Consider the following 61,579-nt stretch of genomic DNA (forward strand, 5'->3'; position numbering starts at 1 on the left):
AATCTTAATGCCATTCTCATCAGCCTCAAGTGAACGTTCTGCAGAGCAATGCTTGTACACAACGCTGCATTCATACGTTCATACAGAAAATACTTGGTGAATAAGTGACAGGCTAACGTCGGCTGTAAGTTTTGAGCACACTGAAACTGTTCAGAGGTCCAGAGGTTTAGCAAGCTAACAGGTGGGTAACTTAATGTAGGAAATGCGTCATGAAAATATCAGTGTTTATCTCAGACACATGGTAAATTTCAGTGTTATAACGTTGTGTGGAAATGAAACCACTGTTGCCTCTGCCATTCATGTTAGCATCATGCAAAGCATTGCTTTGTCTGTGTACAGACTCACAAGCTGTAGATTATTAGTGATAAACCGCGAAACACATGTGCCACACGTCACCTTACTCCACATTATATAGGTACAAACGTGAAATTTAGCATGCAAAGTAATATTTTACGTGCCCAAACTACCGTAGAGCACCCTGGTTTCTCTTCATGACAAACAATGTGTGGGGAGTATTTGTCTCCGGTCAATCAGTCATCCAGTTCCCTCATCTTGCCCACAGTGTTTCTCCAAACATGTTGTTCAACCTCCACACGGGACAGTCCGGCATTTATTCACCCTTCCTACGTCAGCAGGCCGGACATGGCAACAAGTCCATGTAAAACAGCCGTGTCTGAGTACATACTGTAAGGCGTGCGTGACGCAAAATAAGCCGCAGACTTTGACCATACGTGTTGTCTGTTGTGATGGATAACACCCTAACCCTAACTGTGAAGAGCACAGTGTGCTGATGAAAACGTACAACTCTGACGTCTCTGTTGTTGCTCGGTCGGCGGAGCGGCTTTCTTGTGTCAGACCCAGCATCTGATAGATCTATCTTTTACTGACACCGTGTCACAGATGCAATCGAGAGTCGCTGCATTCCGACAATGACATAACGCAGACTTTGAGAGGAATTTGAAGAACACATTGAACTGCATGTGACGTTTACATGAGGTGTTTTTATTTGGGGCAAGAGCTGTGTTACAAAACTGAATCATTTTCTAATCAGCCACAGTGATCTGGCCCATGGTTCAGTTAGCTTAAGACACAAGTAAATAGATTTGCCTTCTAATTTGCCTCATGAATTGTAACATAAGTCTCGCACAATACCAGCAGTGGAACCCTTTATAGGATGTTTGATTAGACTGTTGTTCCTCACTTCAGAAAATTGTACTCTGGACTTCTTTTCTACAAGTGGGCAATGACTAGGCTTGTGCATTACCTGGTTTTACCTCATATGGCCTTTGCTTTTTAAGTTTAAGCCCTTACACAGATTACTGACTCTATTTCTGCACATTTATAATGGGGCTCTGCTGCTTCACTTATCTGTGTGCCAGTGTGACTTTGGGATTCCACAGACGTGACTTAATTACAGGCTCCAGTAATCTGAGAGGAGAAATTTGCCATTGAAATTCCCAAGAGCGGCCATTAGAGGTTGATGAATGCCAAGATCAACTAAAAAAACAAAAAAAACAATCTTCCCCTACATGTGCGTGCTTGCTTCTAAAAGAAAAAAAATAAAATGGAAGACTATTGCATTCGTCTTTGCTCCCTCAGTGTTTGATGGTGATACTCTTCACCTCTGTGAAGAAGTGATACGAATCCTTCCCCCCCTCCCTCCCCACGCCGGAGTTCTTCATTCCTCCAAATGGCAGGTTCAGGTCTCTCACCAGCCAGCAGTTGGTCCACACCATGCCCGCTTGCAACCGTCTGGCCACCCGGTGAACCTTCCCCACATCCCGGGACCACACGGTGGCCGCCAGACCGTAACGCACGCCGTTACCCTTGGAGACGGCTTCATCCTCGGTGTCAAAGGGGCTGACGCATGTGACGGGGCCAAAGATCTCCTCCTGCATGACGCGGGAGCTGTCGGATACGCCTGAGATGACGGTGGCAGGCATGAAATAGCCAGACTTGTTGCGCTCAGGGAGGTCCAGCTGGTCGACGCCCTCGCCGCAGTGGATTATCCCACCTTCTGATTTGGCGAGTGCTACAAAGCCACGGACCTGAAACAGAGAGACGGTTTAAAAAAAGATTAGATTTCTTTTAAAACGCTCATGCACATGCATGCATCTGATACTTTTTGTAACCACCTTCTGCAGGTGTTCTTTACTGATGAGGGCTCCGTTGTTGTTGCTGGGGTCAGAGGGCACGCCGGTCTTCCACTTCTTGGCTGCGGCCACAAACCTTTTCAGGAACTCAGGGTAAATGCTCCTCTCTACGTAAATCCGGCTGGTGCACAAGCAGATTTCTCCCTTGGAGCAGAAAGAAAGGCAAAAGATATTCGGATTTGTACTGGAGCAAGAAGTTATTCCCTCAAACCGACAGCATCTCCTGACACAATGTGGGCTAAGAGCTCCCCCGTGTGGACAAATAATGTCACTGCATCCTCATCACATTCAGACATTTTCATACAGATAACTTGATTAAAACTAAGATTTGATCTGATGTGCCCCATGACCCTCTGTCATTTGTTCAGTTGCTCCAAAATACTGCCTAATCCTATTGAAGCACTTTACTGAAATCAGATCATTTAAAAGTTGCTGTTTAACCTTTTAAATGTGCTTTATTGCTACCTATTTCCAAGCTACGTATATTCCTTTCTTTAACCTGTTTATATGCAATGAACCCAAGCAGATCATGGGCTCCATGGCCATGCTAAGACACCTCTTATTGTATGCAAAACACATGATAAGCAAATGAAAGCCCTAAAAAAAAAAAAAAAAAAAAATATATCTCTTTTCTCACCTGATTGGAAAAGCTGGAGCGAACAGTGGTCTCTATGCACTGATCCAGGTCTGCGTCAGCAAAGATGATGGCTGGGTTTTTACCTCCCAGCTCCAGAGAGAGCTTCTTACAGTAGGGGGCGCTCCGCTCCGTGATGTGCTGGGCAGTTGCCGTGGAGCCAGTGAAGGAAATCAACGGGACGTCGGGATGGCCGACCAGGGCATCGCCTGCTCTGGGGCCAGTGCCGAACACGATGTTGACCACGCCCGGAGGAACACCTAAAGACACAGATATAGATCAACATCCCTGTCACCTCATGTGTGTGGATTGCTAAGTGCATTGTGGGCACCGTAGTCCTACCAGCCTGCTGCATCAACTTGCACATCATCCAGGCGGTCACAGAGGTCATCTCGCTGGGCTTGGCCACCACCGTGTTGCCTGAGGCAATCGCAGGCGCGATCTTCCAGGTCAGCAGGTACAAGGGGAGATTCCAGGGACTGATCAAACCAGCTACACACGCACGTCACAGTTTAGGAACAGACACAAAGAGAACGGATCTGCAGGTTTCAGTTTCAAAACACACTTCAACTCTTCTCACCTACACCCACAGGGCAGCGGACGGTGTAGTTCAGGCAGCCCATGTGGTCCATCTGGGTGCAGTCGTTCGTGTGGTGGAGCACTGACGACGAGAAGAAGCGGAAGTTGTAGGCTGATCGCGAGATGTCCACCGTCCGTGCAAAGGTCACGGTTTTGCCTGGAATGTCCCGACCAACATGTGGTGGGAGTGAGGGAAAATGGAAAAGAAAAAAAAAATCAAGCAGAAAAACGGTCCAGACACTCAAACAGACAAATCGGTTTGGAAAAAGTAAACGGTCTGTAGGAGTGATGATCGGCAGAAGAAGAGCGACGCTTGCTCACAAGTATTTGATGGATATTAATCTAATCAATATGGACGTCATCATTTAGCCAGCGTAGCCCCTCGTGCGCTTTATTCAGGTTATGATCTTAATTACGTCTGCTCATCTGCTGTACAAAAGCACCAGCATGACATCAGCATCGATTTTGTGTCATGACACTTTGATTATGTGTCTCGTATTATCCTTCTAACAGGCTGTTGTCGGGTCAACCCACTCTTTGTACAATTTGAGCCCGATGAATCCTGGCATCTTAGAATTTGTTCGTCCCGGGCCAGTCGGTGCTTATATACTGTATATTTAAAAAGAAAAAAAAAACTAGACAATGACCTCTTGACTTTTCGTGTTCTGTTACCAAAAAGCCACAGTTACCTGTTGCACTGTAAATACAGTACCTCTTTGATTTTCTTCGACTTTCCTCCAGAATCACTTAAAATCTAAATCTACGCTTTCAATCTGACTCACAAACACCAAAATGCGTAAAGTTCATGGGATGTTGTGAGTCACAACATCCCATGAACCTCACGTATTTTGATGCTTAACAATGATAGACGGTTCAACAGCCTTGAATGCTGCCGCCTCAAATAAATATCACTTCCCAGTTACTTTAAATCATAGGTCTTCAACGGGGGGTCCGATTTTTTTGTATATATATATAAAAAACAGGTTGTCAATGTGTTGCCACAGCTGAGTGTCTTTTGAACGTTGGTGCTAAAGCTCATTCTTTTCTTTTCACACCACTGTGAATAATTAACTGACTAACTGGAGCACTGATGCAGCAAATAGAGCACCTTGGTCTCTGGACTCGGCTTGGGCGAACTCCTCCAGGTTCGCCTCAATCAGGTCGGCCAGCTTGTTGAGTATCTGCGCCCGCTCCACGGTGCTGCGGGCCGACCAGCCGGGGAAGGCCTCTTTAGCTGCTGCCACCGCTGCATCCACCTGCAGGCGGCAGACGCGGAGAAATCAACACGTGATCTGTTTTAGGCCATCTCAGCATAAGCCTGAGGGTTCTCAAGATGACTACTTGAGAAGGACCTCATGAGAAAGAGTGAGAAAGCATCTCTAATCTATAATCTGTACTGTACTGGAATTTGCATGTTCATATTTTTTTGTGTGTCACGTGCGAGTGTTTAATGATTACTTGACTGTTGACTCTGCACAGAGCAAAGGTGCCTCTCGCCCGAATGACCCTTTCCCAAGTTCAACACGAATATTAACTTGACATTTCATTTCTGTGCACTTGCATTAGCTTCTAGTCCGCATTCACTCGTTGCACAAAGAGAAATGAACGGTGTAATGAACCTCCTCCTTGCTGCTGTCCGGCACTTTGCAGTAGACCTCCCCGGTGGACGGGTCGTAGGAGTCGATGTGGCTCTGGCAGGACACAAACTTTCCTCCGATGTAGTTCTCCAGGACCAGATACGAGCTCTGTTCAGACGTTTTCGCCATGTCTGTAAACTTCAGCTGCTAGACTGACCCGAAGAAAGAGATAGAACGACGGCGGGCGGCTGCAGGCACGGTCTTAAAACGGCATGTGGCCCACAGCAAAGGTTAAACTAACCTGACGTGGATCCTCCCACTGAGAGGGAGTCACTGTAGCTCAGGAGGTTGAGCCAGTAACCGAAAGGTTGGGGCTTTGAGCATCTAAAACACTGTTAGGAAGTGTTGGGTAATTATTCCTCTTTCTTCCGCCATAAAGCATTTTAATTTACCAGTTAGTGTGCCTTGAGTCTGTATTGTGTAAAATGAAGCCGTCCAATAAATGCAGCGAGTTAACAAGTGAGATATTTGTGTTGCACAAACTTGAAATAATCGAGGACCTTACGTTTGTATTTAGGTGCAGCATTTGTGCTCATGAAAGGTAAATGTAGTTTCACGACACATTCATGGGCTCATTTTTCACAGCGTTGGTGAACTTGGATGTGTCAAGAGTTTTTTCCTTTTTTCTTAGAAACCAATATATGCAAGGTACACCGACCATCAACATAACATTATGACCACCTTCCTTATATTGTGTAGGTCTCCCTTGTGCCTCATCAGAGAATGGACATGATGTCTTCTGAGGGCGTCCTTCGGTGTCTGGAAAAAGGATGTTGCTAGTGGCTCTTTGGCTCCTATTGGTTGAGGGGAGGGGCCTCTGTGGATCATTCCACAGATTCTTGATCAGTTTGGGATCTAGTGAATTTGGAGGCCAGGTCAACACCTTGTGCTGTTTACACTGTTTTTGTGTGTGTGTCTGTGTCAGCTCCATCAAGGAGTGTCATTGCTATGGGGTGGAGGTGTCTGGTCTGGTCCAGGTGGGTGCTACATGTCTAAGTAACATCCACACGAATGCCAGGTTCAAAATTTCCCAGCAGAACATTGTGTTGTAGCAAAATGGTTGATGCTATTTACTTCAACTGCCGGTGGTTTAACATTGCAGCTGATGTGTGCAGTCTTTTTCAGTTTCGTCCATATCGGTTTAAATTTGAGTTCTTTTCTTGGCCGTGGAACCAGCACTACAGAAGAGGTGAGGTGAGGCCTTTAAGAGGGAAGCGTACACTGCAGAAACTGTGTGAACCAAATGTGCAGGCGACGATTAAGTAACATTGAAACCTCTATAGCAGATATCAAGTGGATGAGACGGGTTTGCTGTGCAATGCCTTTTGGTAATCACGAGAGTAACGCACGTTCACATCTAGTTTCTGCAGGCTGACGCCAGGCTTATCTGCCTAAAGACCATTTCCTGTCAAAAGTCAAAGATGAATCCATTTCACAGTCACAATCGGTGACCGGAGTCTACATCCAGCCAATGAACTGGGGACCACGGGGTCGGCTCTCGTAAATCACACGCTGCGCTTTCCTGTGAGAACAAAAGGCGCACGCAAGCATGTCAGAGGAAGATCCAGCGGGCAAGGGCACACCTTTCGCGAAAATAACTCCACTTTATAACCGAAAACATAAAAAATGTCGCGCTGCAGTATTTGTTTTAGGTTTTGTGTACACCGCTCGGAAAAAGAAAAAAAAAAAAGCGCACGATTGTCAGTTTCAGAAAGTACCGATTCTGACTATAAAGGCGCAGCGTTACTCATCCACTTACAGAGAAAGTGAATCATCATCGTGATATGAGCCAACAGACGTGTACCATTAAAACAGGTTCTCATTGTGTTCTCTTTGTTCTGCTCCCTCTCCTGTCCTCTGCACATTAGGTGACTTACAGAGCAGCTATAGAATGGGGGCCCCACTTTGGAAGGTGCACACAATTTGCATCACTTATGGCGCCTCTAGTACATATATAAATGTAAAAGCACATGCGCATGTTACTGAACAAGTTGTCCTTTGACTCATGCCACTGCATTGAGTCACAGCAAGTCGTCAGTTGTTACAGAATCACGTAAATGAGTGGGGGCCTGGACTGTTGGGGTTAAATCTGCACAAACTGGGGCTGGGCTCCCTGTATGCATGAAGGATTACATTTAGAGTGAAGAGAAGAGACCTCAAAATATGAATAAAGGGAGGATGTTGCGTAAAGAAAAAAAAAAAAAGGATGGTGCTATTGCATACAGTACGTAGTGCAGAGTTACTGTATTGTGCTGTTTTTCTTTCCATTCTCTGCACAAATAACCTTTAACCAACTTTCGTGCGCATACACTTTCCTGTGTACGCAAACGGCAACTTAAGAAATCTCTCAGTGCCCATTAAAAAAATAAATACTCCCGACAACTCTTGCATCCGTCTCTCTATTAAAAACTGTGAGGACCTGCACACAAACGCGAACTCCCCATCAACATTCATACAACCCCCTCATCTCAATTCTTGTAACTCCGTCCGCCAGTGAGCGTGAGGCAATCTGCAAACGAGCAGGTCGACAGTCATAAGCTGCACAAAGATAAACCACTGATTGTTGCCTAGTTGCTTTTTAGAGGATGCTCTCGATTAACGTTTTGCGCCAAAGGAAACTGGAAAACGGAAACACTGACTTGCCACCGGTGATTCAGTTCTCCTCTCATCCGATCTTTCCTGTCTTTTTCATTCAACTTTAATTGGAAATTTTGGTGGCGGTGGCGTCACTGACACGCATGCACTAGTGTAAAAAAAAAAAACTTAACAAGTTTGCCTCAAGGGTTTCGTAAGGATAACCCGATAAGTGTCACGCCTTAAATCTCTTTTTCATGCACACAACGATGATGCATTCTTGACGTCTGTGTTTTGTGGTGCTTTCCGCTCCAGCAGGAATAACCCCAGCTGTGTCACTGCCAAGCCTGATGGGAAATGACCACCTCTTCATTCTCACTTCCTACTTAGTTTTAGCATATGCCAGGGCTGAAAGAGTTGTCCAGAGTTTTGTGTTTGTGTTTTGTGTGTCACTGTCCTTGCAGGATTCTCACATTGAAATGGCTTTAACAGAAAGGGACACATGAAATCAAACCTCACACCGCAGGATGTTCTTTTCACACCACTGACCCTTAGTTTGAAAAGAAACACAAAGAAACCGTTAAATAGCACTGCTTTACTGAAAACCTCCGTCGTAGAAGCATTTTAATTATCACTTGTTAGCGTCAATGAGAAGTCTCGTCTTTCTCCAGATGGAAGAAGAATTTTTCGTTTTGTTCATTATCTACTCCGCCTTTGTTAGAGATAAACATCTCAATGTTGTTCTAAACCTCATTTCCACTGTCTGTGTAATTTTAAATGAATAAAAAAATAAAAACCTTTAACCATTAAGTCCCACGTGTGTTAACACCTTCTCATCGGATTTAGTTTTAATTAAGAGATCCTCGTTTTAACCTCTACATCTGGACCGTCACCGCTCAAATAAAGCAGCGTCATCAGTTTCAGCCAAGACTTTACGATCAGCCGTAGCTCGCTCAAGAAGAACGCAGTGAAATGAATCACCGTGGAGACCTCAGCACGGTGGGATCGTCTTTCGAGTCTGATGGTTATCGATTTGGCTTGATCAAAGAGAGATTTCAGAGGAACAGATGTTCAGACACGAGGGGGAAGTGTGAAGTAGTTTAACAGAGGAGGCTGCTCAGGGTCAGGATGAACTGGTGCATGCATTCTGAGCTCCTTGCGTTGCCACGTGGTTGGTATCTGTGCAGCAAGTGTTGATCAGAGCGGGTCAGGCGAAGCGGCTGCTGCACCAGACAGAAAAACTATAGGATGGACGAGTGTGAGGCTCTGACTCCATGAGGAATTGCACTTTGTCTCTGGCTGCATGCAGTCTCCAGAGAAAGCTCGTGGCTGCCTCTGCATCGACGGAAATGGTGCTCACGCTTTGATCTGTGGCAAAAAATAAAAATAAAAAAATACGTGAGGACATTTTATCAGCCGTATCGGGATCCAGATAAGAGAGTTGCACGTTACCTCAGTGACAACCCCCGCGGCGATGGTGGAGCCGACGTATCGCAGCATGAAGCGGCCCAGTTCCTTGTAGTCCTTGTACAGCTCTAACGACACGGGCCTCTGAGTCTGGATCTCCACAACCGCATTCATGCCTTTACTCAAACACCTTCACAGAAACGGAACAGGAAGGGATTTTCCAGCATTACTCCATTCGGTAAATTAGTCATTTCTTTATTTAATCCTGTCGCTTTCAATTTAGAAACTGCTGCCCTAAAAAATAAGACAAAACCCCACTTTATCCTCCCACAGACTGCTCTTAAGCAACACATTTTTAAGTTGTTGGTAAGTAGGTTAAGTTCACAGGGTAGCTTGAATGCAGCAGTGACCGCAACGAATGCAACACAATGGCACCGATCTCAAGACTCACTTTGGCTTCTTCTTGAGGACCTCGCCGCTGCTTTTGTGCAGAACGCTAATTAGTTTCTTAATGGTTGCCGGCTCGCTGACTGTCTGGTAATGCAGCAAAACCTAAAAACAGTAAAGAAACATGCTATAAGTCACATATTTAACACAGAAACAGGGCTGAAGTTCCATATAAAATAATACTAAAATGTCATAAATAAAGCGCTGGGTGCATGGTGAAGTGGTTGTGTGTTTTCTGGCTCTTACAGGGAAGCCTTGCGTGATGGGGATCTCAATGTTGAAGAGGAGGATTCGAGCTTTGAATCGGGTGCAAGCGCGAATTGGCTCCTTGGGATCACAGAACACACAGCCAACACTGGACAGAAGCAGTTACACAATAAAATGAAAACAAAAAACAAAACAAAACTTGTCTTATACTCATACACATAAATAGTCTGGGGTACACAGACAGTTCTTTTTCATTATGGGACCCGTTTCAATAACTCAATATAACAATGTAGTCCTATAACCAATCAGTCATTTTGTTGAAAACAAAGTCAGTTCAGACGTATTTAGAAGACGTGTATGACTACATCACCGTTACTCAGCATAAAGTATAAAGTCCACCCACACAACTTGATAGGCCAGTGGGATCTTTACCTTTACCCAAAAAACATTAACCCACAAGAAAACAGGGTTAGTAAACAATAAAATGATGCGACTAGTGATAACTTTACTTCTCTTTCTACTGCACAATGAACAGAAATAAGTGTCATTTGCTGTTGTTGTGGAATCCACACAACCACACAGGCTCAGCTCATTTAACCTGAGATCATGTGTACACCAGGTAATTATTTATTTACTTGATCTTGATTATGTCCATGCCGGTGACGGTCAGGTTGACGTGGTCTCCAGCTGCAGCCCAGTCCAAAGCCTCATCATGTAGAGTTATCCCTACAGCAGCAGAGGCAGATTGTAAGTCCCCCTGCTGCCATAGGATGGCAGCGCTGATCCCCATAAAGTCACTCACACATACTTCAAGAGGGCAAATTAGGTTTGTTTTTTACGTGCGATTTGTATCAAATGTGTGCATTTTCTTGCATTTATTATTATCATACTACTGTTGAAACAGGACAGATAAAAGGTGTTCTGTTAGGGTTACAAAAACGCCCTTTGTAGATGATGGAAAAAAAACTTTCCACCTGTGTGGTGGGCGTTTCAGGGAGTTTTGTGGCACTCTTGCCGGCACAACAGGCCGGGCATCTCTGAGATAAAAACTGCATCTTCAGCAACTACTGCAGATACATGGTACTGAACTAAACAGAGTCTGAATGAGGATTTCATAATAATTTCATAACAAAGCGAAGCCCATAAATCAGCCACCATCCAAGCACGGCAGCACCTAGAAATGAGTACGTACCTTTAACAGTGCAGGTTTCATTGGGAGGCATTGCTAGTATTTTTTCTCCTGTCTGAATATAACCAGCCTCAATCTTCCCTGTGACACAGAAGCCTGAACCCTGGTCTGGGAAGAGAAAAAGCGGCGCTGAGCTACGAAAAGGGACGATGCGTGAATTTATTTTGCACAGCATTCACTGACTTTACCTTTGAACACATCCGAGACACACAGTCTGAAAGGTTTGTCCACGGACCTCTTAGGAGCTTTAAATGCATCTTTAGTAAGGGAAAGAAACAAAAAAGGAAGTAAACAATGAGTAACAGGAAATATTGGTATGAGAAGTATCATGACCAGGGTAGACGTACGGTGAATCATTTTCGGATGGTCAGGACTTGAACAGACAGACTGTGAGTAAGTAGCATATGCAAAACTCTGAAGAAAATTGTTCATTCCGGTGTTTAACATCATTCGGCGCAGCAATGAGCAATAATTCTTCTGTAATATTCCACACAAAGATGATTTTTTTCAAACAATCATCCCCGTCAGATTTAAAGATGACTACATAAACCTTCCTGACCATGGTTAGCTTGAACCGACTGCATTACAATGTCTAAAACGTAACATATTACACTTGTACACCATCAAATTGGAAATATCACTGCATCAACAATTAGTGCTTTCAATATTAAAACTATAGAGGATGTCACGACTTAATTTTGATACTCAACAAGCTGTTCAGGTGCTTGGAAATGGATGTGCTAAAAATAGTAAATGCTCCGTGCTAAGTCTTTTGAAGAAAGGTAGTTTTCATTCATTCAGTGTTGAATAATTACTGATCCGTCTCTAATCTTCACTTAGAGTCTACATTGTACTACACACTGTAGCCTTTCACACTCTTGCCCATTAAACAGTGAGTGAGATTATCTGGGCCAGTCTACATATGGCTCAGATCAGGTGCTACCATCAGGTGCTATAAATCAGGACTGATCACCATGGCACATAGGAGTACCCCACGGCTCCATTTTCGAGCCACCGTTATTCAGCCTGTAAAAGCTGCCTGCGTCAAATCACAGCTGATAAAAACACTGTTTGACATAGCGCAGCTGTGTAGATGACACATAATGGGATCTTTCACCGAAAGACTGTGGTACTTTAAGATCTATCAGTGCTTATAGGCAGTTTAGGATTCTGCTTCAAGAGCTGTGACTGGTCCGCTTGGTAGTAGCGTGCTTCCACTTCAGTATTTCCGAGTGCTTTTCCGTCTCAGCACTGATTGCTTTTGGATAAATTAAGATGGTTAACTGAGGAGGTTCAGAGATATAAGCATTTGTGTTTTTGGCGAAATTTTGGCCAGACTGACGAGTGCACAAGTATAAATGGCTTTCACCAACGTCAGATATGTGCGTCTAGACCCGCACAGGCATAAACTCCACTTTATATGTTTGGAATCAAACCGAGCAATAGTTTTTATTTCATTTCAGGTCGAGTTAATGGACTATTTAGCAATTTTTCATCTTTAAGTGTACTCCTAGAATGTATTCATGCTGCCAGTTCATAAATCATTTTTCTTCTTCTTTGAAAAATCTAAATGTAGCAGGGCACTTGAGGAAGTTGCCATTTGCAAGTAAGATCCAAACAGCTGCGAAGCTGCTTTCAGCTGTTGATGCTGCACACACATGGAAACACCTTTCCAATCTAAATTTACAGCAGTCCTTTGATTGATTAGGTTACGTGCCGCAATTTTTTTTACTGCATTTCATATGGGGCAACTTATTTACTCTGCTCTGCCCTTTACTGTGCACTTTAAAACACTTTGCATTACCTCTAGGTTTTAAGTGTGCATTATAAATAAAATCACTGTGTATTTGTCTCGCCTGATATTAGCAAAATCTATTTATGGTTGAAACAGATACTTCAACGTTGGTAGAAATTTCAGAAAGCACTCCTGTAGCATTTGCATGCCAAGCTGGTATAAAAAAAATAGTTTCAGAAAGACAGAGAGATATGAGTAAATGTCCTTCTTCCTGATTAGGGCAGCAACAAAACCACAAAACACTGCATTTAATTAGCAAATCTATAAATGCTGCTGATATATATTCTTTCATCGTTTTTATAGCCATGTATCCATGTTTAAGAAACTTTCTTGAATGAAGTGATCGCTTGTTAGCAAAGTAACACTTTTTGGTGACAGTTTCAGGACAAACCTTCAAGACGGTAAAGTCTTTAGCAGAATGATTTGAATGTGTTGGTTGTTTTTTATATTTAAGAAGCTTTAAAATATTCAATCCAAGTCTTCATGACTACAGCTGGGCACTGACAATGCAAGCACAAAAACTGAGAATGATTCATCATGTCTTCTCACACATTTGCAAGCAAAGTGTGAAAATGCAACTCATGTATTTTAACTTTCTGACAGAGAAAACGGGGTTTCAGAGACAAAAGGCAGGAAACGCTTTGGGCAGCGAAAGTACTGCCAGCGTGCATTTACCAATCTGCTCCAGCAGGCTGAACCCAGAGTACCAAGAGGTGAGCTGTGACACCGTGCTCTTGGTGGTGAGGTTTTCACCTGACAGGCCGCTGGTGGGGATGTAGAAAACGTCAGAGTCCTGGAAAAGCAGATAAAACCCAGGATCAAAAACAGAGCAGGAGAATTCTTCTTTTAGGCCAGATATCTAAAGCGGCACATGACACACCGACGCAGAAGTATCACAATGCGTCAAACGCCCTGGAGCCAGCTCACCTTGAATCCAGCCTGCTTGAGAAAATGTCCGAGTTTTGAGATGATTTCTTGAAAACGCTCTTGCTGCCAGTTTACCTGATTTGTAAACACACACACACACACGTATAAAGGGAGAAGGAACAATACACAGACAGAAAGTTTCCCCTTTAGTTTTACAATGGAAATGTGTCAGCATAAAAACTGGTGAGTAAACACAAATTTCACACATGTCCCCGATGCCTTCTCTTTCCCGTTATTGGTATTTATATATATTAATATGCCAATTTCTTTTTACCATAGTGTGCATGTGAAAGTTAATTTTTTCTCCATGTGTTAGGCATCATATCTGCAAAGTGAACTCCAAAAAAGATCCCAAAAGTGTGTGGGTAATACTGTGAAGGATGCCTGACCTGGTCCATCTTGTTGACGGCTACGGCCAGCTGAGTCACACCAAGCGAACGCACCAGCAAGGCATGCTCTCTGGTCTGACCGCCTGCTTCGAAGCCCGCCTCGAACTCCCCTCTGCTGGCATCCACCACGAGCACGGCCACATCGGCCTGGAGAAAGAGAGCCGAGGGGAAGGATAACATTTTTTTTTTTTTCTTTAAAAAGTGAGCATCTGTTTCTGCAGAGGCAGAAAATCTCACACTTTGATATATCCCACACTCAGTTTACTTTAATTAAACAGCTGTCACTGTTTTAACACATGTGTGTGTGCATCATATTAGAAAACATTTCTAACAGATCAGATCAGATCAGATCAGATCTTCACATAAATACCATAAAAGGATAAAGCAGGTGTCAAAAGATATTACATCCCCATAATTCTCTGCCAAATATTTATATATTTCTATTCAAATGATGTTAACACATTTACCACTTAAAAAAAAAAACACATTGAAAATCAAGTAAAAATCATTGTGAGGGTGTGGATGCACAAATATGGTTTAAAATTGACACGAAAACGTCTGCTTGTACTTATCGTACTAGACCATGATAGACTGACACCTTGATTTGCCTAAAACAGAAACCCCTTAGTCACTACATGAAAAGGTTGAACGTGAGGACAGTCATATGGTAAGAGGAGAAATTACACGAGCTCCCCAAAACAGACACAGACAAGCACACCCATGCCTGCAAAAACACCTTGTGCTACCAACACCCAAAACCACTGAAGGGATGTCTAATCACGCTGCGATGGGTGCGGCAGGCTGGGTGTACAGAAAGGAGATTTGCAAAGTCAGAAATCGGTTTGGAAAGTTTTTTTTTAAGATTATATTAAATGGTTGAGATGGATTTGTAGATCATTATTTGAGAATCTCTTGATACTTTATTAGAGTTAGGCGTTTATTCGGCTGCCCGCCTTCTTCTACACTAAATCCATCCCATGCATTTTTCATAAATGTCTTAAATTCCTTGGAATTTTTCAGTGTTCACCCGTGTTCTGTTGCTCACTTTTTTGTGTTTCTGTAACAGTTAGAGGTCACTTGTAAGCCAGAGTATTAAAATGTTAAATGAAATCCTAAATGAGGCTTTGTGAATTTGTGAACCAGAACACACAAGGACTGCGCCATCCCTGTGGTGGAATTGTACACATTGTGCAGGTTTTGTGTGGGATACCTGTGCAGCTCCTGTGATCATGTTGGGAATGAAGTCTTTGTGTCCCGGGGCATCCATCAGAGTCACCACTTTAGAGTTTGTCTCAAACTTAGTCATGCCCACATCCATTGTCACACCTCTGGAGACCACAGAAACAGTTTAGAGTTATTTTTCTATTTTGTTTTTTAATTAAGATTCTAGCCGGTAAAGATATAGCTTCGGTAAGTCCGACAAACTTGCATCTAAATGCGAAAACTGTGCAGTGGTCCTGTAAACTGTGCGCAGACTAGATGGCATGCCTTATAAGGCAATGTAGATTTAAAGCCCTGGACAGTTTCGCTTCAAACATCTATTGGGCGAGGCTCTTGAGCATTACGCGTCTGCTTCAGAACTTACTGATAAGTGAATATGGAATCCCACCCAAGTCACTTTCTGTTTCTGCCATATTTCGCTTCCGTTTCACTCGAGCAACAACAATAGAGAGCGCAAGAATGCGCATATAGTATTTTTTTTTTTTTCCAAATACAACATATTCCATGTAAAACGTTTTACCATCAGTGGCAACAACTACTGATGTAAGAAAGAAAAAATGCATAAATCGTAGTTTTGTTTCTAAGATCACATCCAGGACAGGATTGTGTCAGGTTGCCAGTACCTCTAAATTAATAATTGAACATAAGATTTCTTTTGTTGTTTGTGTTTTTTCTTTTATCAAGGAGCACACAGCAAGAAAAGACTGGAATATTAGGACATATTATATGGTATTTTGAAATAAACAATATAATTAAAACTGATAAAATATGGAATTGTAAATGAGGTGCGTATTTTCTATGCAAATTCATAATTTCATGCTCCTCATGTACCTGTCTCTCTCCTCGCCAGTCTCATCCAGGACCCAAGCATAGGCAAAGGAGGCTTTTCCCGCCTTCTTCGACTCCTGCTCATACTTGTGCATGGTGCGCTTGTTAACGTTGCCGAGCAGATAAAGCAGGTGGCCCATAAGTGTGCTCTTACCTGCATCGACATGGCCTGCAGAGAGACAGAACAACGTGATGAAGCCAAGAGGTTAAGGACTGAAGCTACTGTGAAGAGAGCAAACACCAAAGAGAAAAGGTGCGAGTTACGGGGACAGATAAAGAGAAAGAGGAAGAATCTGCACAGGGTGATAAGACAGGTGGGGGGAAGGGAGAAGATGAAACATGGCGAAGGGAAACCACAGGCGGGAGAAGGAAATAAGAAGAATTGCACAAGCGGAGAGCAGGCGGACAGAAATGGGAACAAGGATTGAGGGGAAGGTGAGGGGGGGAAGGGAGAGGGCCGTGGTAAAACGAAAGGTTTCACAGGCTGTGGGAAACTAGAATCATCTGCACTTCTGAAACTACCAAGTCACTTTTTCTGGTGTAACTGAGAATATATGATTGAGCAACTGTGTCGGTCTGAAGTTCGACTCATTCACTACCATTCAGGTTCGACATACACACACACACCCAGTGAGGGCAGACGAAAAGGGAGAAAGGGGGTGCTTCACAATGATTAATTACCAAACTGTAAATTGACATGTCAGACAGTGAAGACCAGTTCAAGAATACTGGGGGAAAACCTGGTCGGTCTTTCAGAAATTACAACAACAGAAGCAGCAATGTAAATGCTGATGTTTTTACTGACAGTGTAGAAAACTCACTGTATATACACCACATGTGGTCTCTGTTCATAGGAGGACAGGGTGCAATGACATTGGCACCTGTTGCAAATGTCTTCTTCCTTCGCGTTAAGCTGCACTACATTTTTTTTTGTGTAAATCGCTACGAGCCGCGCGAATTGTGCGTTTTCCTACCTATCACTACCAAGTTTAACAGAGGTTTGCCCCCCTGCCTCTTCTCCAGCTCGGCCTTGATATTGATCGCCTGCCTCGCCTTCCCGGAGGAGCGTCCCGGGGTGGGAGCCGCCGCCGACGCCTCTTCTCCGTTTGACCCTTTGGATGGCGTCTCGGGACGTTTGGAGGGGGCCTCCGTGGCAGGCGCCGAGGCGGCATTTTCGGGGCTGCCACCTCGGCGTGCCGAAGCGGCAGCAACGCCGTTCTCCCCTGAGCTGAGGAGAGAGTTGTAGTCAGGGTTACGGAGACACAGATTTGCTCCTAAACATGAAAGTTTGAGCGAGACGACCACGCCCTCTCGTGTTAACTGCAAAGCTCCTCCAAATTTACGGTCGCTTTTAAATAAAATTATAATATTGCCAAAAGATGAATGATTTCCAGTGGAAATGGAGGGAAATTTGAGATACCTGGGGACGTCAAAGCCCATTGTCTGCTTCTTGCCAGAGACAGTCATTCGTGCCACTTTGGGTACCACTTCAGAGTCCAGTTTATTGTGGGATGCATCTCTGCCTTTAGCTAGGAGAGTGAGGAACAAAAGACATTCATGACTCAACTACATGCCAACACTTAAGCCGTTAAGTGCACTGCTTTATTTTTATTCAACCCATTAAAACCTACAGAACCTATAGGAAAACTGTGCAAAACATAAGAACTGTTCCAAACCCTCCAAATATGCAAACATTTTCTGAACTCGGTTAGGACATAAAAGGAGATCTCATGGGATCCATCTCTAAAAGGAAGAGCAAGCAAATGCATGTGCATATTTTGCATCTATTGCACCCAAACTTTATGGAAATTAATGAAAAAAACTCTTTAGTTCAGTCCCTTAATACTAAAACAAAACTTTCACAGCCGAGATAAGAGCGCAAGGTTCGTTCTGCAGCCTTCGCTTGCACGTAGATTTTTCTAGATTTGTCAGGTAGCGCGCAAGATAAGAGATCTGTGTTTCAATCAGTTCAAATTTTACAGTAAGTGGAGGAGCTTATGTCATTACGCCAACTATATTTTTATCAACCTTGCAATCCCCAAAACATCATATTTAAGCTGAATGCACGTTTTCCTTTTAAAATGTTATTATTTTGTCATGATTTATTTCATTAGAAAACAACTAGATAACGCATTCAGCGACGTACATTACAGACACATATACAGCGGATTATTCTATATATAGTATATAAAAAAGTACATATTCTTAAGATCAGTGAGAGTGCGCTACAATGACTTGCACTTTGCGCTTCCTATGTAGCTGATTGGCAGTTCATATTTTGCACCAGAAAGATGTCTGAGGTCATTGCTTTGTCATCCCAGTCCCAAATGGCCACCGGTTCAAGTCATATCAACCTGTTACTGATTCATTTAGACGGGCTGCACAGCCAAGCCAACTGCACAGCGAGTGCGCAAAGTGCATCTGTGCGTCGTTGACATCCTGGTTCTGAAAGGGTTAATTTCTGAAGTGGCCGTTGCCTCCTGTCTCCACGTAAATAGATCAGTGTGACACAGCGTTTCGCAGAATGAATCTTTAGAAAAGGTGTCATCTCTGCATGTGCACGGCTGGAGGTGAATGTGTGCTTTATCTCACACGCGCATCCGGGTTTGATTAAAATAAAAAGTCCATATAAGCAGTTCAGGATGGCTGATTCTTGTCACGACTTGAGGAGGTGATGTTGACGATAAAGTGCAGCCTCCATCAGTTAATCTTTTTTTACATATATTTTTTGTTAGTACCAGAACAGACCCAACTCCCACACACTGTCCCCGCTGATCTTGCTGCAACACATACAATAATTAGCATAATTAGTCATTAATTAGATGTGAAGATAGATAAGAAAAGTACTGGTTCAGTTTCCTTCCCTTTGACACAGGTTTTCTAAAACTTGTTACAGTTCTCCTTACAGCTCAGTCTAACCATGCATTTCATCATTTACTAAATATTAACTTTTGTGTGCATCCCTGCATGTTTTATGCAGTTTATTGATCATAAAAAAAAATACCCCAAGGGAAAATTAGAGGAAAGAGGTGTGATTCAAGAGAATTAATAAGGACTTTCTCTAACCAAGCAGTCTCTGAATGACTCGTTATGCACACAGAAAAAAAGTCCCCTTCACTCTGAAACACGAGTCAGGCTGCACTTTTTTTCCTTTTAAAGCAATGCCATTTACATGCTGCTCATTCCCACAGAGATGCGCATGTGATTAAAATATGGAGAAAAAAAAAAAAAAACCTGGATGATGAATGGCTCGATCTTGGCTACGCGGGATGTTGTGAAAATTGCCTGTTCTCGAAGTAGATTCAAGTAACGGATACATCTGAAATGCCTCCATCGCCGCTGAGGTCTCTATCGTCAGCAGCAACATGAGATGGAAAAAGTATTGTCTGGGGAATTTGGGTTCTTCCTGCAGCTGGGGGCTTTTCTTGTCCCTACACAGTGACGTGGAGGTTTCAACCACCTGCCTCAAACGGGACACCAAGCACCATGCACTTTACTTCTATGGAGCATCAGCTGCAAAATGTACAAACAGTTTAATTCTAGCAAGTACATTTGAGATAACTTAACTTACAAAAAAAAAAAAAAAAAAACTCAAAATAAACCATACCAGAAGGGTTTTTTTTCTTCCCAGATCTTCACCTCTATATTTTAACCTGGGGTAAAACAGACAGGCACACCCTGTTACACTCCCCCTGAGGTCCTAAACTATCAACAACCCCCTTTATAGCTACCGGACATGTTGATCTGTCAAAACACTGCAACGCCTCTGCAAACACCTGACTTGCAAGCCTAATTTCTTTTTGTGTGTGTGGTAACCTGCCTCAGGGAAGCATTAACAAGAGAGTGGCAAGAGAGCAGCTATTCCGTGCCATGGAGCTCAGGGGCTCGGAACAGGATCTCTTCACACAGTTTGGACTGGCAGGTAAACAGTTGGCGTCCTCCCATCCAGGATTTCTCCAGTATAGGGGACCCTTGGCGGTAGCTGGGGAGGAATGAGTCATCGTACACTTTGGCCCAAGGGCCCAACTGAGCACAGGATAAAAGGAGTCCGCCCAGGATATGCAAATACCAATCCTCCCTCCCCCCGTCCAAATACACGCACACACACACACACACACACAAGTGTGCAGGCAAATTTAAAATTGTAAAGAGAGAACGATTAGGTAATGGGATGACCAAAAGGCTTACAAAACAATGCGGTACACAAGAGCTGAGAGAGGGATGGAGCGAGATCTAATCAGGTGCATACTCACGTTATACACACATCAGGCGTAACATTATGACCACCTTCATAATACAGTCGCGACTCATCAGAGAATAGACATGGACCTTCTGAGGTTGTTCAGTGGTGTCTGGCATCAGAATGTTTTTAGTGGGGGCCTTTGGGTCCTATGAATTTGGAGGTCAGGTCAACACCTTCAAGGGGTGTCATTGCTATAGGGTGGGGGTGCCTGGTCTGGTCTAAGTGGGCGGTACATGTCTAAGTGACATCAACACAAACGCCAGGTCCAAAGATTTCCCAACACAACACGAAGACGGTCAATGTGATTCACTTCCCCTGTCAGCGGTTTTAATGTTGCGGCTGATCGGTGTAAATGATTATAGAATACAGTAGACATTTCAACATTTATCCTGATAACATCACCATGGAAGATTTTCAGCAAAGCAAAAGTGTAACATTAAAGTGAATTCTGGAGAGAAATGTGAGGTTATGAGTCTCCCTACCACTTGAGGCCGCTAAAGGCTGCGAAAGACGCGTTCAACTTGCCTCTAGTCTTCTCATGCGAGTGGAAAAGGATCGAGTAAAACTTCAGGCACAGTTTTGTGTACACAGAAGCGCACTGTTTTTGCTACAAACTACAGACACATCAGTGAGCCAATTAAGTTTCTCATTTAAAACAGCAAAATAAATAAACACATGAATGAAAATGAATGTGAAGGAAATGAGATTGCTGGTTGAGGGGAAAAGTACCCATTTGACCCCTTTCAGGATGAGTCACACACAAACACAGTGTGTCAGTACTGCCGCTGAACTAGGCTCCTCATTCTCCACTCCCACCTACTGAGAAGATCTCGAGTCAACCTTGACTCATACAGACCATATGAAAGTTCTCACCTAATAAGGGGATTTTAGATTTCAAATCAGGACTGTAATAATCTGACTTTTTGTTTTCACCAAAAATGAAATAAGTTTACCTAATATCTGTTCAGTGCTGCCCTGCTTAACATCATTGTAGAGTTTGGTTGGTGCATGTTGTGATTAATAGAGATGTTTCCAAAGAATGAAGAAAGACTACCGCATGCGATACTAAACATCCACTCTTTATGGCGACTTCTCAACTGTGTTCTCCACTGGGCACGGTGATGATTACGTGAGGTTTGTTTCTGGTGACTCCTTACGAAATAGGAAGCTGTGAAAGGAGCTAAGGACTTGCACATTTTGTGCATAATTCAAAGTGATTTCAGTCACACACAGCAATGGCTGCTGCAATGAAACGTTTGAAATCGATGATGCCTCTGTGACCTGATGGAGTTTGGCATTTTTTTCTATTAGATATTGTAATCGTACATAATTTTATATTGTAAAGTCTATGTTTACCGTTTTACCCGAGTGCGTCCTTAATGGGGTGCTTTATATGAGAGTACGATACCATCGTTTGCCTTGAATTAGACAGCACATTTCTTTAATGACACATTTCCTTCACAAATCATGGGATGAAAACTGAAACTATATCATAATTCTAAATTAAGAAATCATTACTTTCAACCCATACTGAAGTGACACACACGCAGACTGTTTGAAAAGATAAACCTAAATTCAGATGAACCGCTTTTAGATTCTCAGTATTTACTGCACAGAGCAACACATTTTACTCAATGCGATTTCATCATGTTTGATTTATGTACCTATAGTGGAAAAAAAAAAGAAGACGGTGCAGTTTTTTTTGTTTGTTTTTTTGAAGGATTCATTGCTTAGCTTAATGTTATGGGACAAAACGTGCTAGTGCAAAGTGATTATGATTTAAGGAGAGCCCGAATTCTGACTAATTTATCCTCTTAAAACCTACTGTGATTTTAGTCTTAAAACAAGTTTCAACACAACCGAGGTCAAACAACATTAATCTCAAATGAGAAATCTGTGCAATCACAATCACAACATACACAAACAGGTAATTCTACTTTCCAGATATCTGAAACAATGCTAAAACAAAGGCAGTCTGACTTGTTTGAGTTTTCACCAGTCGTCCAATTGGCTTGTTCGGCCTCTGCAGAGTCCTATCACGTTAACCAATGAGATTCTACAAGAACGCTCAAGCTCGTGAACACCTAAACAAGTAAATGATGAAAAACAGGAAACCAGACGGAAGCAAAACATTTGGGCATCCAACCAGGGCCAGTACGTAAACCACAGGGATTCTCACCCATTCTTTCTTGCCAACAGCTCCTAGTTTTGCTGGATTCGTTTGAGGTTTGCTCGCAGAGTTTCAATGGTGGTTTGGTCAAGGAACTGTAGGGGCCACGGCAAAACCCAGGTCCACCTCTGGAGGTAGCGGTTTATTTTGAGCTGTGTGCAGGGTCATTGACAACAGCGTGACGTTTGCCTCCAAAATTTAACCATTACTTCGCTTGTTCTGCTGTGAGTGAAATGTACCTCAGGCCAAATGGTTCCGGGTGGACAAACGTTTGCATGGTGCTCCCTCACATGCAAACGTTTACCCTGCAGACGCCGCGCAAAATCATTCACGTCTCGACATGGAAGTGGAAAAAAAAAAAATCAAACAGCACAACATGTAGACAATAAATGAACCAATGATTTCTGAAGTCACTGCGTGTGTGTGCTGCAAACTGTCTTATCACGACTTCTTAAAAACCTTTTTAACGTTTGATTGCCTTCAACCACAGCACAGAAGCCAACACTTGCATTTCCTGTAATATAAATGGATTTTTTTCCATCTAAGTCAAGAACATTGTTTCCCTCTCAGCCTTTGGTCCTTTGACATTCTGCACCACAACAAAGCAGAAGCACTGATGGAATGTAAGTCCAAATACGGCTGCTATCTTTTGACCACTTGCTCTGAGTAAAATTATATTTTCCAATGCTGGCACCACTTCACAACAGAAGCGCGTTTGTGCAACATCTACGCCTTGCAGAAATGCAGAGCCTGTAAAGACACAAAATGATTTGATCTGTCACAGCCTTTGACAAAGCTGTGAAAGTTGAGAGACATGATCAGATTTTCCTACGTAGGTGGTGCAACACACACAGAGTAAGATGATCGGCTGCTGAGCCGAGTCGACGTGTGCTCTGGGTGACATTTTCTCCAAGACTGCAGCTTCCTGCCCAAACCCACACAGTGGCTCGCCTTAAGAGAAAAGGACAAAACAGTTGCTGGACAAACCCACTTGTTAATAAAACGCTTCACTTTACTTCCAGGAAGCATGATCTAAAAATACTCTGGGGCAGATCTTCACTCAGAAAAGAGATCACAACATCCCTAATAGACCTAATTATTTCCAAACACAATGCTCCCAGGACTATGCTCAGTGTACACTAAGAAACCCGTTTGACTTCTACTGTTTGACTAGTCATTATTTCCACTATCTGCCATTTATCATTTCCCTCAGGCTCGCCAGTCGATGTTTGACACCCTCAGGGTCCAGTTTACTCAGCTCTCTGCACCTGTATAAAGTTTACACATAAGTACCCCCACACCACACCTCTGCAACCAAAGAAAATGCTCACATTTAAGGCAACAATGAAGTAGTGCGGGAAACTCTGACATCAGCCTTTGTGTAGCGTTTCACAACTACAATGCAGACCAGAGTCTTGGCAACAACATCAGGACGATTATGAGTTTTTGGGTTGAAACGCGGCGTGAACAACGGGCCTCGTAAAGCTCACAATACTCAATAGTCTCAAATCTTTAATATTAGTTTCTTTAATTCGATAAGTGTCCACTTAGTAGTAAAAATGGGAGCTACCAACAGAAATTTCAGCATTCAACATTTCAATGACAGTTTAAAAAAAACAAAACAAAAAAAAACATTCTACTTATTCCCTGAATGTTATTAAAATTGATGCTGAAAGCTTAGAGTATTGGTTCATGTGCCCACAATACAATACAGTCTCATATTAGAAAGTGCGATAAGAAATATTTCAACAAGTTTCACAGAATTGGTTCAATAAAACAAGCCTAAAAGTATGTTCTTATACGCAACTCTCTCGTACACAAACAAGAGGATAAGCCTAGGTTGTGGTGCATTCAGTGTAAATAAATTCAGACATCTTTATTTCAAAATTGACAAATTAACATCTGGCAGCGTGTGATGACACAGCCAGTGTGAATCAATCTCATGTGTGCACTGTAACAAAAGTTGCTGTTTTTTTTAACTTGAGGTTTGAAGTCATTCAGAACACTTTTAATTCATTGTGCCGTCATTGAAATTAAACTCTTTTTTTTTTTTCCACATTAAGCTGTTAAAAGCATTCACTTTTCTGTGTGTGACTTTGTATGCACGTGTGTGTGTTCTTGTTCCCTCATGGGAAAATCTCCAGGTGTCCCCTAAACCAAAAAGTCAACCTCATGATCTCAAACACAGGCAGTAGTAAACCAGCACAATGGTTAACTGATCCATATTCCAATATGCAGCACACCTGCACACAAAGTCAACCTCTTTTTTTTTTCCTCTTTTCAAGGTTCATGCAGCTCAGACTAGAAAAGAAGCCATACCAAAAGAGATACACTTTAAATTTCCCAGGCTATGATCAAATACTACAAAAATTAAAAAGCCATTGGCTATCAAAGCATACAAAAAATAAGATTTGAATTTTAAAATGCAAAAATCATTGTTAATATTCTTAAAATACTAAGTCTCCTTTAAAAGTTTACTTAGCTGCCGGAGTAGATTTTATTATCCTGTTAGTAATAGCAACAAAAGATTTACTTGCCTCCAAAAAAGTAATACATAAATGGTGTAGTAATACGGTTTCGAATACAGTTCCTAACTGAGCGGATCAGTCCTTCTGTTGTACAGTTGTTCCCAAAAGTTTCTTTACTCCACTGATTGCGGGACACAATTAAAAAACTGATAAGGACTGACCACCTTCAGTTTAAATTAACTGGAGGAAGAAAATCTATCACAAACGTTTGAGGTTTTCCTCTCGAGTCAATTTAGCTCCCACCTTGACGCAACTGGATAAAGTGCTTTCCTTACGTCTATCTTGTGAAAGCTTTGCTTTGATTAGCACGTACGATGTCGTCAGGCGAAGGTGTGTCGAAACAGAAAGGTTCAATTGGGAGAAGTGGCGCAGGCTGCTCTTTAGATTTGTCCAGCGATTTACAAAGGAAGGGATGGTAACCACTTCCTGTCCTTTGACCTTTTATTTTTCCCCTCCTTACGTTCCTCCTCCTCTTCCGTTGTCTGTGACTTTGAAAAAACAAGGCAATTGCAAATACTGAAGGCTGCGCAAAAACAGAAAGATTCAGCCCCAAGGAAACGGAAGTCGGAGAAGACGGTGAAAGGAGTTCGCTGTCGACTGGACGCAGGCCTGCTTCGTGTGACTGGGCCATGAGTGAACTCAAATCAATAGTCTGGCCCGGCTGAGATGGCCTGGAGATTTGGTGGTATGGTTTGTGGTTGAGCTTACCCATGGCACCACCCTCAGTGCTTTCTGTCGACACACCAACGCTCTCTGGTTTTGCTGGTAAAAGGAGCGAGGCGAGGGAGTACTGTGACCCATTTGAGGTGGTTGAGGTTTTGCCTTTGTGTTCAGTTGCCAAATGTGACAAAGGAAGCAGCTCAGAGAGGCCAGGTGGTTGCTTTAGTGCATTTGCTGAAGATTCAGTGCTGACAGGTTGATGATGTACTAAGGAACTGTTGGTCTGAGGCTGCAGGGCTAGCTGAGACAATGACAAGGTCCCACTTAGGCCTGAGGGAGCAATAGGAAAGGAGAGTGCGCTTTCTTGTCTTTCAGTGCTTGGTGAATGGGAGTGAATCCTGCTGTTTTGGTGTTGGGAAGCAAGTTCAGACAGTGAGAGTGTCTGTGCTGGTGCAGCCATTCCCTGACACTTTACAGTAGGAATTACACTTTGGAGGGAGTTGCTGAGCGTTGGGCTACGATTCGAGTGCTCTTGGATTAAATCAGCCAGCGATGGGCTTCCTTTAGGGTCGGCCACTATAGGTTTACGTCCAGTCCCAATTGCCATTGAGGGCTGATTGTTCTGCAGTACCGAGCTGAGACTCCCAAACCCAGGAGGAGCTGCCACAGAAGGGCTTACAGTTGTTACCTTGGGGTTGCTTAGTGACAGATTACTGAGTGACGCCGAAAGTATGGAAGGAGCTGAGGTACGAGAAGCTGAAGACACACTTAAAGACGCCAACGTTCCTAGAGAAAGACTATTCTGATTCAACACAACGGATGCTGGTGAATTAGGTCCTCTGGTAAAAGTTCCTAATATGGAAATGTCAGCTACTCCTGTCCCCATACTTTTTTGCTCATGATTAGACATAAGTTGTGCCAAACTGACACCAGTGTTAATGACTGGACTAACACTTTTATCTTTTAAATTTTGATTTACAAAGCTGCTAACAACGGGTTCAGTCTGACGTAGGAGGTCACGTAAGTTTGGTGCATTTGGTTGTGTACATTTGTGTCCTTCTGCCTCAGGTTTATGTGCTTTGGACGTAATGTCTGTGTGAGAAGCAGCCAAGCAGGCTCCTTACCTTACGAAAGCCAAAGGTAGTCGAAGAAGAGGGACAAGACGACCACAGAGCAGAAGTCAGATGAATCATTCAACGAACAAAAAAGAAAAGAACAGAAAGAAGGCATTTTGTTAAACATCTGAATATGTGTGACTTCACAACACTAATGAATTATATTTGAAATCAACGGCATAATGTTAAATTAGTAACTGATGAACAAGTCATTGAAATAGCGAGATCGTGCACAATTATTTTTTTCAATCAAAATATTTAAGCATCCCTAATGAACATCTTCCTGATGTGTAACTGAATCAGTGGCTGAATCAGGTGAAATAATTGTTAAACAAATATAAAAAAAAAAATTCTTTTGGTCAACTCCAGCCGTACCTTTCTCAGCCTCCTGTTTGGTTCTTTGTGGAAGCGGTGCTTTCTCCTGGCTAACTTTCACGACCGAAGCCATCTCTTCAGTTGTACTTCTGGCAACTGGGGCTGTTTTAGTGTCTTCAGACAGTACGGCATCCAGTGCCTTCTGTGGGTCGAATCCACATCTGATCGCAGCCTGATTAAGGACAGAATCTGGAACTGCATCCCCCAGCACAGTCCGCATTTGGTCCAGACAGGAATACAACTTGGCTACGGATTATAATACCCATGTTAGATTTTTCTCACTTTGCACATTTTTAATCACAAACCTGTAGTTGCATGAACAATGAATAGGAACAATGAATAACACTACCTTGATCAAGAGGGTCAAGGTTGTGGTTGACAGTAGGAGACATAGGAACATCCTCATCTTCGTATTCTTCCTCCTCTAATGGCTCCTCTTTTGGTGCTTGCTTCCCTTGACGTGAGTAGATGAACTGATTCGCTGGATAAACCAAAAACATCTCCACTTATTGGCTGATTGCAAGCTATAAGATGTGACTCAATAAATTAACTCTGGGAAATAAATTTCTTCCCCAATGTTTCTGCCTGCAGATAAATAAATGCACAGTATATTTGATGTAAAATTCAGTTGTAAAATTAGGGGATGAGCTGATCATTGATAACCAACCTGTGGCTGGTGATATACAGCAGTCATCTTCCACGGACTGTCCATACATGTCATCATCATCAAAGTCTGAAAAAAAAACAAAGGAGGTTCAAATGTGTTTTGCCTTTCATTATTCGTTGCACACACATACCTATACACAACATGCAGTTGCAGCAAAGTCAATTGGAACAGCTGTCAGTTTGTTTTGTCAGCAACTTTGAGACGCATAATAAACTCTGAATTGGAATCCAGGTCCTTTACTGTAACTACCGAGAGACTTCACAATTCACTAATAACAGGGAGTATCCATATACTCTTTCTAACATACAAACAAATAGCTAGGACCACTGAGGAATCAATACATAGTTAGCAAGCTAGCCATGTAGCTGTTATTATCCTGAGTAAACGTTAACGAAGTTATTACTTATAGGCACATCCGTGTTTAGCGTCAAAACATTGCCCTGAGAGCTCATGTACGTGATTCAGTATGGTATTGTGCTGACCATTTTTTGTACTTAGTGCCAAGTGACACGACAGCAACCTTATCTTGCCAGCTAAACTTGCTAGCGTTAGCTGCTAAAGCTACACTCTACAAAACTGCTGAGAATTGGTAGCTTAGCGGCTAACGTCTTTAGCCGTTTGAGGCCTTGTCATGTTAAACGGGCACCAACACCGAGTTAACGTCAATCTACCTTCGTCGTAGTTGTAACCCCGAACATTTCTGTGGCGAGACATTTTGCTTAAGCGTCCTCTCTCGGCCCCAACGTTAAAGTTATTCGTCTCACAGACTGTTGTGTTGTGACATGTGTCTCACCGCCCGGCTAACATCGCTGCTGCTGAGGCTGTGTGCAGTAGCAGGCAAGTCAGATTCGAGTCTTCACCCTTGCAATATAATAAATTAAATTGGAGGTAAAAGTGAGTTTGACTGTAAATTGTTTTACAATATCCTTTCGTTACATTAAAAAGCGTAAAAATAAATAAATAAAAACTTGATTTCAGATAATTTTTTTTTTTCGCTGACGTAAGTTCCGGTTTCAGTTCTAGGCAAAGCGGCCCTGGAGTCAGACCTCCTGAACACGCACCACCATCTACCACCACACCTTTTTGAGAGAAAGAGAAACTGACTCCCATTCATTTTATGTCTGCTGATTATCATGGGCCAGTACATGAGTTCTATACCTGAAAATGAAATAAACTTATTTATAATGTATTCTCATCTCAGCTTTCGTAGAGAAAAACCTAGAGACCTCATGCAGATAGCGACGGCTGTGGAGATGTAGATTATGTAGACAATGTATGACTGCACACTGCACACTGTTTCATGCGAGCATTTAATATTTAATCAGTGTGAAAGAGAAAGCACAGGATAAGTGCCTAAGAACATTAAGCGGTCACAAACAGTGCACAGAGAGAACACGAGAGACTCTTCCTGCACATGTGTGATTTTCAATCCCTTCCGTGGTCTTGAGGTGTGAATGCCTAAACCATTTTATCAAAGGTTATGCCCTATGGTAAGAGACCGACCCATCTCAGCCCACACTCTACACCTCGTACAAACACGCCCCGAAGTGACATCATTTTTTCCTACTATCTTTGCACCACAAGAAACCTATAGCCTGTCTACCACAAAGGAGAAAGCAATTAGATGTGCGTGCTTGTGTGTTCACAATGCCGCACACTCACTTGTTTATCTGTGAAATGGTCTGCAACATGCACTTCATAGTCACAAATACGCGTGCAGATAATTGCACGAGTTTTGATACTTTGACTTGATCTCATCTATAGTGCTGATGAAAGAGAAGATGGTGAAAATGTCAGACAATCATCTGATACTGCCAGCCATGCAGGGGAAGTATACACTTGCACATCTGCACGCAAAATGAAATATGAGGTTTGGCGTGTCTCCCCATACTAAAAATAGAGCAGAATAAAGAAAGATGTCTGCTTAGGTAATTGTAAAGACCTTTTCACAATGAATGGCTCATATTGCAACTGTCAGTTTGAAGAAGAGCAGGTTTAATTGACGGAGGTTAGTAAGAGCAGCAGGAAGGATCATTCATAACAGGAGAGGATGCTGGTCTGGGAGTTCATTATTTACTGTGCAAAAAGTTTTAAAGTGGTTAAGAGTGTGTGCCTGTGTCTGCGCGTGCATGTGTGTCTCTAAGTGGGTGGAGGTTTCCCCTCTTAAAATTCCACTTCCTGCGTTTTGAAGTCTTAGCTGCACATCTACATGTCAAAATAAACAACTGCACATGCACACATGGAACACATGCAGACAAATTAACAGATACAAACGTGCTCAGTTTACAGGGTCACACAGGTGACACAGAGGGAATTCTTCCTCTGCATCACTAAAATGTTTCTAGGGCATTTTGAAACCAAAGAGCACCTGATATGAAGTTGAAATGGAACATATTGCCACACTGAAAAGGAAGAAACAGTCTCAGTATTGAAATGAAAAGACGGTTTGCAGCTATTTTTTGTATTGTCCGTGTTTGACATCACCCTTTGCGGTTCAAAAAGCACAAACAAAGTCTCTGGCCCAGTGAGGTAGGTAATAAATGTTTTTTTCTTCCTACGTGCAGTCAGATTTTACTACACAGACTAAAAATGTTTCTGCAACAGGGCTGAGGTGTGATTTTCACACCTTTACAAGGAGGTGAACATTTGTTTCCCTTTGAACATCTTTTAGCGCACTCTGGTCAAATCTGCGCTGCCAATGTGGTCACAGTGTTCATGTGAAGTCTCAATCAATCAGTGGCAAGCAAGAGAGCTCTTTAAAGGAAATAATGGGGGGCTTATTAGATGGATTAAACAGATGGGTGTACAGATTGCAAGAAGAATGAGGGGATCAGTTGATGGGTGCTTTGTTATATAATATTAATGTGTACATTTTCACATTTATTTTTATTTGTTTTATAACGAAAAAAAAAATGATTTGCATCCCTCACCCTTTCATCTGTAATTTAATTCTACTAAATTCTAGACAAAGATTGTTAATTAATGGAAAACAGAGGTAAGGAATCAAGTGAAAGCTTGCAAATTGGTCGGCAACAGATTGCAAATTTGAAAACAGACTAATCCTGGTGTAATTGCAGAAGACAAAGGCTTGAACCAAGCGGGTGAGGGGGTCAGTCCTAAAAGTTGGCAGTGGGTATGAGGTAATGCTTTACATAATTTGCCAAGGGCACCAGGCATCATGGGAAGAGTCTTTCACAGGAAGTCACCCCGAGGGAAAATGCAAAACCTACACCCATGGCAGTCTTTTACAGGGATAGTCCAAAGAACTGAAGTGAATGAAGAAAACTATTAGGGGCAGTTTGTAAAATTGAAACCAAATTCATATTTTTTATATATACTTCTATATATTATACATGTATTTTTAATAAAACAAATTATAGACATATGGAAAAAAAAGTTTTCTGGATTTTGTGTATGGCAGTACCACAGTAATGTAGAAATATGATTTATATATTTTTACTTAAAGTTAGAGATTGGATCTACTTAACCACATAACCATAAAGAATCACATTCACCACCTGTTTAATGTGGGTTCAGCCCTTCCCCAATGCACGCCTTTACATAGACACACACACACATACACACGCCCAAACAATTAACAATCCACATCTGTTCGGTCTTCCCAGCACTGGATTTGAAAGCCTGGTGGGATGAGACCTAAGGCCCGGGAGCAATCATTAAAAGCATTCAAATGAGCCAACCTGTGCACACAATGCTTTGCAAAGGGGGCGGCCGTCACAATACCTGGCCTTAACCTGTCCAATCGCGCCCATGCAAATGTCCCCAGCTAAAGAGTCAGTGGGTCTTTGGCTTCCTGCTCAACCTACTATTTGGGAATTTGCATAGCCTGGCTCCCTTCTTTCAATTTGGTTTCAGATAACAAGATGTAGTTTTTAATATTACCCTCGAGGGAAAAGACACACTTGGGGCTCGTGCAGCCAACAGCTATAGACATGCAGCCTGAAAATGTTGCAAACTCTATTAAATGTCTGAAAGAACACACATGGTACACACATGATTAATTAACTAACATGATTAATTTCTTACTCAAAAAGCAATGTAAATGCACAGAGCTTTGTGCTGTCTCTTTTACTGACCTGCTATTCTTTCTATGGGGCATCTTGTATGGCAATCTTGCATGATACCTGCTATATAATTAAAGTTGTATTTGAATAGATTAGAAATACCACCTCCTCGAGGCACAAAATGACTGGCATAAAGCGTGTGTACACAGGTGTGCGTAAGATTTGAAGCCCACGTGTGATTGCAGCCTAGCAACCATCTGATGCATTATATTACAGGCCTGTAATTAGCCATAATGGCAATTGAAACCATTTGTAATGTCATAAATGTGTGCCCTCTTGGCCAGATTCTAATATGACGCGCAAGAAACATGTCCAATCCTATAAACTGGAATATGCTTAACTGTACACTGCTGTATATGCTGTGGCATCAAATACAAAAATGTTCAGTCCATGGTGAAGTGTATACGCATGTGTGCAACCCTTTATATGCTCACTATTATGTTGACTGCCTTGGGACAATAGGCTGGTCTGGGGTGATGATAATTATAAGTGACCAGGACAATACGGTCGCGTTTGGAGGAACTAATACAATGAGAAGACACATTTATACAAATTAAGCATTAACCCCCCTCCTTCCTGTGAATGAATGGCTGAGCGAAGACAGCCCAGGCGCTGGGAGAAAAGAGGACTCAGCCAAAACAAAATAATCATAATCCACGAGCAGCCACTTGCTTTAATGGAGATTAATGCAGAAGTTATGCACTATAACTAAGAAAGAATAATCGTGTTATTGCTCATCGTGAAAGGAGGGAAGCTGAAAAACAGGCTCGACTTGCTCCTATTTTATATGTGGATCATTTTGCATAAATTCAAAGAACTCAATAGGCAACTTAAGGAACAGCTCGGAGACATAAATGAAAGCGGGTATGCTTTAAATGAAGTTGCCCCACTACTTCTGTGTCATAAACTCCAAGGAAACCTTTCATTGCTGCCGCGTTCCTTCATTCACGTAGGCGCAACGCTGCGATAAGACACTTGTTTTTTGTATGTTTTTATCACCGGGAAACATCTGTAACACCAGTAGGCATTCAAACAGGTGGCACTGAAGACATTGTCAAGTCACTTTCCCCTCATGCCAAATAACCCATTCCTATTGTTTACATCAGTTTCCTTCTCCTTTTCAAAAGAGGAGAAGTTAGTCAAGAAAATTGTTGACAAATTGGGTTTAGCGCGGACGACCACGCAAAACGCGCCTTTGACAGGGTTTATGTGCTAAAGCCTGATGCCTTCACTGACACTTCGTAAATCCTGGTATTATAAATGACATTCAGTAGCTGTGTGCGCTGGAGCCACCGTTAACCCACCATCATTTAGCAAACCCGGTGTTGTTTGTTAGTTAGTTGTTGTTTTTTTTCTTTTTACATTAAATGCACTATCCCGCCTATGTTATTCTGTTACTATGGGGTATATGATTTTATATTAGTTGCTTGTATGAAGTGGAAACAAATTTTTGGTTTAAACGGTTTAAATGGTTTAAAAAGTAGCATGTCCATCAGAAAGTATTTCCCCTCCCTTGTAATTGAACACGCCATATATATATGTGTGTGTGTGTGTGTGTGTGTACATATACATATATATATACACACACACACACACACATATATATATCAGTTAAAAGCACATTCAAGCCCATTCCGTCTGGTTTCAATTGTAATTCTAAAAAAGCGGACGGACTTGAAGTACTCACTATGGCACATGCGCAGTTGGGCGCAAGGGGGGGCGAGGAGCGCCAAATTTACCGGGATGCAAAGGGAGGAGCAGTGGCTGCTGCTCTAGTTTAAATTAATGTCAACCTGCCTCCTCGCCGGGAGAACAAACCCAGCGCACATAGCGAAAGTACGTGCTCAGCGCAACCTGCAAGCCGCTGTCCAGACTTTTAACATGACTCGGCGGCCGAGAAACAGGTATGCTAAAACTCACATGTTATTCTTTATCTTCCTTATTCTTGTAAGTTAGCCTTTTAAATTCTTACGTATAGTTTTTTTTTTTTTTTAAATTGATTATTTCGTATATTAGCCATTTTTTATGTTACACACAGCGTGGTTACGGGTGCATCTTATTGACAGCAGTTACGTCTGCCTATTCATCAGCTTTTCCTACTCTGTGTTCATTTGGTGATTTTACTGTTTTCCTGGCAGTTTAAGCTAAGTGGTGGTGCGGGTGTCTCGCTCGCGCCAATGACAGGTGGTGGTCATCTGGCATGTGCGCTCCTCGAGCTGCTGTCAGTCTCTCTCTCTTACACGCATACACGCGCGCGCGTTAAGGCCACGCTGAGTGCAGGGCGGTGCGTGGACGCATTTTTAACAGGAGCTTATGCGAAATAGGAAATAAAACACTAACCATCTATGTCTGTCTGAGGGCAACGATCATTATCGGAGCTTAAATTTAGTTTGTGAAGGTTTTAAAAAGATTCCCACTGCGTGTCTGGTGACCGTGACCCAACTCAGCCACACTGACAGCGGCTTTCATTTCAAAAACATGCGAGTTGAGTCGCACACACAAGCTTAGTTGGCATAAAGTTCATTTTAAACCCGCTGACAAGATAAAATGCACACAGCCCGAGACGCAGCATCTCTGAGAGCGATGCTGTTATTTTGGAAAGTGCGCTCTTACAGCGTCCTCTATGTGCACTTGTTTCCAGAACGGACTACACTCCTTTTGTTTGTGTATTTAGCTTGTTTTATCACACACGCCGAACTCTCCCTCGGCAACTTGCCTTTCTTTTATTTTCTTTGTGGACACTACGAGAGAAAAAAAAAAAAACTCATCTGTTTACTTTCAGTACATTAGGCTGGCGTGTCAAGTTGTTACTCGAGTTTTTACCGTTTATTGTGTTCATTTATTGGTTTAATCACGTGGCTTCACGTTTAAGATGCGAATTCACTCGTAGCAAGAATAACCTCATGCTTGAGATGAGAACAAAAATCGCAGTTTGAGTGTTGACAGATATTTTTCCATCATGAGTGGATCTTAAGTTTCAAAGTGTATGTCTACGATACTGTTAAGTTTTTATTCCACAGTCAATTTGGAAGTTTTGTCGTATTCCGAGTAAAAAAAAAAAAAAGTTTTAACCTAAATTAGTGTCTTATGCCTTTTTCTTCTTCTTCTTTTTTTTTTTGCCCAGCACATTAGTTTTGTTGCCTCCTTCTCTTCTTAGTCATTGCTGTTAATCAAGCTGTCACGTATTTGAGTCAATGGAAAAAACAAGGAAGAGAGCACACAGTAAATATTCTCCTTTTCAAGCACACACACACACACACACACACACACACACACATCACACATAGGCGCAGTGGGGTTCCTGTTCACCTGTTGCTCTCTCTACCTGGCTTGCACGTTGTTCCAGGTCTACATTCTCATTGGTTTACACTTGGCATCAGAGTGTGCAGTGTGTGTGTGTGTGTGTGTGTGTGTGTGTGTGTGTGTGTGTGTGTGTGTGTGTGTGTGTGTGTGTGTGTGTATGCATGCATGGCTGTACTGCACAATGCCACAGCAGGTCTGAACACGCCGGGGTCACAAAATTATGATCGCATGTGCCAATCCCAGTATCTGTGGAAACCAAAAACACTGGAACCTGTTCATCCTCCCTCCGTCCCTCCCTCCCTCCCTCCCTCCCCTCCCTCCTTCCCTCGCTCCCTTTCTCTGAGCTGCCGTTCTTCTTCTCGCTCTCTCTATTTCTCACTCCCCTTGTGGGTGTCTTGGCTAGAAGCCTGCACCCAAACCTTCAAGAATGACTGGTTCTCTGTCTGTGTTGACACCTGATGAGTTAAAGAGTGGGCCGAGTTCTTTATGTGCTCTGTAAAGAGATGATTAGGGAGTAGTTTAGGAATAGACAGGTACTTGTTGCGCTATTATTTACCTTTCTATTATCTTACACTATTATTTTTCACACGGACTCCACCTCTTTAAAGTTTGTCTCTCTCTCTCTTTGCCTCTTTGTGTTCCTGCAGTGTTTACAGTAGTGAGGAGGATGAGGAGGAGACCGAGATGTATGAACATGATTATGATGGGTCAATGGCCAAGACGGGGAAACGACACCTTGGCAAAACACGCTGGACTCGAGAAGAGGTACACAAACAAACACCTGTATAAACAACTCAAAACCTGTTATTCGAAGCAAAATCAACACAGCTCACATATTAAATACAAATAACATCAGCTAAGATGACATATCAGGAACTGTTACTTTGTTATCATTGCTTTAAACCACACATTCAATGTTTAATCTCTTGTTTTGCAGGATGAGAAGTTGAAAAAGCTCGTTGAACATCACGGGTCAGAAGACTGGAAAGTCATCGCAAGCCTACTAACTGTAAGTGGAAACATAAATACACAAAAACAAAACATATTTGAAAGCACAGTGTTCATTTCTAGTTCAGTGCTACTTCATTTCTATGCATGTAACTTCCCAAAGTGTGAGGCTGATAACTTAATGTGTATCTTAATGTGTCTCCACACAAACCAGAATCGTACAGATGTGCAGTGCCAACACAGGTGGCAGAAAGTTCTCAACCCAGAACTCATTAAAGGACCCTGGACCAAAGAGGAGGACCAGAGGGTAAGGAAACCAGTCCACACTCGACTTTGTTGTTGATAATCAATTCAAGATTAACTCGTTCATTGAACTGAATTAGTGAGAACGTAATATCTAAATGAGGGACTTTTGTTCTGGGAGCCCTCAGCGATGACCCCTGGTACTACTACAGATTTCTTACATTAGCAAATCTTTTGGAGTAACCCAGTTGGATCACGCGCTCAAGAAACAGACACTCAGCTTAAAAACAATTACCTTATTTTCCTGTGTTAAAGCAACTACTCTGTAGCAACCCCCTGACTGCTGTTGCACATTTTTAGTTTCCCAAAAGGACGGTGTTGCACAACAAAATAACATGTGTAGTCTCTTACAACCTGTGAAGTATTTATCAAGCTGATCCAAAAGGAGTTATATTTCCACCCAGATGCCGCTGTAATGATTAGCAGAGTAGTGGCTAACGTTCCACTGGAAACTCCCTCACTTTTGTCCAGCAGGTGTTCTCAATCACCTATACTAGTTAAAAGATAAAGAAGGAGAGAAGGAGGAAGGGGGCGGGAGGTGAAGCAGTTTGCGTGATTTTTTTCTAACATAATTTGTTCTATTTTCTCTTTGTTTTATCTGTTCTTCATCCCCTTTGCCCTTCATACCTGCACACCTCTCTACTTCTTCCTCTCCTCCCTACTATTACTCTTTCCTTCCTCTTTCCTCATTCCCCTCTACTACCATTCACTTCTCTTCCCTTTCAACACTCTACCTCTATCACCATTCCTCTTTCTCTCCCTCACCTAAACCCTAACCCCTCAGGTGATTGAGCTGGTCCAGAAGTATGGAGCCAAGCGCTGGTCAGTGATTGCCAAGCACCTCAAGGGGCGAATCGGCAAGCAGTGCCGCGAGCGCTGGCACAACCACCTGAACCCGGAGGTGAAGAAGACATCGTGGACCGAGGAGGAGGACAGAATCATCTACCAGGCGCATGAGAAGCTGGGCAACCGCTGGGCAGAGATCGCTAAGCTGCTCCCTGGCAGGTAAGGCGTGGAACAAAGAGGACGGAGGCAGAAAAGGAGAAGCCAGATGAATCACTGAACTTGTTGGTTGGCTGCGCAATGTTGTGGTTGAGACTCTGAAATAGTGGAGAGGACACTGAAGGAGGGACGAAAATAAAGTGAGCATGTAGCGCATGAGAAAATAAAGGTGTGGGCAAAGAGGTTAAGATTCAGAAAGGGAAAGTGAACGGGCTTCTTTAGGACTGGGTAGTGTTAGAGGAGAAAGATTTTGGAGAAGAAGGACGGGAGAGGACAGAAAAGATAATTTGGAGATTAGTGTAATTGTCTTGTCCTGATATCTTTATCAATCGTGCGCATGTGTTATTGGCGTGTGTGTGACTGAGACTTTCTCTATCTGTGTCGGCCAGTGTGTGGGCCTCTTTTGATAACGCTATCAGGTACCACTACTACCCCAGGATGTCTTTTGTGTAAGTCATGGGTGTGCGGGCGCATCCTCCTAATTTAACATGTGTTACTTGCAGGACTGACAACGCTATAAAGAACCACTGGAACTCCACCATGAGGCGGAAGGTGGAACAGGAGGGCTACCTTCAGAACACGTCAAAGAGCAGCAACTCCTCGTTGTCCATCAGCCACGGCTACGTCAAGAACCCCAATCACATCATGGGCTTCTCTCACCACTCGCCCAGCCACGCACAGCTGCCTCCCCTGTCACCACTCAACTACACCTACATATCTGACACACACAGAGTAAGTGAGCTTTGTTTTGGGAGGGTCATAATAATCTGATGATTACGTCCCTGCAAGTTCAAAGTTCAAATTCATACATTAACGCGGACACGTTTCTGATTGGACTGACAGGTGCCCTTCCCCATGGCCCTGCATTTGAACATCCTGAACATCCCCCAGCATGGAACCGCTGCTATACAGGTAAAATGTTAAAAAATAAATCACTACAGTCAAACGACACGAGCGAGACAAGAAGATGAACAGGATTTGACCGTTGCTAACAAGTTCCTTCTGTTCTTTCTTTCTTTCTTTCTTTCTCTCTCTCAGAGACACTATAATGAGGAGGACCCTGAGAAGGAGCAGAGGGTGAAAGAGATCGAACTGCTTCTCATGTCAACAGAAAACGAGCTGAGAGGCCAGCCATCACTACCAGTGAGTCACGCATTTATGTATGTGTGTGCGTGCGTGTGTGTGTGTGTGTGTGAATTTGTGACAGCACAATTTATGTTCATGCGTTTTTGACCCTGGATTTAAGGACAGTGGTTGGACGTGTGTTTTTGCCTGAATGTGGAGGAAACATCTGGGGGGTCTGTTTCTGCAAAAGTGACGAAATAGGACCTTATCACCATTTCTGTGTGTGTGTGTGTGTGTGTGTGTGACCCCTTGTGCAACCCTCTGCTCAACACTTCTGTCACACTTTACATTAGAGTTCCCCTTATTCTTCTCGTTTTCTCTTTTTTTTTTTTTTTTGAACATGTACACCCCCTGTCTTACTGTTAGCCTTGCATTTTCTCTTGTGGTTTTTCTCACTCTGCCCTGCTCTCGTGTTTTCATGCTGATTGTTGCTCGACAATTATTTCCAGCCCTCACGCTCTCATTCTTTTTTTTTTCCCCACCCAGATGAATCTGCCCTATTCAGGCTGGGTCAGCCAGAGCGCCCTGACCAACGGCTCGGACGGCGTGGCTGTGTCTTTACCTCACCACCAGGCAGCTGCTCCAGCCCTGCCGCTCGGCCAGAGCTGCCTCCCCGAGGAAAGCGCCTCCGCGACACGCGCCCACAGCAACAACGGCACCAACAATAACAACAACAACAACAGCAACAGCCACCAGAGCGGCTCGACGTTCTCAAATAACACGGAGTTCATGGAATCTGTCATCGATTCTGTAAGTGTCTGCTCTACGTGGGTTACGTGTTGTCATGAGCCATGACCAGTGTATCCAGATGAAAAACATAGCTGACGTAGATTTTACGCAGTAGTGGGCCTTGATCCCATGCTTTCCCGCCCTTTTCCCAGAGCCTCTCCTCTGTGAGCGAGGCCGTTACCAGTCGGAGCGTTGTCAAAAAAGAAATCAGAAATCTGCCTTTTTCACCCTCGCAGGTAGTTAAAGTAGCTGAGTGTGATCAGAATCCATCCAATCACCCGCCTGCCATCTGATTACGTCAAAAACCAATCACGCCACACCTAGTGTTTCTCCTGTTGTTTAACCCATAACTCATCTTCTGCAGCACTAGAACTCTTTTTCGCTCCATTTTCATATTAGCGTGCTCCCATGATTGTCACTGCTTGTCAAGCCCCTTTGATTGACTGGTTTCCTTCCTCTTGTTTCACAGTTTCTCAACCAGTCGATGAGCCCCGAACACTCCGACAGCGACAGTTTGCCAATGAGCTCGCCCGTGGACTCCAAGCCCCTGATCGACCACTCTATCCAGCCTCAGAAAGAGAATGAAATGTAAGCGGCTTTAATTTCTCCTCACTTTTATAACGCAGATTTGAGGTTGAACGAGTCACTTCAATCAGCTGACCCCTTCATTGTCCCCCAGGTTCCGAACTCCAAACATCCGTCGATCGATCCTGGAGTCGACTCCTCACACTCCCACACCTTTCAGATCAACACTGGCCCATCCTGACGCCAAGTATGGGCCTCTCAAAATGCTGGTAAGATCACTGAAACTGAATGTTAAGTCGGAAATATGTCTTGATAACTGTGGTTACACCTGCTTTATTTCCTGGAATTCACTTTGTGCCTTTTCTCAGAACACAATGGAGCAGCAGATGATTGAGACCATCAAGCAGGAGCCCATGGATTGTGCCATCGAGCAGCCTCCTCTTAAGAAGATAAAACAAGAGGTACTTTCCACTCAACATAAGCACCATAACACATAGCAAATGTGAGACTGACATAAGAAGTTTTCTGAGAAAGGAAAGGGTGAAAAAGTACTTTCTATTTCAAGGTAGTAAGTGAGTATTTTTGTTTTGCAACACGTTCTTCATCAGGATTAATTGAGGCTCTTTGCAGTCAGTGGAGATACTTAAATACTTTTTTTTTTGTATGAAGTCACGTTTGTATGACCATGACATGTTTTGGGTTCTAGGTGGAGTCCCCATGTGAGAGGAGCCCCTGCATGCAGTGGGAAGGACAAGAACTTCACACACAGCTCTTCTCTCCTAATGGCCCCGCACAGGAAGTCCCTGTAAGTTGACCTCTGACCTTGCTGTTAAAATGTCTCCTAATGAAAATCACGCAGATCAGTTTGTTAAAAGTATTTGTGTTATCTCTTTCAGGACCTACTTACAAGCTCGTTACTGAGTGAAGACGGACACAAATCCTACCACCTCTCTCACAGAGGCATGAACAGCCCACTACAGGTGTGTGCGTCTATATGCACGTTTTCATTTTAAAACGATTGCACGTCAGCCACAAAAACTCACCACGGTGTGTTTTTCTGTCGACAGCAGCAGCTCAGTTCCTGGGAGCAGGTGACCTGCGCAAAAACAGAGGAGCACATCTTGGCCTCGGAGCAGAGCCACAAGTACAACACTTACCCCACGAGGACACTGGTCATGTAGACAGAGACGCACGTTGATCTGGAGACATCAGCACTCCGTGCGCCGGACACAGCTTCGCGGGCTTCATATTTGTTGTGGTACAACAGTTGGGAGAGGCTTTATGCCACCGGTGTTTTTACACTCACACTTGTTGGATTTCAACCAACCAAAGACTATCGTTGTTTTCGTTTTGAATTGAAAATCTTTTTACATAGCCTTTTGCTTCGGGTTTTTACAAATGTACACCTAATCTCTTTTTTTGGTCTTGTGTGTATATTATTATCAATGTTGTATTATAAATGGGAAACGGTGACTATGTTTGCATTGGGCTGTATTATTAATAACGAATTTTGATATTAATATAAAGAACAAGTTGATTAATTTATTTGTTTTTTTATATAAAGACTTTGTTGTTGTTGTTTTACAATTGGCCAATTTACCAGTGTTGTAATTATAAGTATTTAAGCCCTGTTAGCATTATTATATATCCAAAGGCATATTAATGATTTCAAAACTGACCTCTGTATTTCACACATGAAACTCTTTTTCTATTTTGTTATCTTTTTTTTTTCTTTATTTTACTTTTTTTTTTCTTTTTAAGGATGTAATGGGTCTACTGAGAATTTCAAGTGTTTGGTCTGTGTCTTCTCATGTAAACACTGATCAAGAGCTACTGTTCTCGCTTCACTATTCAACTATCGCGTTTTACACGACAGAAGGGGCCAACCTTATTAGTATTACCTGATCGCAACATTATTGGCACATGTAGTGTCCAACAAAAAAAAACAATCTAGTTTTCATTTCAACTTTTGGTTTACTGCTGGCCTTCACAGTATCCTGTATCGGGAAAGCATTCCATGAACAAAGGCGTTTGTTAAAAGTTAAACATTATATGTAGAGTATATTTTTAAAAAAAGAATTTAAACAAGCTTCTATGTTTGAGACCACGAGCTTCACCCAGTAAGAGTAAGACCAAGCTGCACTTGAATTTTATATTTGCGACAGAATAGTGAGAGTAATAAACACTGATATTTTATATTATGCTACAGACAAAAGCCCAGTAAAAACTTTTGTAACATTTTCTTAAAGCATTTCTTTGAATGGATTTGTATTTTGTAAAGCAATCAGCATTTTGTTTTCTTACTAAGACTGCAGTAGCCCATGTCAAACACTTAGCAGACAACCCTTTTTTATGTTTGAATGCTTTTTTTTACTAGCTTCTGTGTAAGAACTTTTTTTTACCAACGCATTTATATGCCAAGTTTTCATGTTTTTTTATACTTTTCTATACTGCCTAGTAAATAAAGTGTGCTGTTTTTATTACAACCTTGTCCTCAGTGTTATTCCGATGAATGAACAGGTTCTAGTTGACCTTACAATTATTATTTAATAGCTTTAGCGACGCCAAAGCCCCTCCTCAGAGCCGATACCTCCACACATTTAAGCTCCAAAGCGGCGAGTTCAGTACAAATAGCCTGCAGTGCATCAGTCTCAGTGTAAATAGCCCTTCGAAGCCACGCCATTGTCGAGTAATTCCTCTGTTTAAAGTGAATGAACTATTTGCTCTCTGGTGTCTCCAAAGTGTGGCCTATCTCTCGTATGCAAATACTCGTATGCTGTCGTATTCAAATGCTCGCCTCCCATCCCCCTCCCACACACCCACGCAATCCTGCCAATACAAAGGTTTGTTGTCATAAAGTTGTGTAGAGCATATCATAAAACTTTCCCTCCATCTGCCGTGGAGTTTATCAGCCAGTGAAGGAAATAAGCAAATGTTCCCAACCGTTGCCTCTTTTTTCTGTGGATAAGGGGGTGCCGCTCGCGGGCACGCTCCAGACGTGCAAAGTTAATTTTTTATTTTTTTTATTTTATTTGGGCCCTTTCGCGTTTTGAAGAACGTTGCAGTTTCCCACGTGCGCTTCCATGACTGCGAGCAGCGCGGTATCGCACCATATAAAAACCCCATCGCCGCTCTCCGAAGACGTAACTGCACTGTATGAGCTCCACATTAAGTCTCTTGAGGAGACTTGTTTTTCCTGTGAGGGACAGCGAGCCGAGGGGGGCCCAGACTCCGACCAGGAGCTATATTTACTCCCCCTCCCCTCCACGTTCTCACATCCTCTCCACCACACACACACACACACACACACACACACACACACACACTCCCTCCAGCCACCTGCACCCCTCCCTCGCCACCTCTCCCCCGATCCACCACACTGCCCTCAAATAGATTCCCATCTCAAGTCGGTCTCAGAGGGATACATAAACAGAAATGACATTCATCAAGACGGACGCATCTAACAGGAACTGCGATATTTCAGGCACGGCCTCACAGAAATAGGTGCTCGGCGCGCACACATACTGTATGTGATCGCGTATTTAAAAAAGCAATGTTGCGGCTTTAACCATTGTATCAATAAATGGCACGGAGAGGCAGCTAAGTGGTGATAATGGAGGTCTGATGAGGGAAGCGTGTTTTGAACTACTTGTCAGCAATAGCAGTGTGTGTGTGTGTGTGTTCTTTTTCTGTGTGCGCGTGCGTGCATGTGTGTGTGTGTGTGGGTGGGGGTGTCTTGAAGAAAGAGGCCAGAGCAAGAAGCAGACTTTCACATTGGGAATTTCACCATCTTCTACTACACCCAGAAGAAGAAGAAGAAAAAAAAGAAAAGTAGAAAAAAAGCCCCTAACCCCACGAGATTCACAGACACCTGCTTCCACTGACTGAGGAGGCAGCTGCCACTGTGTGTTCCGTGTGTGTGTGTGTGTGTGTGTGTGTGTGTTGATTGGTGGTGGTTTATTGACAAAAACAATATAGACCCAGATGGATATTGAAAGACATAACACACTGCGGTGAAGTGAGGTTCCCAAGCTGGCACCACTCACCATTCAACACAGGTCTGCTCCATCCATCATGGGAAACAAACTACCAGGAATGTTCAAGTGCCATCAGAAGCAGTGCAGTGTGGAAATCATTTGAGGAAAGGCAACGGGAGGCTAATGCACAGCAGTTCATCAAAACACCGGGACACCACGCACCCACGCTCACGTTGAATTAGCATGTTATCCTAGCTACATCAGCCCAAAACAAACTAAGGAGGACATGCGCTTTATTTTGAGTCACAAGCAAGAAAAGCACAAAAAAAGTCATGTGCAAAAGTAAAGGGGAGAAAAAATACGCAGATGACTAAAATCAGAACAAGAACAAGGCCATATTTGAAGTTTAAATGACTCAGACATGGCTGCCATAAAGCACCAACCATCTCTATTTGTGCCGCTTTGTATTTGGGTTAGCTATTTCCACCTGTTCAACACTCATACCGTTGGCTCTTTTGCAAAATATTCAGCTCTAAAAGTCAAAGCAGAAGTTTGCTTTTTCTCAGTGTTTTTTTTTCTCCTTCTTTCTTTCTTTAATTCCGTCCTCCTTTCCCTTTTCAAATCAAACATGTCTGTCGCAAGCAGATTGGCTCATAAATTCAGTTTGCGTGTCACAATAGATTTATAGCCGGATGTTGCAGAAATGGCGGGCTCCCGAACATGCGCGTGCATATTCGCCAAAAAAAAAGAAAAACAACACACGCATGCCTCGAATTCACATGCAGGCCAGCGCGCTCTGGGTCTGCATAGATTACTCTAGCCTGATTTCCTCATTCCCTGGTTGCTGTTGTGGTCAGAGATATTCAGGCAAGAGCAGCCGCTCCCTGCTGGCAGCGGTCAGGTAGGAGGGCTGGGCTGGGCTGGCCGAGCCTGATAACTACCCTCCCCATCCATGGCACAGAGCTGAGGAGAGGAGAAGACGAGTGATGAAGAGACAGGGAGAGGGGAGAAAGCGAAAAAGCAAGAGGGTCGGGGAAACTGAAACGGGGTTTTCTATTCAGGGCACAGTTTTGAAAGTTTGATCCAGAATCTAGAATCAAAGTCATATGTGTAAGAGCAGCAACTAGAGAGATGAGCTTGACGATTTGGCAAATGCACTTATTCACATTTTAATCCCTTGTGCCTATGTGTTTAGTGCAAAGTAAGGCAAGGGTGACAGAGCAAAGCCGGAGGAAAGAGTCGTCCTGCCCCTGTCCAACGCTGAACAAAAATTAAAGACGTCCTGACGCCACATCTGCACATTGAACTTCTGTTTGTAATTTGGATGGAAGCGTAAAAACAATCATTTGTGGGTTGTGAAGGAATTTATATGTGGGTCAAAATTGCTCAATAATAAAAAACAAAACAAAAACACGAATGGAGTCACCCCATGAACATAAAAAACACATTTTTCTAGGTCTGCATATTCTTCAAAGACTGGACAGACACCCAGGCTAGCTCTGCCCACCGTAGCTAAGCTAAGCTAAACTAAATGAATTGCCTCCTACCCTTAGCACCTGTCTGAACACACAAAAGTAGAGGCTCAATCTTTGGATGAAACCTAAGCCTCCTTTAAGCCATTCTAAAAACAACAAAAAAAGAGAGAAAAGAAGAAAACAGAACTGTAAAAATGTTATCCGGTGGGCTAGCAAGCGCATTTTCATTTGTCTCCAAATGGAATTGCTTATGGTTAGAATGTGGCAAGTTCATAAAACGCACAACGTTCAGCTCTTATTGCCATGTAGGAGCCACCAAACCGAGGGGACACCAGGTCAGAAATGCAAACGCAAACATAAAATTACAAAGAAAACTGTCTCTTATTGTGAATGTACGAGTTCCAGAGTGGTGTTTTCAAAGCTAGCAAAAGTGAACTGGTTGTTTTTTCCAACTTTTTTCTTCGTAATTTTACAATATCCTGCACTGTTAAAGTATTACATGTTAGCTAGCGTGCTAAATTGTCAGCCTCTGCGACTTCTAGACACCGACACTTCGCTTTTTGCTTGGTCGTCGCCCATCACTTTGCGGCTGACAGCTGGTCGCTAATGGGCGCTCCATGCTCTGGTTCTCCCTTTTTACATTAGTCCCAACCCAAACGTTTTTAATTGAAACAAGCAGAACATTAAATTGCTGGCCATATCTGCCGTATTGTCAAAATTAGCCGTATTTCATTACAACTTTATCGCCGCTCGTCACTTTCTAGTTGACGCAAGTATTCGGCGTGCATGACTTACCATGTGGCTCTTGAGTTTCACTGTTCTGAAGCTGCACGGGAGCCAGCGTGCCTGAAACTGGAGGAGTTTAAATGGAATTCATTCGTCGCTGATATCATTGGGACAAAAGGGCGTCTATAGCTTGGGTTACTCTGACAGTAACGGAGATCGTAGAGCGAGTTTGGACAGACTAAAAGTTCCGCTAAAGTCGACGAAAGACCTGTCAGTAAATTGCCCCACATTATACACAATGTGTATGTCTGTTTAAGAGCATATACTACTTGTGCATATCCTGTTTTTAAGCAAGACGATGGTACATTCAGAAATCAGACTGATACGTTGTCTATCTTGAATGGTTCACCCAAAATGTGAAAAACAGCAGATGATAAAGGCGTACACATAGTAACCTCCATACTCATTCAGTGTCATACATGTCGACACATGATAAACAGCCGTTATTTTACATGTTTAACACCTTGTACAGAACCCTTTAAATGAACTGTCGGCTTCCGAAGTTAACTACACTTCAGCGATAACGCCGACCATGTGTGCCGATGGATGCGTGCGTCGTTTATCAGGGGTCGCTGCCGAATAGTTTGCAGTTGTCTGTTCGCAGATAGAGGTAAAGGTGCAGGAGCCGCAACGTCCGAGTCCGCCCGCCAGCATGTCAGGGCAGCGACACATGGGCGACATGCTTACTGTACGAGCCACGCGCAATCACAAAACACACGCATGGTCTGAAACACACGCAACCAGAAAACACAGATTGAGCAGATAGGCCAGCCACGTGGAATGAGAGACCCAGGACGGAGAGATAGGAGGTCAAGAGAGAGGAGCACACAGTAAAGAGAGAGAGAGAGAGAGAGAGAGAGAGAGAGATAGAGATGGGGACTGGTGCAGAGGTGATTAGACCCGTCTGTAACAGTTGCTGTCTCCACAAATTTGGCTTCCATTCGTTTGGCCGTTTGTTTGTTTGTTTTGTAGTTTCTCTGCACCGAACAATGTATAGACCAATGTGCCTGCTGCAGATAACCCAATACGATAACTGTAAACATTCGAGAAAGTGGGTCAGGACTGCCAAAGTGGGTGCCAACAGTGTCAAAGTGCAAAAAACAACAACAACGTTATAAGCCGTTTGACCAAAGGTTGATACCTGGGTGTTTTGTTTACATCACATGAGATCGTCAAGTGGTACGAAATATGCTGTGACTCCTTCATATCATGATGATCGATGACTTATTATATATGAAACATTACTCATTATATGAATCAATTAAAACTATTAAAATTAGTTCATTGTTTCAGCTATTTTCCATATATATATATATGAACTAATTAACTAATTTTAATAGTTTTAATTGATTCATATAATGAGTAATGTTTCATATAGTCATTGAACATATATCTCTTCATATATTTTTGTGGAAGTAAAAAAAATAAACAATGCTTTGTAAATATATATACATATATATGTAAAATAATGTCAGTAATTATATGCACAATGCTAGTACAGCTCCACAATTTAGCCAATTAAAAATGATGACAGCTTCTCATATTGGATTAATATGCACCAAATACGCCACCGTGCACACTTTTCGAGCTTTCTCGTGTATTATCCCGTGTTCGCACCTCTCTCAGTGATTTCTGAACAACACGCTCCGGATGTAACATGCCGTCTCCCTACGAGCTACCACAAACACACACACATGCACAGGAATGGACACGCGTACAGTGCGCAGACATCCTCGCAGCCCTCCGCTGCTGACTGTGTGGTCAAGTTTGTCAGTCAGGCACTTCCTCTTGCACCTCATTTTGTCTACTTTCACACCAACTCTGTCGAGGTTTTCTCCCATAAAACAGAGGAACAAGAAGAGTGAAGAGGATTAAAAATGATTGCAATAAGCAGTTTTAAAATATATATATATATGTTTGAATACTTTTGTATTTATTGTGTCTGTGTGTGTGTGTGTGTGCACATGTGTCTGAATTTAGGGCGGTGGGGTCACGAGGCTAACTTTTTCTTCTTTTTTTTTGTCTTGAGAACTTGTGCCTGAATACAGTCGCAAGTGCGGACACACAAGCAAACACACGCACACACCACTTATGTGGCGCAAAAATGGCATGTTTTCGCGCTCAGGCTTGGTCCAGCTTCCCTATTCACCTGGGTAAATAGAGCAGAAGGAAGGGCCTTTCAATGGAGCCCACCACACACACACACACACACACACACACACACACACACACACACCCAAACACACACACACACACACACACACGTACAAACACACTCCCCACGCCCCTGTCATCACTTCCCAACATTGCAACTGCATAAAAAACGCACATTTTAATCCTTCCTCAATCTACCCTCCAAAAACACACACACTTATTAGTCTCCTTATACACTCCTCTCTTCTCCTCTCCTCTCCTCTCCTCTCCTCTCCTCTCCTCTCCTCTCCTCTCCTCTCCTCTCCTCTCCTCTCCTCTCCTCTCCTCCTCCTGCCCGCTCCATTGTTGCCTCTAAGTGACCCTGACAGGCCGATTCACATGGCACAATCATGCCTGGCTGCCCCGAATTAGGGCACTTGTCAAGGGGGCGACCCAGCCGTCAATAAATCTGCCCTCCCTCCACCTGCTGCCCCCACAAAAACACACTCCCTTCAGAAACACCCCCTACTGCCCTTGAACTCGTTTAGAGAGTGGGTGTGGTCGGAGGGTAATGGGGTGAAAGTGTGTGTGTGTGTGCGTGTGGCAGACAGGCATGAGTGGGCGTAATTGCACCAATAAGATAACAATACTCAGACCTCAGTCTTGTTTGTGGTCGGCAGTCCAAAACACAGCCCTGGCTGAAAAGGCAAACACACACACACACACACACACACACACACACACACACACACTTTGGCTTTGTATGCATGGCACCTGTTATGAAATAAATTGGTGAACAGAGCGATGACTGTCACGTCCTGAGATCATCATCATCGGTTCATCGGAGTTAGACAGCTGAAGCAGGCAAATGTCCCGCTGTACAGCGGGGTGGATTTTTTCTTTTTTTTCTTTTCTCTGTTTGTGAGTAAGCGTGTGATACAAATGCTGGAGAGGACATATGGGAGGAAAGCGAACGGCGAGGGAAACAAGCACAACACAACAACGGTGCAGCTGGCAGCGAACGCATCACGCGGCCTTAATGCAGTGCTCTGCGAAATGGTCGCCGTGAACATCAATCTGTTACAGACGCCGTACCAACACTCTTGCTCATAAGCATACAACACATATTAAGCCTGATAACTCCACCCATGACAACACAACTGTGACAAACAAAGGCACTGCCGGCACCTGATGAGTCAAGGGCTGTAGTTAAACTCCATGAAAGCTGAGCACAGTCATCCACAGTGGAAGACTGCAAAACTGTGTAAAAGCAAGCAAGAGAGAATTAGTTGCAAAATCAATAAAAGTCATATGTCAACAAATTAGAAAGTTTTTACAAAGGCGTTAAGGACACGCCAAACTGACATCAAGGAACAACAAAGTCTGACTGTAGCGTCACCTCACTTCGCGGCCAAACAGTGGCCTTCGAACACACTGAATGTGGAAGTAATTCCTCTTTCTGAGAGGCTAGGAAGTGAGGAAGAGCTTCAAACCAAACCATCATACAGACCTGACCTCTCCTCAATCAGATCCTGATCAGTTAATCAAACAGACCATCAGATCTCTAATGGAAGACAATCATACACTCACAACATTTCATAGACTGGGACTTGGACCATGTCACAAAGCGTATATCGTCGCAAACTGGTTTCTTAAACAAAACAATGAGTCACGGTCACCAGATCTCAATAGAGCACCTTTGGGATGTGGTGGAACGGGGAGATTCGCATCATAGATGTGCAGCCGACAAATCTGCAGCAACTGTGTGACGGTATCATGTCAATGTGGACCAAAATTTCCAACACCTTGTTGAACATATGCAACGAAGAATTAAGGCAGTTCTGAAGGCAACAGGGGGTCCAACCTTTTACTAGGAAGGTGTACCAAATAAAGTGGCCCGTGAGTGAATGTGTGCCTTTAAAGCTGGGAATCTCTGAAAAATTTCATCATTGTTTGTAGTTAGAAAGTTAGTAGCAGAAAGAATAAAGACTACTACCCTATTGTGGTATCCACTGCACTACTGGTCTACTGTAGAAACATGTGGGACAACGTGGCAGGCTATATGAAAGAGGAAGCTCCCTATATAGATATAAAGGGCTCCTCATTCTTAGCCAACACAAAAAAAAACCTAGAGAAAAAAAACGAACAGGGTCGGGGGTGCTCAGGAAGTTTTTTTTTTTATGCATATAACGCTCAGATAGAATAGAATAGAATCGTCGAAGGCACTCCTCTAGCTTGAAAAAATATAAAACGCCTTCATTAAGAAGGCTATTTCGGAATGAAAAGGTTTAAAACATAAGTAGTAACACAGACAGACTTCTTCAGGGTGTCAAAAAAAATTATTAAAAAAAGGAACTTAATAACTATGGATTTCATTTTCAGTTTCTGACAATATATCCACCATAATTCGTACCTTAAGTCAGTCACAGGGGTCAGTGCAGTCTGGCTGAGTGACTGAATGAAGGTTGTGCTCATTAGGTTTTACACTGAAGTCCACAAATTGATAAGAGGCAAGTTAGGTTTTTATTCAGTTTGATTTTACAATCCACATCAAGTTAGGTGTGACAAGAAAAAGTTGATTCTGCTAACGCTGTATGATATTATACCATATAACAGCTAAGATGTAAAACATGCAGAAAAATTTAAGAAGATTTGTCTATGTGCACCGGGTCTGTGTACTATAGAGCGTATGTACAGTCAAGCTCGAAATTATTCACATTCCTGGCAAATTTTGACATACAGTTACTTTTATTCAATCCGCAAGTTTTGTCTTGAGTGGAAATGACACAGGTGTCTCTCAGAAGATAATAGGAAGGTGTACACGAGGCAACATTGTGGAAAAAAAATATTTCTCTGCTTTTATTTACATTTGAACCAAAAGTGGCATGTCCAAAATTATTCATACCCTTCCCAGTAATCAATAGAAAAGCCTTTATTGGCTACTACAGCAATCAAACGCTTCCTATAATTGCTATAAAGGGCTATAATTGCCTATAAATCATCTGGTATTATTGCCCATTCATCTTTAGCGATGAGCTCCAACTCTTTCAGGTTGGAGGGTCCTCTTGCCATCACCCTGATCTTTAGCTCCCTCCACAGATTCTCAACTGTTTTCAAGTCAGGACTCTGGCTGGATATTTTTGTCCGCTAACCATTTCTTGACCACTTTTGCTGTGTGTTTTGGGTGAATTTTTGTTTCATCTGACCATAAAATGGAAGACCAGAAGTCGTCTTCTTTGTCCAGATGAACATTTGCAAAGGCTAAGCGGGCTTTTGTGTGCCTTATCTGGAGAAGTGGCATCCTCCTGTGTGTGTCCGTAGAACCCAGCAGTGTGCCTCGAGATGTTGCCACCAGCAGAGCCCCGATTCACCAAGATGGTGTCAACTTTTGGTTTCCGACCACGTCCCCTGAGATTGTCTTGTATTTTTTAATAATACTTTGCACTGTGGCCACTGGAACTTGAAAACATTTAGATATGGCCATATAGCCCTTTCCTGACTTGTGAGCAGCCACAATTTGCAGTCGCAGGTCCTCACTGAGCTCCTTTGTCTTAGTCATGACTGTCCACAAACCAGCTGCAGGGAGCTGCTGCTTTTCACCTGTTGAGTTGATTAAAACAGCGGTTCCCAATGAATCAGGGTAATTAGGATGCTTTAGAACAGCTTAGACTATTTGGAATGGTACAGACGTGCCACTTTTCATTCGAATGTAAATAAAAGCTGAGAAATATTTTTTTTTCCCACAATGATGCCTCTTGTAAATCGTCTTATTATCTTGTAGGAGACACAGGTGAGATCAAGAAAAAACATGCTGGTTGAATAAAAGTAACTTTAAGTCATACCAGGGGTATGAATAATGTACCTACAACGACACACATGTTGAGAATGGTAATGAATCATTATCACTATAACAGTTCCTGTTATGCCTGCTTATGTAATATATGATGTTCCTTTTATTTGTTCTATGGAAGTTGACAGGAAATGTGCTGACAAAGTCAGTTTTATACTGAAAAGAGTCACTGTGCTAATAGTACGCTGTAATGATTCTCCCCTTTAAACTCAAGTGTTAGAGTTCTAAAAGGCCTGTGGGCTCAACAGTCGCTGTGACAGACAGGACAAATGCAAACAAAAGAAGAAAAAGAGGGAAGAGTTTTCATAGGAGCAGGTAGATCTCGAAGGAGATGGCAAAAGAAGAAGTTAACTGCCATAAAACTGAGTGTCCAAATACCACTGCAATATGTCTACATCCTGTTCCATTTGAAAATGGGCTGCCTATCTATGTTGATGATGATTCAACAACAGATTAATACCAAAATTACAACATCTCGAGCATTGTTCCCTGTGCATGTAATCCATACGTCTCCTGTGGCTGTAGGGAAATGATGTTATCAATGGCGGGAAATCCTGAGCAAACAATTTACCTTGTGTGTGTGTAGGTGTGTAGGTGTGTGTGATAGCGATGCAGACGGCAGGTTTTGAGACACCTGTCCCCCTAAAGATAAGAGCAGCAGATACCAGACGGCTGGAGAGGTGTGTTTCTGGGGTCTTATCTGAGCTGATGTATCATGAAAGTAGAGCGGCATGGTAACAAAGTGCTGACACACACATATGTACACAAGCCACAAAAATGATTATGCAACATGGGACAGAGGCTATTTCTCTATAGACGTTCTACACCAATATGGATGCAACAAACTTTGGTCCCCATTAGATAAAGTGAGAGATACATTAATTGTGAGGAGCAGTTCCCGCAATACAAAATCCTGTAATAAAAATCTTGCATCACAGCTTGCAGACAGTGCGCCGTCAGCAGAATGATCCGATGCCCGAAACGCTTTCTCCACCATCAGTACTCAAAATAGACGGCAACATTAAAAAGAAAGACAAATTAGTGCATCATAAGCGTAAAGATTGATGAACCAGCAGCTAAGATGATTATCGTACGTTCTTCAGCGGAAAGGAGATGTGCAAGTTAATCTCTGCGTATACATAGGCGGTAGTATTAAGGTAGCAGTCAGAATAAGTCCAGTTAGACCAAAAACCTCCTCAATCCAGAATGGCCATATTGAATGGGATAGGAAAAGATATGTGTCTAGTAATCATGTAAACACTTGATTTTATGGTCTCTGTCTTTGGGACAGAGACTGGATGAATACATTAGCTTCTGCTCATTGCCCAACATGGAGAGAACATCATGTGATGTGATGAGTTTCGAGGAGGAACAGAAACATGGATAATAATAATAATGCATTGGTTATATATAGCCCCTTATCATGATTACTTGAAGCATTATTCATTTGCTCACCCTAGTGGTGGTAAACTACCTCAATAGTCACAGCTGCCCCGAGGAAGACGGACGGAAACGTGACTGCTAATCTGCGGCAACAGCCTCTCCTGGGAGCAAGGTGGGTTAAATGTCTTGCCTAAGGACACAACAATCCACCAACCTTTAGGTTGCTAGATGACTGCCGTATCTCGTGGGCTACTATCGCCACAAGGTAACAAGGAGGTAGCAAAACAATGAGTAACCCTAATGCTAACCCTAACCCTAACCTCACTAAAAAAAGTTACATTCTGATTGATGTTATTGTTTTTATTTAGTTAAGATTACAGTGCTAACAAATATGGTTTACAAGTTAATAACCACAGGACACATATGTCACACCACTATACACACCAGTTTAATCATCGATGACTAAAAAAAAACATCCTGATATAAATGCTCATGTTAGTCATTCTTATGCAAGTGGATAACTTTACACAGTAGACTCATTAAAAAAAAAAAAAAAACACTTACACACACAAAAGACACAACGCCGTTTAATATTCAAATCAGTTTATTCACATAGCCACATATAGAGTGAAACTAGGAATATTAGGCACACCTTGAACATTGGCCCACACAGACACACAGACAAAACCACAGTAGTTATCTGGATGCAACACTGGGGTAGTGTGACCAAGCAGAGGCGCTTTAGCTCATCAGCAGAACTGGGGGGAGGAGGGCAGGAGGTGGAGGGTCTGGGGTTGAGGTGTGTATGTGTGCGTGTATATATGTATGTGTGAGGGTGTGTGTTGAGGTGGGGGTGGGGGGAGGGGGGGCAGGATTTGGGTTGGTGGGAGAACAGCCGTGCACAGAGATAAGAAGTTGTGGGATTGTCAAGTAGAGAAAAGGGAGGAAAAAAAGAGCAGAGAAAACAGATGGATATATAGACTGTATGTGTGTGTGTGTGTGTGTGTGTGTGTGTGTGTGTGAGAGAGAGAGAGAGAGAGAGAGACGGAGTGAAAGTGTGGTGCATGCGACAGCTTCTGTGCACTGGTGCCAATAGTAGAAGCACTTCAAAATAATCACCAACGTATTTCTTCTCGTTATTGATATTTATTGCTGGATGCCATGACGTGATTCACACTCACATGAGCTTAAATAATTATCAAGGTGCTGCTTTTATCAACAGAAGACAATGTTTATAGTCAACATGGAACTCAGAAATGGCTTTTTGTTGCATAAACAGAAGGACATCATTTTGCACTGACTTTGTTCAGCAGCAAGAACCCAGAACAAACAGTAACTTCTCATATTTTGGATGGATTTGCCCATCATCCGTGTTTCAGTCTTGCAAAAAAAAAAAATCTGTCCGCTTTAAGGAATTTTTAAAGCCTCTTTTAATGAGTTTCAATATACATCTGCCACAATCAGCCCTTATCCACTCACCACGTACCATCTGCTGGGTGCAGCTCTCTACCTTACTTTTTTATCAAAGCAGCCGTTAGCTGGGGATTCCCGATTCCTCCCAGAGTCTTATTCCTGCAGTGTGGCAACTTGAAGTCCAGTAAAAGCATGGAAAAAAGTTTGAAGTTAGGGGGCCGGCTGTTCGGATGATATTCCTCAAAAGAAGAGACAGCGTTAGAGAGCGTGGCCAGAGCCTGAAACGCCGCTCCTCATGCCACTGATATCCAAATAAGCGGTGAGGATCAGTGTCCAGGCGGCGCATGCGTGTTCCCGCTGCTGCTGCAAAATGCATGGACACGCGTTAATGCGCGGGGGACGTGTGGCCTCCGCACATCCTGCGCGCACATACTCACACAAACAAGTCTGACACCTGTCTTTCATGTACTCGTACAGTGATGCCGTAAAACACAAAGGCGAGAAACAGCACAGCAAAAACTAGCAAGATTCACACAGCTTCACACACATTCTCTCCGAGCGGGCACTCACATATTCTCACCAAACACACCCGCAGCGCTGCTCAGCTGAGGTAAGCAAATTTTTCTCTGTTGTTGAAACCAGCTCTCTCACACTATCTGTCTTTCACAGAAACACACGCAATACCTGTCATTTCCTGCCCCCCCCACCCCCCATCAGACGTGAGGTGTAGTTTGATTTTGGCCCCCGATGGACATCGCTCGCACAGTGGACATCGGGGCAGTGGAGGGAAGCGAGATGAGAGCGCGCGAGGGGAAAAGAGAAGCACGAGTTATGCAAAAACAATCACACGACACAACTTTGTCACGCCGAGAGCGTCACTATCTAGTGGAGGGTAGCAAAAACAGAGGCGATACTGTTCTGAAAACACACTTCGATTAACAGCAGATCGCAGAGTGAATGTGGCCTAATGTAAAAAAAAAAAAGAAGAAATAATTCAAATTTGCCTCGGCACATCTTCTTGTGTCTCTGTGGGGTGTGGTGGGGTGGGGTGGGGCAGGGGTGGGGGTGGGTGTCGGGGCTACATGCCAGCAGTGAAGGTACATTCGTTTTAAATCATATTCTGAGAATTTGCGGGGCCCACATCACACGCACGTACCCAATGAATCAGTCACACTCATACACACACAAACACACACGCCCTGTCATAAACAAAGGGTCCTGTGGGAGGAAGTGTGAGGGAGGGAAAGTACCTCATCAAGACAACAACAACAGCAGAGGTGCAGGGAGTGACAGCTGCTCACTGAGACAGACATGAGGGATCACCTCTGTGCCATAACAACAAACACAGCCCTGCACAGTTTGGCTGCCTTGGCTCTTGACTGACAGGTGGACTCCGAACACAGCAGGTCAATGCGCTATAGCCTACCTGGGCTGGAGCATCTTTTGTCCAATGCATCTCACTGGTGCTCATGCAAGTGCTTTTAAAATTCTAGCATATTGTAATTTTGAACTGGGGTTTGGGGTGGATGGTATCAAAGTAACATTGGTTACTGTACTGTAACCCCAGGTTCTATGACTCTACCCATTCATATACACCTGGAGTATGTGCGAAAGGGAAAACCCAATAGCGACGAGTTCTTAAAAATGGAACACACGTATACAAAACACGAATGCTACACATTTTAGTAATGGTACTCAATCAGAGAACAAACTCCAGCGTCATCTCCAGGACTGTTTATCTCACTATGACTCCTGTGACATCACATCCTATTGAGGTGTGTCTTTTCTTGGTGACTGATGTCTAATGTTACTGTACTTCCTATCAGCTGAATCTGAAGCTGCGTTTTTGATTTATTTGGGCTTTTTGAGTATCTTTAGACTACACCCTTTCGCTTTACTGTGGAAGGAGAAAACAGAATTCTAGTCAAAGACGACTTCCTGTTCCGACGTACTAATCTCTGTGACGCACAACACAGATGCTTTTGCAGCATTTGGCGTCGGTAACATGGATGCACGTTTGTTTTGTGACGGTCTTAACACAGTGATTATTAAAAATACTGTTAACTGTTGCTACTATTGCAGACCAGCAACATGGCAGGACTTTGCGGTGTGTCTTGTCTTACACTTTCTCCTTGGAGGAGCACTCACATATTCTTTCAAGAGAATATGTTTCATTCAAGAGATCCAACATTCAACTCTTGTGTGAGTTCACATTGTTGCACTTTAATTTCTCAGTAAGGCCCCGTTCTTTTGCACGCACAGTTTGATAGGGCCAAAAAAAAAAACCAACAACAACAACAAAAAAAAACAGCCCAACTCCACCCATCTTGAGCAGAAAACCACACACACACGCACACACGGTATCTCACCACAGCAGGTAGCTCTCTTGACCACAATTGACTCGAATCAAACCTAAACCTGACACGAAGCACGGCCACACTTAGAAGCCCTATGCTATGCACAGCCCCTCTCTTATGCAAGACAGAGGTCATGCTAATTCAGAGGCAGCATTCATTTCACCTACAGAGTCCCTGTGGGTTCGTAGCTTGAGTGGGAATCCCTCGCTTGCCGATCGACGGCATGAACAAACTCAGCCTTGTGTGCTCGTTTACTCATTCATCAATGTGTGGTATTGATGAGTGAAAGTTGTGAGTTACCTCAGGGGAACTTCTGTCTGCAGAGTCCCTCCCATAAACTCACGCATATGCAAACACACACACACCTGCCTGCATGGGAAATCACCTCAATAGGCATGGCCTGAGGTAAAGCGCTTATTCATTATAAAACTCAAAATGGGAGCCATAAATATGCACAGGAAACCCCCCTGTGTGACATGCAACAATAGTGTGCCGTACAGGTATTCGGCCTAAGTGGTCTTAAGTGTTATTGTCTAGCACGTTAGGCAGATAAGCTGTAAAGTACAGGTGCACAACCTTCTGGACAGATAATTGCAGGGAGGGGAGGAGTTTTTCATATGCAAACACTCGCTCACACACACACACACACACACATACACACACGCATGTGCAGGTGCACGCAGGTAGATAACAGCATGTCATGCTATTTTATCATTCGGTGTGACGTCATAGTTTCAAAATTACAACACGGAGATGACTACTCACAACACCAACACTGTGTCTGACTTAAGAGGAATGGTTCGGCGTCTTTGAAGTGGTGTTTTATAAGGTGGTTAGTCATAGTCAGTGTATACAGTAGATGGCGGCCACCCAGTTTAGAGAATCACTAGTTATCTGTATAAAAAAATAAAAATAAATAAATAAAACCTAGCAATAAACTACTATAGACAGTGTCAGGAAGAAAATATATGTCAACCACTTAAATAGCGTGTAGGTGGTATGTCCTCAGCAGGATGCAGCCTGACACAGGAAGACACACACAAAAACAGTTTGAGAACAACTCAAAAAAAAAACAAAAAAAAACATGAAAAACAGCACAAGGTGTTGACCTGGCCTCCAAACACACTAGATCCCAAACTGATGAAGTATCTGTGGGATGATCCACAGAGTCACACTAATAACTTCCTGTTGCCATTGGAGGTGTGAGGGAGACATACACAGTATTAGGGAGGTGGCCATGACATTATGTTTGTTCTTAGCCTCTGCGCTGTTTGCTTCTTCAAACTGAGAGTCTGTGCCGCCCACCATCTACTGTAGGTAATACACCGACTGTCTGTCAGTCCCACTTCTAATAATCCTGAAGCGTCCCTTTAATGTGTTGCAGATTTCTCACAACATACGAGTCTGCGCAGGGTTTTTATGCCGAATACTTGCGCAAACCAGCATGAGATTTGTTCAGGCACAACGCGATCAGATGGCGCAAATCTGACCACAGGGCTCTATCCATCCATTGCGCAAATGTCCTCTGAAGTTAGCTTTATAGACAATATGTGACAGGAGTGATCCCACTGACAGCTTAGCAGGCGCAGCACCAACCAAGGAACTGCAGCAGAGTTTGGCTGCTCAGCACGATGAACTGCACCATCGCTTAAATGAGTTTTGCATTCTGTCTGAACACGCCGCTATTTGGATGGTTAATTCAATGATGGTAACTCTGTTTAGTGCCAGTACAAAGGCGCAGTAATTTAAAAAAATAAATAAATAAAAAACGTGTAGGAAAATGTTTAAAGCAAATGGACGATGTTTCAGGCTGCTCTAAGAGATTGCAAACATATGGCTCAAAGTAGGATGTCCCCTTTAAGGGGGGTGCAGAAAACAGACTGTTCCTGAATCAGCCAGAGGCAGACGTTTTCTGGGAGGCCATGGTGAGGATTGCAAAACAGGAAACACAGGGCCTTGATAACACTCACATACACAAGGGCAATTGCACATACAAAAAGTGTGTGGGCAAGTTGCGTAGGGCATTCGCAGATGGGTTGTACTCAAGAAGAAGAGTGTGCTTGTGTGTGTGTGTGTGTGTGTGTGTGTGTGTGTCGTAGCCACAGGGCCCCATCTGATGCTCTTTTCTACATACTTCAGTAAGTACAGGATGTGTGTGCGCGCAAGTTGCGAAGCTGAAGATGCATCGAGGGCTTACGGTATGTGCCAAGGTGATCACAAGATATGATTAATGGCGCGGAGGCTAGCTGGCTGTCAGTGGCCCTGCGAGACTAACTGGTACCAAAGGAGGGGAGCCTGGGTTAAAACAAAAACATCAGGGCAAAACATTACAGACAAAAGACATGAAAGGTGCTCATTAAGATGGATGAGGACCTTTTCTCTTAATCTTCGTTCGTATCTATGACCCATTCAGCGCGCTGTCTTTTCTGTGAATCCTGGACAAGACTGAACACGTACTTTGGCCCGTGATGACTTAAACACTCACAATACACACATGTCGAACCGGTCAGACAGCACTTAGTGTAGTGTAACACTTCATCAGAAACACGATAGGGTTGTGCCACGAGGAAGTTATTGTTGCACTTGTGGCATAAAGGTCCTACATCCTGGAATGGTATAGTTATGCGGCCACCACATTTGAATTTACCTCACCTTAAGTTCTCTATGATTTCCTCAAACTATGAAAACACCTGCACCGTTCCCACGCCTCCCCAGTTGTGTTCTTCCATCAACGTGCCAGCTTTACCCTGGCCTTGATCGTACGTTAAACTTATTTTTGTGACGAACTCAATTAGTTTTTTCCCATTTTTAGCATTTCCACGCTTCACACTCGCCAAGCCTCGCCAAACTAGTGGTTTAACGTGCCTAAAGTCTGTTTCCTCGTTGGGTCATCAACAATTGCTCTTAAAAAGTTCATCTTGCATTGGCACTGCCGCATATTAATCTTTTGTTGTCCTTCAGATGTGGGCGCCTCTTGTATAAACATTGTTTACGACTAGAAAAAGGGAAGCATTGCACTGCTAATGTACGAGGCTTCGCTGCCAGCAAACAGGTGACTTTTCCTGTTATCAACCTGTTGATTTAAGAGGTACAGCAGTTTCCTCATCAATGCCTTGTCCTGTGCCGTGATAGAAAAAAAAAAAATAGAATTTGAGAAAAAGAAAAGTCATCAGAAATCGAATTTAACATTTTTGAGTTTTGAGGTCACGAAAGGGGAAAAGAGTTAGTACGCTCTTTGAAAGTTTTTGTAAAAAAAACAGTAGGCATACAGCAAGCTTGCTGAAAGTCTCGTATCATTTCGTACAATCACATGCAGACTTCCTTCAGCTCCAAGACATGTGATGGGTTTTTTGTTTTTGCATATATTGTTATTTTTGGTTGCCAAGCCAAGTCATTCTGAGCACAGACTGCCATTATTAGTCATTATTGACACTGGATTAGCTTCTTTGCCCATAAGCATAACATGCAAAACACAACTTTTTTTTTGTTTTGTTTTGTTTTTTTAGTAAAGCTCAAAGTAAAGAACTCCGGTGCACCCTGAGACAACACTGATGTGGCCCCTGCTGCAAAAGAGAAACACAATACAAAATATGGTTTTGCCCTTTCCATTATGGGGAACTGGCTGTCGATACTGCGGTAGGGGTGGATTTGTGTGTGTGTGTGTGTGCGGGTGTGGATTGGGGGGGTGGTGGAGGAGGAGGTGAAGGGGAGGGGGGGGCTTCTCTGGAACAGGATGTAGCTGTGCAAACGCCTGAAAGCTTCTTTTGCTTGTGTTTGCACAAGAGATGAAGGAGCAAGAAAAAAAAAAGAAAAAGAAAAAGATCTGTAAGCCTCAGGTCCACAGTGTGCCCATGGCAGGGACTTTACCACTATCTGTCACCCTGCCTGTTATTGTGAGGGCAGAGAGGGTAACAGCAGATAAAAATCTCAGTTTAGGATTAGTTTATCATCATTAAAAGTTTCAGAAACACATGCGCGCGCACGCAAAAAGAACAATATTTTACCAAACAAATAGATAAAAATACAGGTGAATAGATAACTTGCCAAGTGATGCACTCGAATGCAAAGCTATGCAAATCAGATGCAAACACTGAGTCAGCGGTATTGTGGAAAATTACTTTTTGGCCCAGAGATGTCTTTTCACTATGAGTGAGTAAACAACATGAGACTAGCTGGAAAGCTTAAAACGTTGACAGCTATTAAATATGTTTTCTGCTTTCCTTTAGGTATTGGCAGTTAATTCCTCTCAAATTTCAGATGCCTTGCAGCTGTTAGCAGTTCCACTGTCTACAGTAGAGATTATGTTGAACAGCATTTGCTCCTTTGGAGGTGTCCTGGTCCTTAGACCGGGGCGCTTACACAGCACTAAAATACTGAACTGTGTAAAGTAATTAAAACTACCATCGATAATAGTTAAAGGTGGATTTGGCTCGTCTAAAT

The 61,579-nt window shown here is 43.0% G+C and overlaps 3 protein-coding genes across 5 annotated transcripts; 1 reads left to right on the forward strand and 2 right to left on the reverse strand.

Annotated features, from left to right (window-relative positions):
- Positions 1-981: 981 nt before the first annotated feature.
- Positions 982-5,324, reverse strand: aldh8a1 (aldehyde dehydrogenase 8 family, member A1). Its single transcript, XM_047573351.1, has 7 exons — positions 4,986-5,324; positions 4,475-4,622; positions 3,368-3,523; positions 3,130-3,279; positions 2,791-3,047; positions 2,136-2,297; positions 982-2,048 (listed from the first exon to the last, which is right to left on the reverse strand). Exons 1-7 carry the CDS (start codon positions 5,130-5,132, stop codon positions 1,596-1,598), a joined length of 1,473 nt encoding a protein of 490 aa, XP_047429307.1. The 5' UTR covers positions 5,133-5,324; the 3' UTR covers positions 982-1,595.
- Positions 5,325-8,152: 2,828 nt separating this feature from the next.
- On the reverse strand, positions 8,153-28,611 carry hbs1l (HBS1-like translational GTPase). Of its 2 annotated transcripts, XM_047573349.1 has the most exons (19): positions 28,417-28,611; positions 27,746-27,811; positions 27,428-27,559; positions 27,079-27,324; positions 26,636-26,707; positions 17,408-17,516; positions 16,962-17,215; positions 15,991-16,156; positions 15,149-15,266; positions 13,939-14,085; positions 13,550-13,624; positions 13,298-13,415; positions 11,016-11,084; positions 10,831-10,935; positions 10,274-10,364; positions 9,678-9,786; positions 9,436-9,536; positions 9,030-9,174; positions 8,153-8,945 (listed from the first exon to the last, which is right to left on the reverse strand). In XM_047573349.1, exons 1-19 carry the CDS (start codon positions 28,457-28,459, stop codon positions 8,934-8,936), a joined length of 2,178 nt encoding a protein of 725 aa, XP_047429305.1. In that variant the 5' UTR covers positions 28,460-28,611; the 3' UTR covers positions 8,153-8,933. The 2 variants fall into 2 exon arrangements, with proteins under 2 accessions (XP_047429305.1, XP_047429306.1); XM_047573350.1 differs by lacking the exon at positions 26,636-26,707 and having other exon boundaries at positions 28,417-28,604.
- Positions 28,612-33,574: 4,963 nt separating this feature from the next.
- On the forward strand, positions 33,575-42,248 carry myb (v-myb avian myeloblastosis viral oncogene homolog). Of its 2 annotated transcripts, none has more exons than XM_047574458.1 (15): positions 33,575-33,734; positions 35,781-35,898; positions 36,071-36,142; positions 36,296-36,388; positions 37,169-37,389; positions 37,890-38,118; positions 38,230-38,298; positions 38,425-38,529; positions 38,998-39,261; positions 39,710-39,828; positions 39,920-40,034; positions 40,134-40,226; positions 40,472-40,570; positions 40,662-40,745; positions 40,833-42,248. In XM_047574458.1, exons 1-15 carry the CDS (start codon positions 33,616-33,618, stop codon positions 40,944-40,946), a joined length of 1,914 nt encoding a protein of 637 aa, XP_047430414.1. In that variant the 5' UTR covers positions 33,575-33,615; the 3' UTR covers positions 40,947-42,248. The 2 variants fall into 2 exon arrangements, with proteins under 2 accessions (XP_047430414.1, XP_047430415.1); XM_047574459.1 differs by having other exon boundaries at positions 40,836-42,248.
- The last annotated feature ends 19,331 nt before the right edge of the window (positions 42,249-61,579 follow it).

The sequence above is a fragment of the Mugil cephalus genome, chromosome 21, assembly GCF_022458985.1.
Source record: "Mugil cephalus isolate CIBA_MC_2020 chromosome 21, CIBA_Mcephalus_1.1, whole genome shotgun sequence".
NCBI classification, from domain to species: domain Eukaryota; kingdom Metazoa; phylum Chordata; class Actinopteri; order Mugiliformes; family Mugilidae; genus Mugil; species Mugil cephalus.

Excerpts from the sequence above, each read along its gene's own strand:
- aldh8a1 (XM_047573351.1), bottom strand. The coding sequence starts at position 5,132 with ATGGCGAAAACGTCTGAACAGAGCTCGTATCTGGTCCTGGAGAACTAC. Across the intron at positions 3,280-3,367 it reads CCGCTGCCCTGTGGGTGTAG|CTGGTTTGATCAGTCCCTGG; the intron begins GTGAGAAGAGTT and ends GTGCGTGTGTAG. Across the intron at positions 2,298-2,790 it reads GCTCCAGCTTTTCCAATCAG|GGAGAAATCTGCTTGTGCAC; the intron begins GTGAGAAAAGAG and ends TTCTGCTCCAAG.
- hbs1l (XM_047573349.1), bottom strand. The coding sequence starts at position 28,459 with ATGTCTCGCCACAGAAATGTTCGGGGTTACAACTACGACGAAG. Across the intron at positions 26,708-27,078 it reads CAAACAGGAGGCTGAGAAAG|GAGCCTGCTTGGCTGCTTCT; the intron begins GTACGGCTGGAG and ends TCGTAAGGTAAG. Across the intron at positions 17,216-17,407 it reads ATGGGCTTTGACGTCCCCAG|CTCAGGGGAGAACGGCGTTG; the intron begins GTATCTCAAATT and ends CTCTCTCCTCAG.
- myb (XM_047574458.1), top strand. The coding sequence starts at position 33,616 with ATGTCAACCTGCCTCCTCGCCGGGAGAACAAACCCAGCGCACATAGCG. Across the intron at positions 36,143-36,295 it reads TCATCGCAAGCCTACTAACT|AATCGTACAGATGTGCAGTG; the intron begins GTAAGTGGAAAC and ends CACACAAACCAG. Across the intron at positions 40,035-40,133 it reads ATGGGCCTCTCAAAATGCTG|AACACAATGGAGCAGCAGAT; the intron begins GTAAGATCACTG and ends GCCTTTTCTCAG.